The sequence below is a fragment of the Dreissena polymorpha genome, unplaced genomic scaffold (genome assembly GCF_020536995.1).
Source record: "Dreissena polymorpha isolate Duluth1 unplaced genomic scaffold, UMN_Dpol_1.0 chrUn002, whole genome shotgun sequence".
Lineage (NCBI taxonomy): Eukaryota > Metazoa > Mollusca > Bivalvia > Myida > Dreissenidae > Dreissena > Dreissena polymorpha.
In genome coordinates this window covers 420,214-492,302 of record NW_026273316.1, presented here as the reverse complement: position 1 = coordinate 492,302, position 72,089 = coordinate 420,214, and the positions used below count along the sequence as shown (strand labels likewise).

At 35.7% G+C, this 72,089-nt stretch overlaps 1 protein-coding gene across 4 annotated transcripts; it reads left to right on the top strand.

The window, feature by feature from the left end:
- Positions 1–22,275: 22,275 nt before the first annotated feature.
- Positions 22,276–66,532, top strand: LOC127863179 (uncharacterized). Of its 4 annotated transcripts, none has more exons than XM_052402578.1 (8): positions 22,276–22,894; positions 46,456–47,429; positions 49,682–50,043; positions 57,368–57,504; positions 59,877–60,036; positions 61,385–62,254; positions 64,485–65,002; positions 66,322–66,532. In XM_052402578.1, exons 1-3 carry the CDS (start codon positions 22,551–22,553, stop codon positions 50,032–50,034), a joined length of 1,671 nt encoding a protein of 556 aa, XP_052258538.1. In that variant the 5' UTR covers positions 22,276–22,550; the 3' UTR covers positions 50,035–50,043; positions 57,368–57,504; positions 59,877–60,036; positions 61,385–62,254; positions 64,485–65,002; positions 66,322–66,532. The 4 variants fall into 4 exon arrangements, with proteins under 4 accessions (XP_052258538.1, XP_052258537.1, XP_052258536.1 ...); XM_052402577.1 differs by having other exon boundaries at positions 64,485–65,030; XM_052402576.1 differs by adding an exon at positions 60,829–60,963 and having other exon boundaries at positions 64,485–66,532.
- The last annotated feature ends 5,557 nt before the right edge of the window (positions 66,533–72,089 follow it).

Below are 72,089 nucleotides of genomic sequence, written 5' to 3'. Positions count from 1 at the left end.
CAGCGCAATCGGTCCCCTAGTAGTAATAATTGAGTAATAAGGTCCCCAAAATACATGTGTGAAATACGTTAAGTCTCTTTTAACTTAAATTGGCACTAATTGACATATGTGAGAAATCTGCAAACTGTTAACGATTATGAATATAAAAGAAAAACTCATAGATATAGTGTAATATGACCTACTGAAGTGAAGTAAATATTACAAAAACAAATATCTCGGATGACCGACAACAAAAGAAAATGTCGGAAATGGCATTAGGAATGTATAAATAATCGTTGGTACTTGAATTCGTGGTTCAGCAGACCAACGAAATCCACGAAAATTCGTACCACACGAAATTTAATGGTTTTACAGTCAAGCGCGCTGTCATCTGACAGGTCTTGTTTATAATTCTGATATGTATAATTTTTACATAATGTTTTCTTAAAAAAAAGTTATACTCTACACAAATATCGCAGAAACTTGATCATGATCCCTATATGGTGAAACTGATCACAGTGTCCTGTTAGGGTGGACTTGTGCATATTGTCAGGTTTTTCCTTTACAATTTTTCTCAATGCAGATATCACTAATTGTTCTGGCTCATGGATTTGCACATATATTGCCTTTTTCTGGAACTCATTCTTAAAATAAACATATATATTAACTTATAAAGCGCATTATTGAGGAGCATTGGTAAGTTTTACTTATATTCTTGTTTTTCTTATATGATAAGGACTGTGAGAACACTTAATTAAGAGTATTGTAGAATCAATTTAATGAATCTATTTTGTTAAATATTATCACTGTTGTGCTTTTACTTTCACTTTCCACATTTGCATTAATATAAATACAGTGACCCCGCGTTTATCCGGATCTTGGTAGTCCGGAAATCTCGCGATGCGGACGAAAGTCAAGGGGAAGGATTTATTATGCAGTATTTTGCCCCGTTAAGTCCAAGATCTTGCGTTCCGGATCCGGACGTAGATTTCGCGACACCGATCTGTGTATTTAGCTGTAATTATGTCTCGTTAATCCGGATGCTTCCCAACATGGGGGCTTAATCGCCCACCCGCCGTATAAACAAAAGTGCAATCACTGAGGCGTGAAGTATTGTTGTTTTAGGCTTAATCGCCATCCCGTTGTTTAAACAAAAGCGCTGAAATATTGTGTTTAGGCGTAATAGCTAATATGCATGACTAAACATGGTTCGACTCCAACTTAAAACTTAAACTGATGTCGGCATTACACAATGCATATTAAATGACACAATGTCTTTAATGAGCTGAACACGCGACTAATTCAGACACTGATTACAATCGGACCGTCATCATGTGTGAAAAGTTGTGCTAGGATTATTTAAGCAGTCCATTTAAAATGCATCGAACGTTACGTGTCGCTATTTTAATTATTTCAATATTCTGTTGTATGAGACGGGTTATAAATGAGGATATTAAAACAGTATAGCAGTTTTATATTGTATTGTCATTTGCCTTCAACACCCTTGATTTGTGTCTCTGTGACACCACCAGCTTACAGCTCGCATTTCACCCATGGCAACGTTTTTTCACTGCGGCAGTATCAACGAGATACACGCAGTCCTCATGGAAAATGTATACAGCAACAAAATATTGATTCAATACTACGCTATCAATGCTTAACAGTGTGATTGTAACATTCACAAAGCTTTACATCATGTGTGCACATGTACATGATTGTTCGAAAATTCAGTTACACGTTTTTGTATTTACATTGTTTAACAAACATTTTATTTTTTAACCAAAATAAATGTTTCAGTAACAAGAAAATATCATTCTTGATGCAAAATAAGTATGTAAATGTACATACACATAAGGTTTATGTCATAAGGTAAATATTTAACTCTTAAAATGGCACTGGTTTGATAATCCGGAAGATTTGTTAATTCCGAAATTTTGTACCGGAACGGACGTGTATGGATAAACGCGTGGTCACTGTACTACATTATAAAGTGTGTGATTTTTTCTCAGACTTAGTAAAGCCATTTCGAAGATTAAAGCACATACGATGTAAATGATATTAAAAGTTTTAATTGAACAATTTGTATGGTCACATTAAATTCTTGTAATTTAATATTCGCCCTCTAAATACTGGTTTTTAATACCAAGTCATAACTGCACACTTCAACCACTGCTTGAGAAGATAGCAACTTGATATTTGGCATGCATGTGTATCTCATGGAGCTGCACATTTTGAGAGGTGAAAGGTCAAGGTTAAGATCAAAGGTCAAATATATGGGGACATAGTGTTTCACAAACACATTGCTTGTTGTCCCCTGACGATTTCACCGGAGGGGACTTATGGTTTGCGCTCTGTGAGTCTGTCAGTCCGTCAGTCAGTCACACTTTTCTGGATCCTGCGATAACTTTGAAAGTTCTTAATATTTTTTCATGAAACTTGAAACATTGATAGATTGCAATAAGGGCATTATGCACGTCATTTCATTTTGTTCCTACGTCAAAAATTATGGTTGCTATGGCAACAAATAAAAAACAAATATTTCTGACAATGGTGGAGCCGGTAGGGGACATGTATTGCTTGGCAATAGTCTTGTTATAAATATTTTCAAATTAAATTGCGATAGCTTTATTTAATAATTCACTTTTAATTTTACTCAGAATAAAACTATTCACATTTACTTAAATGAACCTTTGTGAAAAGGGGTTTGATTGCATGTGCATAAAGTGTAACCCAGATAAGCCTGTGCAGTCCGCACAGGCTAATCGAGAGATGAAACTTTTCCCTTATGGTATGTGTCGTTTACAGAGAGTATCTTACAGCAAAAATCTGCACAGGCATATATGGAACAACACTTAACGCACATGCATTCAACCCGCTTTTCACAGAGCACGGCTCATTTAAATTAATTAACAACAATCTGAGTTTAATATATCAAGCGGTTAATCATTGACTATTAAGAGCAATACTTGTTTCTGCAAATGCATACCTGTCTCACAGAATTGTCCCTGGAAACGGGCTATGCTTGTTTTAATGGATTATAATTATTCCCTGCCAAAGGCGGAGAGATATACGTTCGTATCAGTCCGCCTTTATAATCAGTCCATCCCTCCAGCTGTTTGTCACAAACTTTTTAGGGCTTTATCTCAGCCTGAAATTTCATGCACGTAGGTGTATAGATATAAATCATGAGAAGGCGGGGGATATCAGTTATATGATTTTGCTTGTTGTTACGAAATTAAAAGTATGAAACTGGTGAAAACAGTTTTGTAAAGTAACCTGAACTAATAAACCACACCATTGCATTATAAAATAAGTAAAATGTATAGTAAACCTTGAGATCCGTTGTTAAAAAAAGTCAAAATTATAAGGGCGCAGATGCAGATTCGTTCACGTCTATAGTCACTTTAATGAAATCACAGTAAGATTTAAGCAGTCACTTTTACAACGGAAATGGTTGAATGAGAAAGATCATGGGACAAAAGTCAAAACCCATGAGTAATTAAGTGATGGCTAATTGCGAGACAAGTGCAGCAATCTGGAGTTGATTATTGTATTTGTATCCATGTATATGCGTTAACATTAATTAAAGTTCGATTCATTTCTATTCAAATTATTTTTTATGAAATACATTACACTTTCAAACAGTGTAAATATTTGTTATGTGTAGGGGGGAATCCTATGTGGCATGGCACAATTGTTATTGACAAAGGTTTTAAACTTGGTAAATAATATGACATACAAAGGAACACAAATTCAATGTATGACTTATGTGTCCAGCCAAACAACAGACAACACAATCATACAATCATATACATACATTCTAATATTTGTCAAATTTATTTACTATTGAATTTGATATGATTGACAATAGTTAACATGTCTGAATTTTTTAAATTTTAGAAGATGTTTGATGTTATTTGTTGAAAGCAAAAGTGTCCAGCAAATGAAAATATTATAATATTTTACTATGTTCGTGCATACAAAAGCATACTTTCATAATTTCTACAAGTTTGTGACTAGTTTTAAAAAAGAAAACAATTTTGAGGAGTTTAAAATGTTTGTGACTTTTTCATTAATTGATCAGTTTACTTCTGCTATACAAAAGTAAGAAAGAAAGCCCTGTGTTGCGATGGTAGTTCCACAAATCCCAAAAAGTTCAGTTCAGCAAACATTTAAAAAACATATTGTTTCTGCTTTCAGGACAGTAAAACTTTCCAAGTAGTAGTCACTTGTTGATATCTTCAGAGATATCTTTTCTGATACCTTCAACTTTATTTATGAAAAAAATATTGAAATCTTGTGCTAACTCATCGGATGTTTTGCCAGACGGGAGAGCTATTTCAGAGGGGCCATCTAGTAAGTGTTTTGTGATTTTGTGCATGCTCTTTGTATCACGGCCACAGGATGTTACTTTATCTGAATAAAAATCTACGCATGCTTTTTCAACATTTTTTTCATTTTGGGGAAGTGGTTTCTATAAATTTCATGATCAATAGTGAGTCTCGATTTTAGCCATTTTCTTTCCAAATTTCGTTTTATATGTTAAGCGTCATGAAGCTCATCTGTGTACCACGGGCAAGTCGGCCGCAGGGTTATAGATTTTGTTCTGAGTGGAGCATGTTTGTCTACCAAAGATGAAAGTTTAGTATCATAAGTTTGGACAAGGGTTTCAGGGTCATGTTTATTTTAAAATTGTATTTCTGACTCTGTGATCTCCTGTTTAAATGTTTCAATATTGATCTCTCGTAGTTTCCCAAAGGTTACAGTTTTTCTTACCGGAGCTGGTTTTGATGCTCTTGCATTAAAGATGACGGCATAATGGTCTTTAGAAATGTTTCTTGAGCCGACTGAAAGTCCAGGATCGGTAACAACTACATTGGATACCGTATCCACAGTGTCCCTGGTGATCACAACGTCCAGAGTGTGTCCTCGTACGTGTGTTGGCTCTTTTACATGCTGCATCATACCAAAAGAATGGAGTATGTTATTGAATTTTAGAGTATCTTTATCAGACGGATCGTCAAGGTGGAAATTCAGATCGCCGGTCAAAATGATGTTTTTATCTGTTGTTGCATATTTTGATAAAAACTGGGACCATTCTTCCTCTAAGAAAGTACTTGATTTCAAGCCATTGTCGTTTGATGGAGGTGGTCTGTAGATTACAGCCAATCGTAGAGAGTAGTCTTTAATCTGTTCACTACAGTCCATGTGTTCAAAGGTAGTGTATTGTTTGTCTTTAGTTGCAGTCAAGACTTTTATTTCAATGCTAGTCTTGTGTATTAGAGCAACTCCGCCCCCACTGCGACCACTGGGACGTGGTACATGTTTTATTTGGTAGCCTTCAGATAAGAGCTCGGTAAAGCAGGTTTTATCTGTCGATGTGCCAAGCCAGGTTTCTGTTATAGCTACAAGATCAAACTCATTAGTTGATATAAAATCATTGAGAGACAGGGTCTTGTTTTTTTACAGATCTAGAATTTATGTTGCATATCAGGGTTTTTTTTTACTAAGAAAGGGACGCCGATATTCGGCGTCTTCCCCTACCAGAATTTTTCCCCTAAAAATACCATTTCCCCTCCAAAAATATAATTTTTCACCAAAATATAATATTTTACCCTCAAAGAAATGTTTTTTTTCTTTTGGGAAGTCGACACTTATCCAATTTGTACCATGTAAAACGATCTCGCTCTCTCTCTCTCTCCCGACGAACACTCAAATATGGGAATCCCAGTGATTCTATATATAGCTCTTAAATTACGTCATTGAAACCGGGCAACTAATCGTATTAATCATATGACTATTTTACTGGATTCCGGTCTTGCACGAGAAGGGTGTTTCGTCAATTTATTACCGGAAACCAGTCAAATTTTCATCCGGGTTATGTGCAAGCCAAGGTAGATACGTTAAAACAGAATAAAGTCTCACAATTGGCGTTCATACACGAACAAAATAAAACGTTCGGACTCGGAAAATATTAATTGCGTTGATGCATTTTTTAAGAATGAATCATCAAAAACCGTTGAAACCCAGCAGGATTCGGAGGTACATATAATCATCATCGATTAATACTGTCGGATTATTGTGAAAGTGAAAGTAGACAATCGGCAGCTGCTGCACCTTTCCCTTCCAATACTGTAACAGATCTAGATCGTCAACCCATTCATCATGAAATTGACATCGTTCCCCGGCCCCAGTTGAAAACATTTCCCTTTATTAGATCTACACCTGCAACTTTATTTAGAACTTTGACTTTAATATCATACTTGTTCATGTGTTTAAGAACAAAAAGGTCAGAGACATGCCTCTTTTTCTAAAAAAAAACCTGAAGTCTGTAGGTGAGTTATAGACATTGAAATGAACAGTTTTTATTTTTTCCCCAAATATGTCTCTTTCGCGCTCCATTTTCCCCTTTTACCCAGCGTCCAGCGTCTTCCCCTTTTTCTAAAAAAAACCCCTGCATATTTTGATGTTTTTCTGCCCGCTAACGGTGATTTTAGCTTCAATGGTCGTCTTTGGGGCGGTTTGCAGAGGTTTTGCTGTATTTGACAAGTTACTGGTTATTGTAAGAATTTCTCTTGGTAGAAATTTAATATTCTCCAAGTGAACACCCTGGTTTATGTCATGATTTCGTTTCAGCTTATGTTTATCGCCCCGGTCGCCTCTGTATTTCAAGATACTGTATGATTTCAATAGTGAAAGAGTTTCATTGTCCGGTTTTATCAATTTTCTATCCACACCTGCACAATGCAGTAATTGATCTCTATTGTACTGAATGAACGACATAATCCCTTGATTTTTCGCTCACTAAAAGGTAACAATTAATGTACAACTTATAAAGCTATATACACAATATTTATAAGACTATTTGTATCTAATTATTTTACTAATTAAAATGAAAAACTAACTACAATTAAGCAAAAAGTACTTAGCTATGTGTTCATGTAACAATGTGACGAAAATCCAGATTCTACAAGTCAAAATAATCACTTAAATCCAACGTTTTATCAGAGCTAAATTTTTGCAGCCGACACTTGGCGCACTCGCCCATTGTTATATAGATATCAATGCGGAGACATGTCATGCACAAGAACCATAATCCTACACTTTATTTAATAAGAGCTATTGCCCTTTTTTTGTATTATGCAACTTTTCAGGGCTAATTTTATCTCAGATACGATACAAAAGTTCAACATGTAACTTATTGGGTGTGTAGAAATAAATGGGAAGAATTGCCATGCACAAGATCCATAACCCTCCACTTTTTAAATTAAAAGTTATTGCCCTTTGTTTTTATGTCCCCCACTATAGTAGTGGGGGACATATTGTTTTTGCCCTGTCTGTTGGTCTGTTGGTCTGTCTGTTGGTCTGTTTGCGCCAACTTTAACATTTTGCAATAACTTTTGCTATATTGAAGATAGCAACTTCATATTTGGCATGCATGTGTATCTTATGAAGCTGCACATTTTGAGTGGTGAAAGGTCAAGGTCAAGGTCATCCTTCAAGGTCAGAGGTCAAATATATGTGGCCAAAATCGCTCATTTTATGAATACTTTTGCAATATTGAAGGTAGCAACTTGATATTTGGCATGCATGTGTATCTTATGGAGCTGCACATTTTGAGTGTTGAAAGGTCAAGGTCAAGGTCATCCTTCAAGGTCAGAGGTCAAATATATGTGGCCCAAATCGCTTATTTTATGAATACTTTTGCAATATTGAAGATAGCAACTTGATATTTGGCATGCATGTGTATCTTATGGAGCTGCACATTTTGAGTGTTGAAAGGTCAAGGTCATCCTTCAAGGTCAGAGGTCAAATATATGTGGCCCAAATCGCTTATTTTATGAATACTTTTGCAATATTGAAGATAGCAACTTGATATTTGGCATGCATGTGTATCTCATGGAGCTGCACATTTTGAGTGGTGAAAGGTCAAGGTCATCCTTCACAAGGTCAAGGTCATCCTTCACAAGGTCAAGGTCATATATAGGGGGACATTGTGTTTCACAAACACATCTTGTTGTTGTATGATGTGACTTTTCAAGGCTGTATCTCAGATACGCTACAAGATTTCAGCATGAAACTTCTTGGGTGTGTAGATATCAATGAGGAGAATTGCAATTGATAACTAGAAATGGCAAGCAGAAGCCGACCCGTATACCCACGCAGCATGTTTGACCCAGTGGCACCCCAGGGTTGGTAATGGGGCCATGCATAGTTGAGATTGACCGTATTATCATAAGATATGTTCAGTATCAATTTGAAGTAAATCGGTGCAGAAATGAAGAATTTAATGTAAAATTACCTAAAAAAATGAGTGAAAATATCTGACCCGGCCCCACCCTAACCCCCATAACTTTTGACCCAGGGGTCAGATCAAATTCCAAATAGTGGACTGTCGCACATATGCTCATAGCTGCCATGTGTGTAAGTTTCAAGGTTCTAGTGCTAATAGTGTATTAGGCGATAGTGGCCAGGAGGGACGGACAGACCGCGGAGATAACCACATAGAAGATTTCAAAATTTTAAAATGCGAACCCTAAGTTCAAGGTGAAGGTTACAGGGGTCAACACTTTTTATGCGCATGAAAAGGTCTTGTCTAGATACACATGCGTATCACATATGAAAGCAATATCTGAAGGGACACTGGAGTTAGTTGCTTTTTTGAATCGCCATCGCAGATTTTGAAACAAACCTGAACGCAAACCCTAAAATCATGCGCATGGAAAGGTGTTGTCCAGATGCACATGCGTACCAAATATGAAAGTAATATTTGAAGGGACACAGTAGGTATGAGCCTTTTCGAATCGCGGTCGCATATTTTGAAACCTGAAAGCTGACCTCATGTTCAAGGTCAAGGTCACAGGGGTCAACAATTGTATGCGCATGGAAAGGTGTTGTTCAGATAAGCAGGCATATCAAATATGAAAGCAGTATCTGAAGGGGCACAGTAGTTATGGGCCTTTTTTCGAATTGCGGTCGCAGATTTTGAAACCTGAACGCTGACTTCAAGTTCAAGGTCAAGGTCACAGCGGTACAAATTTGTATGCGCATGGAAAGGTTTTGTCTACATACACATGCATACCAAATATGAAAGCAATATCTGAAGGGACACAGTAGTTATGAGCCTTTTTTGAATCACAATCGCATGAAAAACTCTGACCCAGTCCAACCCCAACCCTTATAACTTTTGACCCAGTGGTCAGATCAAAGTTCAGTTGCTGTCGCACTTATGCTCATATATACCATGAGTGTAAGTTTCCAGGTTCTAGTGCTAAAAGTGAAGGAGGAGATAGTGACCAGGACGGACAGACGGCGGAGATAACCACATAATCGTTATTGGATCTTTCTATCTTTCAATATCAGTTAAAATGTCACTGCTGAAAATCAGCAGACATTTTCTAGCAATTTTCAGTATTTTTGGACAATTAATCCAGCAATAAGATAAGAATAAAAACCTTATTTTACTCCAATATGAATTTTTCTTGAGGCCTGTTGGTTAATGTTGAAAACTTTCTATGTTCCTTATGGCATGAACAAGACTGCTGTATTTTTTATGTTGCTAATAATATGCTGTATTTTTTGGTCATTTTAACTATTGTATGCATTTAACATTAATGTTTGTTTTTGGTGAATACAGAAATGTTTCCTGCAATAAACAATTAGAAACTGAAATCAGTAGTATGTTTCTTAAATTATACAAGTCCCATTTTGAAATTTTGTATCAGATTTTTTTCTAAGTCCAACATTCTGCCTAATTTTTCTACCAAGAACAAAAATTCTTGCTTAAATGCAAAGTGATAAGAATCTGTCTTGTAAAAAATTATAAGTGTTCAAATTGTGTCTGGTGTAAGAATCTGTACAGTTACAATTCTGCTTCATTATAATTCTGATTAGAAAATCTGTACAGATTTCAAGGTTACTGGGTATGTGTCCTCTCTGCACAGAAAAAATAAATTATGTCTTGATTCTGGGCAGATTTTGTACAGACTCTGTACAGAATTTGCATAGAATTTTCGTACGAGCCTACAACGATTGTTAGCTCATGTGGTCATTGGTCAGTCTTTATGTGTCTTCTACGACGATTGTTAGCTAATATGGTCATTGGTCAGTCAGTGTGTGTCTTCTACAATGATTGTTAGCTAATGTGGTTATTGGTCAGTCTTTGAGTGTCTTCTACAATCTGCTTCAAATCTCCACCTCAACCACTAAGCAGATTCTAATGAACCTTCCAATAAATGATCATTGGGTGATCTTCTATCAACCACTAAGCAGATTCTAATGAACCTTCCAATAAATGATCATTGGGTAATCCTCTATCAACCACTAAGCAGATTCTAATGAACCTTCCAATAAATGATCATTGGGTAATCCTCTATCAACCACTAAGCAGATTCTAATGAACCTTTGTCTAAAAAAAACCTGATTGTTACTAATTTTGGTGTAAAATGTATGCTTGTTTCATTAAAACAGCAAAACAAGGCATATAAGATTTGGTTTTCAATTCTATATACTATTGTGGCCAAACTGATGACAATTTAACCTTTATTGACGCCCATTAGAGAAGATGCAAACATTTTTGGTTATAATTAGTGTTAGCAAACTACTGTCTTTGGTCACTTTTCAATAAAGTTTCAAGAGTTTTGCATCGTAAGTATTTGATCATTTTAAGAACAGCAATTTGTTTGAAATGCCACTTTTAATAATGTCAAGGAATTTAGCAAATTAAATATTAATACACTGTAACTCCAATATAATATAACTTATAAATTTGTTGAAAGTGCAACCCGTTTCACATATTTATTATAGTTAAACACAAACAACCAAGCACATATCAATACATTCTTTATTAATTTGTAATCAATGCGCAGAATATTTATCAGTAAGGACTGGTGTTGATAAAAAATCGTCATCTTTAAATTTCGTTTATTGTTTTTGATCCGGGTCCGCTGCGTGTTGGCTGTTACTTATTAATCTACAACAACACTGAAAAACACAAAACACACAATGGGTAAGTTGTTAACAATTAGCGCTAATCATTACTTTTTACCTAATTGAAGTTGACACATTCGATACAGCTTTACTGCATTGGCATTTTACAATGTACAGCAATGTCAGACATATGTATGCATGGATTACGTTGGATTTTAATGTATCATGCCTACGGTAATTCAGTGTTAATTTTGTTTAAACATTGGACATAATTATTCATTAGGATCTCAAATTATCCAATTGGTCAACTGACTTAATAGACAAAACTTAATACCTGACGAAGAATAATGGTTTCACAGTATTTTGGTTGGGAGATAAAATGTATTTTGTGACACTAACTAATTAAAATGATTTGTTTTGAACGTAAACTTGTGAGAATTGCTCTTAGTGTTGTTTGAAACATTCTGGAGACTCTTGCATGCTATTTGTTTCATGTATAAATAATTTAACCAAAAAATCAAGGACAATAAATATCATTAGCTTAATTCAGTGTGTTAGACCTAGAGCTGCAATGATTTGATCCGATGCATTGAAAATCGGTTCTAAATGCGTCGATTCGATTACGATACCAAACCTACCAAATTCAAATTGATTCTTAAACATATAGACATATATAGACATAGATACGTAAAGCTCGTTGTATTCTGACTATTTGATACGGAAAGGTGTAGGTTTTATCTTAACCTGTAATAACGACGTGCGCGATTGGCTGCTTATTACTTTAGTCATCCAATCAATAAGCGCGTTACGGTCTACTTTCGGAAAAAGCGTCAAAATGGCTGAACAAGTTGTGGCCGACAAATTGAAATTATTAGATGCGCCTAAGAAGCTAAAATCAAAAGTGTGGCAGTATTTTGGGTTTGGGGATGGTAGCCCTCCTGATAAAGCAAAGTGTAAACTGTGCTTCACAGATGCAAACAAAACGTTGATTTAGCAAGACTAAGAGGTAGCACAAGTGCAACTACTCAAGTCGCCAGCCATGAAAGTAGTTATGTTTCTGTTGGGAATTTGTTAAGTTTATTAGAGAATGTGCTTTGTCTTACAGGTAACAGGTGATGCTGTCACGGCACAATGGTAGACATGCTTGTAGCGATTTTGGATATAAGTATAATAGTGATTACATTATTGTGTATTCAACACAATCTTCTAGTCAGAAGTTTTTTATATTAAAATTAAGTCCTAATTTGCTATTCTTTTTATGTGTTTTATTGAAATATTGACATAGTCATAGAAAGACAATTAGCAGTTTCTTGCAAAATATTTATTACAAATGTTAATATAACACACTTTCAACAGTTTTTAAAACACTGTTGAACCAACCAAACTATATATAACAAACACACAATTTGACAAATGCCCAAGATATCTAGGTATGCGACACTTTTGAACAGATATTTTTATTTTGAGGCAGAAGGTTGAATATATGATAAAACTAGGTTTGAAGATGAATCGAATAAAAAAAATCGGTATCCGAGTTTCTGAAATCGAAATCGAATCGAATCAAGCTGTTGGTGAATCTTTGCAGCTCTATTTGTAACACAATTTGAAACACCCCATCCCACAAGATGCTTTCCAACATTATTTAAGTTGATAATAGCCACATGCTTTATTATGGGCTAATTAATCAATTCCTCTTTCCTTATTGAACTAGCTTACATATTTAGTTTGGTCCATATTAAAGCAGCAGTGCAGTTGCTATAACAGATTCATCATTCAGTTGCACATTGCAGTATCATATTAAGATATGCACTTAGCACTTAGCACTTAGTAAATAATTTTTTCAACTCTGGTTTAATCAAATTACAAGAACAAATTATAAATGTGTGATGCTATCAAATGGTGGGCCTTTAAGGGGATCATTACTTCTCATGACACACAGCAAGGACATTAAGAAGATCTCAGTGAGAGTACAGGTCAAGTGAAGAAACTGATTTTGTTGCTGACATATATTTACTCTTTTGACTTTGGAGCTTAACTTTTGAGAACAAAGTCCTATAATGTTGAGTTGTTCTTTAGTTCTATTGTGTATTGTGGTAGTGAAGAGGTTTGTAAAACAAATGTATAATATAGTTTAAGGTTATATATTTAATAGTATTCTAATGAAGCTTAACCCTTTGCATGCTGGGAAATTTGTCGTCTGCTAAAATGTCGTCTGTTGAATTTCTAAAATTAGCATTTTCTTCGAATTTTTTTCAAAGAATACTATCAGAATAGCAAACAGTTTGGATCCAGATGAGACGCCACGTTATGTGGCGTCTCATCTGGATCCAAACTGTTTGCAAAGGCCTTTAAAATTCAGCTCCAGCGCTTTAAGGGTAAAGTCGACTACTACTAACAATGATGTTACTGCAAGAAATATTGACCAGAGACTGAAAATGCAAGCCGTCTTCATTTTTTTTAGTTTAACTGTTTAACCCAGCTTTTTACCTTAGCTGACCTTTGTAAGTGACCAATCAATTTGAACATAAAATTTCCAGCTTGTAGGCCTGAACATTTTCAAAGTACAAACATGCAATCTACAAACAGTTTTCACATTTACATCAATTTGTTATTCAATCTACTTTCTATTAGTGCTGTAACAATATACCGGTATATCGGTATATATCGCAATACGCAATCCGCATATTGTATTGCGATACGATTTTCATCATACCGGTACGAAAATTTTACAAAAATTAATTCACATTTCGTCCAGAAAAGCCATCCGAAATAATGATAACAAGGTAAACAAAACAAAGCAGTGTAATTTTTTTTTTCGTAAAAACAGCATTCTGAAAGTGTATTATACGGAGTAGCGTTGTTACATCGCAGCATTCGTTCGATGCTTTTGAACAGATTATTGTTGAATTAATTGCGCACAGCTGTAAATGTTTTGTTCGATTCTGAATTAAACATTATTAAATTTGTAATCCGAATTTCGGAAATACGCTTCCAAATTTGTATGCTAATGCGACAATAAAAAATTCTAACTTCAAATAAAAAGTGCTTTATCCTTTGTCTCAATAAAAAGCGCGCGAAAATTATACAGACATGTAGAACTTCGCATGGAAAGTATGGGTGTATTATGAGTTGTATAAAAACGGGAACATTACGTCAGGTGAATTACGCGTGTTCAGTGGGAAAAAAAACGCCGCGGTTGGACGTTATTTCATCACATCTTTAAATAGTAACGAACGCCAAAATGTATTTGATACTTAAGAAAATTTGCGAATGTTTGTGTTTTTTGTTATTCTTGAGCACATTTATAGTAAATATATACCAGAATTTGCTTTAAAAGTGGAATATACGGGATTATTGGATAATTGGCAAGTTATAATTTTGGTACAAGTTAGCAATATATTGCGATATATTGCAATACGGGTTTTTGAACTGACAATATATTGCAATACGGTTTTTGGCGTATTGTTGCAGCACTACTTTCTATTTTATGGAAGTGTATGAAAAGGGATACTACGGTGCGTTTAGCAATGATATTGACTGCGTGTTTAGCATGAAACAATTTATCTCTAATAATAAGGCTTGAGAAATAGAGCAGTTTCACACTCAACTCTCAACATTAATACAGTTTGTTTGTGCCCCTTAATGTTTACAAGATTGTCAGCACCAGAGTGTTTGTACTTAAAGGCTGTGTTCTCATATTTAGTAATTACTACGATATTGCATTCTGTGCACTCGTATATTTAAGAGAATATAAGTATTGATGTTCAATAACCTGATATATGCATTGACGAAAATATTGTAAATGGTTTTCTATATTGACAGTTTAAATGTAAATGTATTAAGCTTTAAATTATTATTGACATACCATAACAATATCGCCGAATTTCTTCATTTAATAACTTTCTGATCAAAATAAACTTCAAGTTCACATAGCGTTTATATACTGATTTCTGTTACTGCCCGCAAACTGACCTTGATACCTTGTTGGTTGGAAAGCAATGCATTAAAGTGAGATAACGATTCCACTGCTGAAACAACGGCATGTTTTTATTCTGACAGATAATGGCACACACCAAATGCTAGCGTTACACATGAAATCCAGGACAGAAAATTCACTCTGTTTAAGTCATTGACAAAAAAATAATTTTTCTTACAATAACTTACAAATAAACAATAAAATCATTATAAATAACTATTCAAAATCATTTCTGAAAATAAAATAAAAATAATCAACCTGCTTTCGTCAACAGATATTTTTCTACATCATTGGAAAACTACACATGGGAGTTAATTCCGTCCTTTGAGGGAGCTACATTGCTAAATAAACATTCAAAAAAGTGAAAACAACACAAAGCATTTTATATGAATATTTATTTGCTTGTTGTAAATTTGCACACATTTATGAAATCCATGATTTCATTGAATGTACAAGTTTTTGTTACAAACCTAAATCATTATAATATATTCTGTTCAAGTAACATTAGCACTCGTGAAATCTGCCTAATGCGTGAATAATCTCTTGTCACTATCTATCAAACATATGTTAGTGGTTTTGTGGCAGTTTGTTGGCTTTGTTATACTTTGTATGCTTATCAGGCCCTTAAATGTACTCCTCCACGATAATAATGTGGCAAGTTACTTATAGTCTGTTTTTAGCAACCGTGTGTACTCCTCGTGGAAATTGAGCATAAACATGTCAGAATGCAACTGAATGCTGATGTGGTTCAAAATTACCTGGTTTTGTTTAGATCAATAAGTTCTTATACATATAAGAGTTTTTTGATAATGTAATGGCGGAAATATGTAAAGCAAAATCAAATAAAGGGCTTCTACACCCATATCAAGTATTTCATTAACTACGAAACTAATAAAACAATGCTCTGGCAAGGGTTTTTTACTGAAGTGCCGAGATTTAACAATCCAGCATTTACATAAATGTATACTAGACAATAATTTCTCTTTTTTGTCCCCTACCGGTTTTACTGGAGGGGACTTATGGTTTGCGCTCTGTCTGTCAGTCTGTCAGTCAGTCACACTTTTCTGGATCCTGCGATAACTTTAAAAGTTCTTAATATTCATTCATGAAACTTAAAACATGGATAGATGGCAATATGGACATTATGCACGTCATTTCATTTTGTTCCTACATCAAAAATTCTGGTTGCTATGGCAACAAATATACACGAAAATACTGCTGAAAATGGTGGTTTTCTGGATCCTGTGATAACTTTGAAAGTTCTTCATATTTTTTCATGAAACTTGAAACATGGATAGATGGCAATATTGATATTATGCACGTCATTTCATTTTGTTCCTATGTCAAAAATTCTGGTTGCTACGGCAACAAATATTTTTAAAAATAAAAAAATCTGACAATGGTGGAATTTCTGACAATGGTGGAGCCGGTAGGGGACATATATTGCTTGGCAATAGTCTTGTTTCACCTGACAATGATATTCCAGGAATGGGACAAATTATGTTCAATTATTAGATGACAAATGTCAACAAATACTGAAGAGCCATCAATGATCATTTAGAAGAGACATCTTTGATTTGAAATCAAACTTAAGAGAGCTTGCAAAAAGTTAACCCACTTTCATACCAAAACACACTTAAACCAACATAAAACTGTGTTTTTTCTAAGTTTTTCAGAAAGAAGTTGGTTTTTGCTAATAAAAGCGAGTTTTATGTGAGCTAAACTGTGCTTAACTGAGTTTAAAGTTGTTTTTTTTTAAAGTAGATGTGTGTTAAAGCGAGTTTTTTTGCTGTAAGAAGTTGGTTTTGTGTGTGTCAAAAGTGAGTCTTTTTATTTATGAGTTGGTTTATGTGTGTTTAAGTGTGTCTTTTTGTTTCATAAGCGAGTCTTTTACAAAAGAAGTTGGTCTTTTTATAAACAGAAGTGGGTTTAAGCGAGTTTAAGTTGGTCTTTTTATAAATAATTTGAGAGCCGCAACAAGGCTAAAAGACTCACTTTAACACACTTTTCAATAAGTTGTCTTTTGTTTATTAAAGGGATCTTTTCACGCTTTGGTAAATTGACAAAATTGAAAAAAGTTGTTTCAGATTCGCAAATTTTCGTTTTGGTTATGATATTTGTGAGGAAACAGTAATACTGAACATTTACCATGCTCTAATATAGCCATTATATGCATCTTTTGACGATTTTAAAACCTAAAAATTATAAAGCGTTGCAACGCGAAACGATTGAATAATTTGGAGAGTTCTGTTTTTGTCGTTAAATTTTGTGAAACTACGAAGATTGCTTATATAAGGTATAAAATACATTTAGTATGTGTTCTCAGCGGAATAGCTCAGTAGGTTAAAGCGTTTTTACTTCAAGACTCTGGCAGGACTCCAGGGGTCACTGGTTCGAAACCTGCTCCGGGCAATGTTCTTTTCCTTTTTTAAATTTTATTCTTGATTTTTTACTGGAGCTTTTACGATCAAATGTTTACATTTATCAATATAAAGCATTTAATGAATAAGTTAAAAAATGCCAAAATCTGTGAAAAGGCCCCTTTAATATAACTCCACAATGAATCAATTATTCTTCAACTAGGTCTTTGTTTCATGTTTATAGCCATATATTATCAAGGTGAATTGTAAAGGGGCTTTTTTACAGCATGTTTGCCATTGCACCTTTTGTACATTTGTGGGCTCCCCATAATTTTAAGGAAATATTGGATGAAAATTGCTCTTTCAGAACATCACAGGTTCACAGATGGACAACAAGTATCACTGCCAAAGACTATAAAAATGTTAAAATGTTCAAACTTAGTTTTATACCTCAATATGAAATTGTTTGTCTTTCACTTCCAATCAATTAATAAATATTAAATATATTATAAGAACAATCACACATCTATAAAAATGTGAATACTTCCATTTAATTCATGTTCTTTGGAGAATTCAATAGACTTACAGTGTGTTTTTTTATTCATTTTTTTTTGGAGGGGGAGGGTTGACACTGTTTCTATAATAAATAAAACTAGTTTCAGTGTGAAAGTGTTGATTAATATATGGAAACTTATGCGGGCTTGCCTGAGCATCAATTATATCTCCTCAACATAAAAACAATAACTATTTTAACTTTCTTATACTGATATTTAACCCCAATACAATTAATGTCTACCACATTGACTTTAACATACAATTTAAAAGGCAATAAAAATAATAGGTATAATATTATTATTTGCTAACACCATTCAGCAAGTTATATTGAAATATTCACAATTAAATATAATATGCTAACTTAAAGGGTGCTGTGTATTATTCAATAAATATGTTGCTGTTGAAATCAGTGGATATTTCTCAGATTTAGTAATTGGCTGACACACATAAGAGATTAGCCCCCCCCCCCCAATTAAATCATAAACATTAATCCCTATCAGTGCTCCATCTATAGACCTAACAAAGGGGTGTTGATAGACTTTTGATTGGTTCAGCCACCATCTATTTGAAAACAAGCAACTTTGATTGGCTGGGGACAGAAAGTTATTTCTTGAAAACAAAGGGGGTTTTCAGCAACTGACTTTGAGCTACCTTTTTTAAGGTATAATTGAGTAACATTAAGACTTATAATTCTAGTGTTAAATGTCTTGAAATACTTTCAGCATGATGTTTTGTGTGATGAAAACAATGTGTATTTACTACAATGTGTAAATCAACAAAAAGTTTGTTGCAAAGGAGATTCAAAGTGGGTGGTTAAAGTGATATGGTCTCATAATTCATCAACTGTCTGTTTTCTTGGAATACTGAAGAACAGTTGTTTTAGGTTTGTATTTTCATTTTTGCATCCCTTTTTTATTTAGTTTTATATTGAATTAATTATGATCATTATCATATTTATGTATTGTCACTGGGAAATGTAAATGGATAAGTATAAATGTAATGCAATTATAAGGAAAAACAACACCATTTGAATTATTATGGCTGTATTTTATGGTTATTGTGATCTTAAATGTTTTTTATACCTATTTCTGGTCATTAATGAATAGGTTTCTTTCCTTCATATTCAATGAGAACTTTTATATTTTAAATTTGAATGTTAAACTCTCATTGATTGGAAGATTCTTTGCATCATCGCCTGCCAAAAATGAGACAAAAGGGGGACTAACTGATGTATGGACTTTGATACCAGGTTTTACCCTGCACAAGCAGGCCAACTTGAGGAGATCAGGAAAACCAAGCCCTGTCCTTGACCAAGAAAAGTTGGATTTGTTAAGAGGTAAAACTATACAGGTTATTGCATTTTAAAGGCGTCACACTTCCACCAGTCCACACAGCCAAATGAGACCACATATCTTGGTACATTTTTAAACAGTATTTTCTACCACATGTAATTTGTTTTAATTATTTATGAAAAGCGTTAAGTCACATGTGATCACAGGATTTAAATTGCAAAAATAAACAAACAAAAACAACAAGTAAACAAACTTGTTTTGATTTGAATTAATAATTTTTATAGAAACAAGATTACCACAACAGCAATATTAAACACTTACATTATAAAATATCTTTCAGGACCTGATCTCAAATGAGATCATGCACGAGACGCACCTCGCAAAGGCCATGACAGTATAGTTTTCAGACCTGATCAGCTGGTGACTGCTGTATGAAGTGTCGTTCAACCTCCCCTAAGGTGGGAATTTGAGAGGGTCTCCTGATTGCCGAACACTGTGCCATAGTTGGTATGATTCTTTTTTTAGGGAAAAGGGGGATTTAAAGGGATCTTTTCACGCTTTGGTAAATTGACAAAATTGAAAAAAGTTGTTTCAGATTCGCAAATTTTCGTTTTAGTTATGATATTTGTGAGGAAACAGTAATACTGAACATTTACCATGGTCTAATATAGCCATTATATGCATCTTTTGAAGATTTTAAAACGTAAAAATTATAAAGCGTTGCAACGCGAAACTATTGAATAATTTGGAGAGTTCTGTTTTTGTCGTTAAATTTTGTGAAACTACGAAGATTGCTTATATAAGGTATAAAATACGTCCAGTATGTGTACACGGCGGAATAGCTCAGTAGGCTAAAGCGTTTTTACTTCAGTACTCTGGCAGGACTCCAGGGGTCACTGGTTCGAAACCTGCTCCGGGCAATGTTCTTTTCCTTTTTAAAATTTTATTCTTGATTTTTTACTGGAGCTTTTACGATCCAATGTTTACATTTATCAATAAAAAGCATTTAATGAATAAGTTAAAAAATGCCAAAATCTGTGAAAAGGCCCCTTTAAATATATAAGTGTCCTACTGCCTCCATATCCATTTTGAAGCAAACATAATGCATAATGCAATTAATTCAAATTTGGCTCCAGCACATAATCTGTCTTGCGTTAATTTAATACTACTGCTAAAATTTATGAGTTACAGAAAATTGTGTTTGTGTATAAGAAAGTTTTGGAGAATTTAACACATAGGCAGACAAAAGTAACCTCAGTATGAAGTTGAAGATCAAGCTTTCATTTTGAACGATAAAAAATATTCAAGCAACAGTAATTTGCCTCCTTGTTTCAAAAACCTCTTTTGAAATCCTTCTAATGTAGATGATGTTAAAATGGGATATCTGAACTGATGATATTGATTATTATAAAAGTTTATTCCACCAAAATCAAGTCATTCAGATCAGACTTGATTTAGGTGGAATAAACTTTTACATGTTTTTTGAATACCGTAATGTACAGTAAAATCCTGCATTGATTGTTCATATACATTGCAGATGTCATCTCCAAAAAGTTTGCCCTGACCATTTCAACAGTGTGGCAGAAAAAATGAGATGGGCCTTGAGGAGGCTTCGTGTGATGTACTGCGCGGAGAATATATGAACTGTGTAGTGCTGAGCAATTTGTTGCGTTTGTATATAGGTGTAAATATGTGTAAAGGGCTATTCCAGGAAAAATTAGGATGAAGGATTCCTTAATGGCGTCATTTTATAAATCCGGTACCACCAACACTGTTAATTATTATTAATTTTATCCTTTTTATCACTCCTCATTAACTGAAACTGTATATATAATGGTTCCTGTTTTTACCTGTGGTAGCCCTAAGATGAAAATGTTATTTATTTTAATTTATTATGTTAAATGTGCTGGCATATTGTGATAATGTATCTTGGGTAGATGTTTTCCTGGTTTTGTTAACAAAAATTATTGTAAAAATGTTCACATTATAATTTTTTTTATATAAACATAGTTTTTTGGCAAATTGTGTGTGTCTTTTTTTTATAATCACATGGGGCTTGTAATGATCTGTTGTGATTTTATCCCTACCTTTTTTACCAGAAAGGTGTAAATATTTTTTTTACAAAGGTTACAGGTCAGACAAGCAAAATTTTATGATGCCTTAAGCGAACAAAAGACTCACAAAAACCAACTTAAACACACTTTTGTAGACAGAAGTTTGTTTAAGTTGGTTTTTGTGGGTTCGGCAAGTTGGTTTTTTGTGAGTTTTGGTATGTTGGTTTTTTGTGAGTTTTGGTATGTTGGTTTTTTGTGGGTTTTGTTATGTTGGTTTTTTGTGAGTTTTGGATGTTGATTTTTGTGAGTCTTTGTATCACACAAAAAACCAACTTACCAAAACCCACATATGTGTACCAAGTGAGTTTTTTCTGTGTTTTACTCAGTTTTAACCAAACCAACTTACCAAAACTCACAAAAACCAATATACCAAAACCCACTTAAAACCAACTTACCAAAACCAACAAAAAAACAACTTACCAAAAACACGTGTTTTACACACTTGTTTGGGAAGGGTGAATTAAACAATTCATGGATTGACATGTGTGAATGCATGCTTTAAAGTAATTCATGATAAATGTTTTGTCGGTCTTTAAATCCATTGCGTCTTATATATGGACTAATTCGCCAAATGTTAGAAATCAAGGAATGTGTCTTATTCTCAGGTGGGACTTATACCCCGAAAATATGGTTAATACTAGGAAATTTACTGCAACAGCTTTTGTCTACACCACATGGATCGTTGTTGTGTTGGGGTGAAATGTTTTATATTGAATTATATTACATAATAAACCACACAGCTTTGATATTTTGTATTTGACATCAGATAAGGGTCTTTTACAAAGATTGTTGAAATTATCCCCATGTTTTCAAAACTAGCCTCGCTCCATGACTCAAGTGAGCAATCTAGGGCCATCTTGGCCCTCTTGTGAAACAGGTTTGGTCTCAAAAAGGCTTTTGTTATTTAAGATTCCATTGTATAACTGGAGTAAAAACGGGCCTTTGTGTTGAAATAACTTAATTGATACATTGAAACAATATAAAGAAGGATCTAAGGTGGGAATGGAATACAAAATATGCCTGTTGTGGGTCTGTGTAACTGTTGAACCAGGTTAAAAATAATCTAATGTTCAGTTACAAATCTTTTGCACTGCATACCACTGTTTAAAGCAATCTGAATGTCACATGAGCTAATAGTCACTTGACAGTTTGCATCTTTTAACTGTTCACTTGTATCAGACCAATGAATGTCATAGGAAGATCAGCTTGGTTTGTGTTCGGATCTAATTCTTTGTTGCTTGACTTTTACCTCAAAATTTTAAGAGTTTTTCTTTAAAATAAATTTTGTTTAACAGCTGTATTGTGACGTTACATTTCAATTGAATTTAACTTTTAATTATTAAACATGGCAGCCTTTCCTGTGTCTTCTTTTGCTGAAGGTCAGGTTGTGGATAAAGAATATTGTTGTTCAATCTGCGAAAAGCATAATACCGAGACAAATGCAGCTTTTTACTGTAAAAAATGCAATACATTTTTCTGTGGACAATGTATTCACTCTCATAGTAAGCATGGTCTGTGGTTTAATAAACAATCTCCTTATGGAAAGGATAAAATAATGAAATGGCCAATTTCTAAGAAAATGGAGAATTATCTTTTAGCATGTGACATTCACAAAAATGAAAAATTAACAAAGTTTTGCCAGAACCACAGTCGGCTGTGCTGCTCTAAATGTGTTGATCTTGATCACAGGTATTTCATTATTATATATCACCTTCTTTAATTATTGTGTATTTTTATTTATGAAATATTAATTTATTAATTATTGTGTATGTTAATTTATTGTGTAATTGTACCCCATTAAGCAATAGTGACTAGCAATATCCAGTCATATTGATTATATTTATAATAATCATCATGCTGTGGTAAATGACTGTGGTAGCTAATTGCTGCCTAGAGACATTATTTTCATTAGCCTACGGCCTTCCATATACTAGCATGATTCGCTTCAGCGACTATCATAAACACGCTTCTTTAAAGGTCAAAAACTGACCTGTCACCTGACCAACAGACTATATAAATCGCTGTAACACGTGCATTCTCATAGATTTCTTTAGCGACTACGTCGGTGAAGACTGGTACAGTCTTCGTAGGTGAGTAACCACGCGGTTTTGAGGTGTGTTGAATTTTTGCATTTATTTGTGCTACTTGAATGCTTTGCATTCTTTTAGTGTTTGTTTTAACAGCTATTTTTTTACCTGAGCCATAAACTAGCCTACGCACACCTATTGCTTTTTGGACTTGCTTTCGACGATGTCAAGGAGTAATAAGGATAGAAGGGATGAGACGATGTCTCGTCCAGTAGTGTTGATGAGTTGTCCGACCATAATAATGATAAAGGTTGCGAAGATTCCTCCGATTTTTCGGGGTTTTCAACCGTTTCAGATTCACACGGTAAAAAGGCCATGTCCTGCAGGGATAGTAATACTTCTCAAAAGGTCGGTTGTACACGTTGTAAACGAAACCAATCGAAACGATCCGCATAGACCACGTGACAATAATGCAAATGGCTGCGCCCATGAAATTTCAGGAAACAATTCCGGTTTGATGGATTTGAAAAATGTAGCAGGTATTTCACAAGAGAATTTGAATAAATTGAGATCTATTTTAGGCATAGGTAAGTCTCGTTCTTCTCAGACGGTCACAGAGTCTGTTGAATTGTTTCAAGAAGGTCATGACTGGGAGTCGGATAGTTCTGTTTTGGTCGATCGTGATAGGGCCAGTAATAATTCTAAGAGCCTGAATAAAGGTCACAGTCACAATGCAAGGCAGGGTCCTCGCTTGGATGATATAGACCAGTTCACGCGTGACATCACGCGCACCAGCGTGTTTACATCCGGGCTATATTGGTAGTCAAAAGAAAGATTCAATCAATGGGGACAAATAGAGCGTGATCGGTTATATTTAAACGATTATATTAAGATTTTATTTTTCAACATGCCAACAAGTTGTTCTACGTTACTGAAACAAATAAGATTGAACACAATGAATAAATAGATCAATTCCAAATAAAAAACATTTACAAATTAAACATAATGATATTTGTCTGGGCAGGGACCTATACCCTGGTCCGGGAAAACTAACATTTTGACACATTAAATAAACATTTAATTAAATTAAATGCAATAGTTTTCATTTGATTGTTTGCATCAATCTTAAAATCGTTTAAGCCTTTGTATTCCGGTGTTTAATTGCCCCTTTGTTCTGCCTAATCCGATTATCTCGTTTTGATCAGATATTGTCCAGACCTAATTAACAACATGGTGTCATAAACCACACTAGGTGGCAGATGACAGTCTGGTCATTAAATTGATGATGCCACCATGTCTTCATTCTGGTAGTATTAAGTAACTAGGCATTTGGTTGAATAAATTTACCGCCGACATACTTAACAGTTGCTTAAATTAGATATGTTACATATTGTACAAATTTGAAGTCTATAGATTATCAGAAATGGAACACGGTAAAGGTACAAGCCCATTTTATTAAAAAAAAAAAAAAGTATTTATGAATTATAAAATGTAAATTAAAAATATTTAACGTATTAAGCGGGCATCGGTTAATTGTAAATACGTCATTCCGTATGAAGATGTAATGTTACGGCAATGCACGAAATACATCATAGAAACACTAAATTACGTTTGACATCAATGGGGGTAAATAATAAAGAAACAATATGTATATATTATATTATATGTGTATATATTTTATGTTGTGTGTGTGTGTTTGTGTGTTAAATGTTAGATAGTTGTCACTCATACTCGATCACTAGTAACGAGTTTACAATATACATGAATACACAGTTCAATTTGCATCATGTGAGGTTGTGTTTTTCAGTTGTATGTTAATATTCCTCAAGGCATTCTCTGAACAACACCCATCCAAATTAAAATTACATGTAAATACCGTCATGAACTTCGTTTTTAATAGGGCTTTGCAGTACGTTTATTTTCAATGAAACACTGACACATTCTATCACTAATTTTGCATTACTCTAGTTTACGCATGCAATTGATAATTATAATTTTATAATAAGACGTATCATTATTTTTATTGAAGCTTTTCTGCAAATAATTATACGGCTAATGCATAGAGCTCTTTGTTGTGTCGAATTGTCTGTCGTTCAGTCTTCAGACAATCTTAATTAATTTGATGCTAATGACGCGTTCTTTTAAAATTTAAATAAATGTGTTAATGCATTCTTTTGTCACTAAATATTATATTTTTTAAATATTATTTAGGTGTTGTTTTTTTAGTTTCTTTTTGATTTATTGACTAAACAAGTCTCGTTATCCATATGCTTTGCGTTAGCTGTAAGCAATGCTTTTGACTACCAGTGCATTGCGCATGCGCAAAAATCAGGAATCAAAACAATAACAATGAACTGGTCTATTGAGAAAAGACTTTATGATGATGATGATACCTCATCTGAAGATGATGATAATTGGCCTCAGCCTTTGTTGAAGGCTTCTGAGAAGGGGGATCCCATATCGAAGTCTCTGTCCAAGTTGATTAATGATTCATGCACACAACAGTGTGAGGTTAAACAGACAATAGAGAAAAAGTTCCCTCGAACTGTGAGTTCATGTCGGGCCCCTAGAGTGAATGATGAGATTTGGGGTGATTTAGTCAGGAATAGGAAAGTTAAAATAACTGACAAAATTATTCGGGATTCTCAAAATCTTCTTACTTCTGGGATGCTTCCTCTGTTAGAGTTAGCACAGGTCTTGAAGCCATACACTTCACAAGTACCAAAAATCAAAACTTTGATTCCTGATTCTTTGACAATGTTATGTCAAGTACAATTTAATTTAAGTTTAAGGCGTAGATACCTTATGAGGCCTTTTCTCAAACAGAAGTATTCAGGGGTTTGTAATATAAATGTTCCGATAACTTCCTATCTCTTTGGAGATGATGTTAGCAGAGAACTTAAGAAATGTGAAACGAGTGTTAAGGTTGGAAAATACTCATCCATTACAAAATCTTCTTCCTTTGGTCCTATAAGGGGAAGAAGGACTGCTGGTAACCAGAGATGGAGGCAAATTCCGTATACAAGGGGCCCTGGTTCAGGTTGGACTTTTGGTCAAAAGAAGGACAGTTATGGTCAGTTTGGACACTGTCAGATGTCCAACACAGTGAAGAAGGTCGTACCTTCGGCTTCTTATAACCCAAATTAGAGCAGCCATCGGTGTCTGAGCTCTAGGTGAGTGATTCAGACAGGTTACATTCCTGTTTTCCTGAGTGGAAGAATTTAACTTTTGATAAATGGGTTTTAGAAACGGTACAAGGCTTTACATTTACACATGATGATCTTCCTTGTCAAAGGAAAATTCCAAACCAAATAAATTTTTCGGACTCAGAAAAAATAATAGTAGATATAGAAGTTGAAAAATTGCTTCATGAAGGGGCAATAATACATTCTCATCATGAAGATGGTGAATTTTTGTCAAATATATTTTTAGAGTTGAAACACAATGGAGAATATCGCCCTATTCTCAATTTGAAGAAATTAAACGAATTCATTCATTATGATAAGTTTAAACAAGATACTTTTCCTTTTGTTTTAGAGCTAGTTCAGCAGAATGATTTTTTCACTAGTCTCGACCTAAGGAAAGCTTATTGTTCTATTCCTATTCATAAATCTTTCCATAAGTACCTTAAGTTCGAATGTAGGGGTCAGTTATATAGTTTTGTTTGCCTTGTTTTTGGTTTGAGCTCAGCGCCATATTGTTTCACAAAAGAGTTAAAGCCAGTATATGCTTTTTTCAGAAAAATGGATATAAGATGCTCATATTACATTGATGATAGCATAAATATGCATAATGATCAAGCAGTTTGTGCAAGTAATATGGTTCTGATGAATAACAAGTTGGAATCTCTGGGATTTGTTATCAATGAAGAAAAGTCAGTGAAAATTCCCACTCAACGTATAGTTTATTTTTTATGGTGTTTTTACCTGAAGCCTTTTGCAAGGCAGATTTTATCTAAAGATAAAATCAAAGTACGAGATTTGGCATCTTTTATTGGTTTGGTAATCAGTACTTTCTTTGCAGTCTTGGAGGGACATATGCATTATAGAGTTTTAGAGCATTGTAAAGTTGATGCTTTGAGATCCTTAGATGATTATGAAGCATTTATAGAGCTGAACAATTTAGCTAAAGAACAAATTCAATGGTGGTATAGTAACATAAAAATAAAAAATGGAAGGAAAATAAGGCCAGATTGTGTTTCCTTATCAATTCAATCTGATGCATCCAAGTCAGGTTATGGATCTTTCCTAGTTGAGGAAAAGAAATCCTCAGGGGGACGTTAGTCTTTTCATGAGTCTGTTTTCCATATAAATTATTTTGAGCTGCTGGCAATTTTCCTAGCACTGAAAACGTGGCTAAATAATAGTAGAAATATCCATATGGCCATTCAGTGTGACAAAACCACGGCTATTTCTTATATTAACAATATGGGTGGTATACAGTCAAGTAGTATGGATCGTCTAGCAAAAGAGATCTTGGAATGGTGTATCAAAAGAAACATTTTTATCACTGCTTTTTATTTGAGAGGTGTTGATAATAGTTTTGCAGATTTTGAGTCAAGAAAGTTCTCAGACTCTTTAGAATGGAGGTTGAAACCATCTATTGCGAATAGAGTTTTTTCACAATTGATGGTGCCTAATATTGATCTTTTTGCTTCCAGACTCAATAGACGGTTGGATACTTTTGCTTCATGGACACCTGATCCAGAGGCTTTTTGCACAAATGCTTTTTTGTTAAACTGGTTTTCTTGGAAACCTTACATTTTCCCACCATTTCGTCTCTTAGGTGCATTTTTTAATAAGCTAATGGAAGATGAGGTAGATGAAGCACTTGTTATATGCCCTTTATGGGTGACTCAAACATGGTATCCACTATTCTTAGAATCTCTTATTTCTATTCCGGTTAGATTGCCGAGACACAAAGATTTGCTGAGGCTTGTTCACAACCAGGAAAAACATCCGATGAGGAAAAAGATGCAACTGGTTGGAGCAATTGTATCAGGCACCGTCTCCAAAAGAATGGAATTCCGGAAGTGGCTATTGACACGGTCTTACAGAGCTGGAAACCAGGACTTCGTAAACAATATTCAAGTGCATGGACAAAATGGGTTTTGTGGTGTAGTTTGCGGGATTGCGATCCCCTTAGACCGCTTGAAATAGATATCATTTGTTTTCTAGTGTATTTGAAGAACATTGGTAGATCTTACAGTGTAATGAGCTTACATAAAAGTGTTATTATGGAGACTTTAAAGATTTTGAGTTCTGCTCAATATAACAATATTTCATTCAATTGCTTTAATAGATTCATGAAAGGTATTTTTGTTGTAAAAGCTCCAAAACCTAGATATTTTTTTACATGGAATGTTAAGTATGTTCTTGACTTAATTGCTGAGTGGATGCCTCTTGATTCCTTATCTTTAAAACTGTTAACTTATAAGCTGGTATCTTTAATAGTGTTGTGTACAGCAGCTCGAGCTCAGACACTGAAGGCTTTAGATATTTCAAAGTTATGTTTCAGAGATAATACTGTTATCTTTAATTGTGGTGATTGTTTAAATAATTGTAAACCAGGACAGAATTTTGTTGTTGAATTGGATGTTTTTGAAAGATCAAGTTTATGTCCTGTTAGGACATGAAACAGAAGAGTTACAAAGTCTTTAAGAAAAGACTCACAATTGTTTGTATCTTATGTTACATATAAAGGTGTTAGTACAAGTACATTAGCTAGGTGGTTAAAGAATGTTCTGTCTATGGCCAGTATAAACATTGGCCAGTTTAAAGCTCATTCTTTTCGTGGTGCTGCGTCTTCTGCAGCTGCAAGTAAGGGTTGTAAAATTGCAGATATTTAAAAAACGGCAAACTGGAAATCAGTGAAGAATTTCAGAAAGTTTTACTTAAGAAGTGTAGAAGGTTCATCTAGAAATAGAGATCATACTTTTCAACAATATGTTTTGAGACATTAAGTTTTATTTTGTCATACATAGTAAAACTTTTGTGGCATATTGACAGTTTACAGACACTTATGTATGTTATATTCACATTGATTTTACTAGGATCTTATGTGTCTAGTGTTATACATGAAGTAGTATTAGGTGTTCATGGTGTATATACAGTGTAGATATATTCAGAAGTATTGACTTTGTCAGACACATGATAGTAATGAATATATTTTGAGATTTTAATCTATACTGATGGGCTTGTGCCTTCCCTTCTCAAAATAAAATGCACTTTTAAACAAAATACGCTTTAAAAAGTGTATTTTTTCTGCATTTTTACCAAAAAGTGTATTTTTTCTGCACTTTTTTCATAATTAAGTGAACTAAAGTGCATTTTTTCTGTATTTTCATTATCTTTAAGTGTATTTTACTGTACTTTTAGTGTATCTTCTGTAGACAAAGTGCATCTTTTTATGCAATAATTGCATTTTTTTAATGAAGTGCATTTTTTGTGCATATTAGTGTATCTTCTGATTTGCAAAAAAAAAATTCTTTCTGTACAAGTGTAGTTTTAGTGTATCTTCATAAAAAAGAGCAACACTATAGCAACTAACTGAAGTTAAAGGACAGAGATATAGTGTTTAATAAGAGGATTGTACTGAATTCTTTTTTATCTTCACATTATGTTTATGGTCTTATTGTTGCAATTTGTCTGCTCATAAAATATGTGAATCAGTAGAGCAGCTTTTAAAGGGAAAAGTACAACTAAATCAGGTTGTGGGTAACTAATTAAAAATAATGAAAGTGTCAAAAATATTATGTGGGCATGCCAGAATCAATTCTCCACAATCTCCACAACATAAAAAATAAGTATTTGAACTTTCTTACACTGATATTTAACCCCAATTCAATTTATGTCTTCCACATTGACTATTAACATACATTTTAAAAGACAATTTCAATAATTTTTATAATATTATTATTATTTGCTTACACCATTCAGTATGTTATATTGAAATATTAACAATTAAATATAATGTGCTAAGTGTGCTGTGTATTATTCAATATTATTATTATTCAAATAATATCAGATAAGACCAGGATCAGATAAGAGATCCATTAGCATCATAAACACTCATCCCTATCAGTGCTCCATCTAGCCCAAACAAAGGGGTGTTTATAGACTTTTGATTGGTTCTAAAACCATCTATTTTAAAACAAACTACTTTTGATTGGTTGGAGCTCAGCAAGTTATTTGGAGCACAGAAAGTTATTTTTTGTAAACAATGTGTATATCAACAATAAGTTTGTTGCAAAGAAAATTCAAAGTGGGTGGTTAAAGTGATATGGTCTCATAGTTCAACAACTGCCGTTTTTTTGGAATACTGAAGAACAGCTGTAACAGGTTTGTATTTTCATTTCTGCATCTCTTTTTAATTTAATCAATTATGATTATTATCATATTTATGTATTGTCACTGGGAAATGTAAATGGATAAGTAAATGTAATGCAATTTTAAGGAAAAAAACACCATTTGAATAATTATGGCTGTATTTTATGGTTATTGTCATCTTAAAATTTATTTATACCTATTTCTTGTCATTAATTCTTTCCCCCATATTTAATAAGAACTTTTATATTTTATATTTGAAGGTTAAACCCCAAGGTGAAATTTACATTCATCGGAAGATCTATTGGACAGAATGTGCATCATCGCCTGCCAAAAAAGGGAGCAAAAGGGGGACTACCTGATGTATGGACATTTATACCAGGTTTTACCCTGCACAAGCAGGCCAACTTGAGGGGAACAGGAGTGGGAAACCGTGCCCTGTAGCTTGTCCTTGACCAAGAAAAGATGGATTTGTTGAGAGGTAAAACTATATAATAAAGGTTATTGCATTTTAAAGACGTCACACTTCTGACCAGTTCACACAGCCAAAGGAGACCACATATATAAGTACATTTATAAACAGTATTTTCTACCAAACGTTATTTCTTTAAATTATTTATGAAAAGCGTTAAGTCACACATGATCACGAGATTAAAATTGCAAAAATAAACAAACAAAAACAACAAGCCAACAAACTTGTTTTTATTTAAATTTATGATATTTATAGCAACTGTTGAACAAGATTACCATCACAGCAATATTTAACACTTACATTATAAAATATCTTTCAGGACCTTATCTCAAATGAGATCATGCACGAGATGCGCCTCACAGACCACGACAGTAGTATGCAGACCTGATCAGCTGGTGAACTGCTCTATAAAGGGTGGTTTATGAATGCATTCTTTGTAAGGAACAGTGTATAACAACAAATATAGTGACAGGGGCTAAGCTGCTAAATATTGTCAGCATGTATGCAGTGATTTTCCTTGGAAATTCAAAACAACCTGTATATACTGGCTCTCAGAAGGGCATATTTTAGCGCAATAATGAACAAAAAAGGAAGATCTTAAAAATAAGGTATAGATTTATATAAATTTCATGAATACGGTTCATTTATCATATATTAGGATCCAGAATATGATTGAATTGAATGTGCTGCTTTTGTCCATATTAAAAAGGGATTTGGAATTAATGTAATATATAAAAATCTAGTAAATGATAAGGAAAACATTTCAGCTTAAGGAGGGGAAAACTTTAATATTTTTGAAGCGGAAACCATCTGTATTTGGCTGTTAATCAGTAACCGGTAATCAGAGGGGAGAAAAATCACTGGTATGAGCTTGATATTTAAAGTTGTTAATTCCAGATAGGCAATAGCCCGTTTGAATCCTCTCTTTTATGTAGATATGTAACCTTTGTTTTTGTTTTTTAAGGTTTAACATTCTAATAAAGTGTGTACTTATCTATTGAATTGTACTTTTTGTTTTTTATGTATGTGTTTACACAAACCTTTCATTTAAAGAATGAATGCTGGCTTTAAAATGCTGGGATTTTTTAAAAATTTGGTAAATTTTTAAGCATACTAATTTGAAGTGATGAAAAGTACACTTGAGAGAATAATGCGCTAAAAAAATATACTTCCAACACTTCATAAAGTGTATCATTTGTATGACTGAAAATGCACTCAAGTGTATTAATGCGCTTAAAAATTCACTTTTAATACTGTAAGGTGTATTATTTGTATGACTGGGAATGCGCTCAAGTGTATTAATGCGCTTAAAAAAATTCACTTTCAATTTTGTAAGGTGTATTATTTGTATCAGTGGAAATGCACTCAAGTGTATTAATGCTCACTTTGAATACTCCATGAAGTGTATTATTTGTATGAGTGTATTAATGCGCATTAAAAAATTTACTTTGACCATGAAGTGTATTTTATTTGTATGTCTTAAAATACACTCAAGTGTATAAATGCGCTTAAAAATAAACTTAAGCGCACTTATTATCATAATAAACGCACTTTAGTGTATTATTTCGTGGAAAAAATACACTTATATGTATAAACACACTAGTAAAAAGTGTTTTTTTTTAACAGAATAAAATGCACTTGTTAAGCAAAAAATACGGTGCCAATAACATGCGCATTTAATGCGCATTAAATGTGCATTAAATGCGCATTTAGTGCACTTTTTCGAGAAGGGTTGTTTCTTGTATAAAATGTTTTGTGGGGCTATTTTTGGGGTTATCTTGTCTTTTCTTTAAAGATGCTAGTATATGGAAGGCCGTAGGCTAATGAAAATAATGGACCCCCCCATCCAAGCATTTTGTGATGGATGGGGGGGGGGGGCATTATTGGAATTGGTCGGAGTCCGGAAATATCATAGCACCCTCCCTATGTTGGAACCCTCCCTGATTAACTTGTGTGATGACATACAGTTAGAAACTTTTAGTTTCTGAAGTCTGATGTAGTTTCCACATATTTAATTTTTAGGTTTTTTCACAAGCCTTGCATATCTTTGATTATGTCTTGTAAAAAACGATGCGTTTTTTGGTGAGCTGGAATTCGCTTGCGGTTTGGTTAAACAAGACAACATAAACACCTTTAAAAGACGAGAATGCACGTGTTACAGCGATTTATATAGTCTGTTTGTCAGGTGACAGGTCAGTTTTTGACCTTTAAAGAAGCATTTTTATGATAGGCGCAGAAGCGAATCATGCTAGTATATTTCTGGCCTCCGGCCAATTCCAATAATGCCCCCCATTCATCACAAAATGCTTTGATGTGGGGGGCCATTTTCATTTTTTAGCTCGAGTATTATATATGAAATATATAGTGGAGCTATCCTACTCACCCCGGCGTCGGCGTTCCGTTCCGTGCAGTGCCGTTCCGTGCCGTGCCGTGCCGTTAGCGTGCAAATGTTAAAGTTTTCGTACTACCCCAATTATTTTCATTGTCCCTTGACATATTGCTTTCATATTTTGCATACTTGTTTACCAACATGACCCCAACCTATAAACAAGAGCAGACAACTCTATCAAGCATTTTGTCATAATTATGGCCCCTTTTCCACGTAGAATATGCAGCAAATGTTAAAGTTTTCGTACTACCCCATTTATTTTCATTGTCCCTTGACATATTGCTTTCATATTTTGCATACTTGTTTACCCACATGACCCCAACCTATAAACAAGAGCAGACAACTCTATCAAGCATTTTGTCATAATTATTGCCCCTTTTATACTTAGAATATGCACATTATTGATAAATCTATGTTAAAGTTTGCTTACTACCCCAAATATTTCCTATATCCTTTGACATATATGCTTTTATATGTTGCATACTTGTTTACCAACATGACCCCAACCTATAAACAAGAGCAGCCCACTGTATGCAGCATTTTGACATAATTTTGGCCCCTTTTACACTTAGATAATTGAACATTTTGCTTAAATTGCCATAACTTCTTTATTTATGATCACATTTTATTATTACGTTGACAAAACATTACTTACCTGAATACAACAATGGATTCCACCCAAACAATACCCCACACCCCTACCCAGAATCCCTACCTCCCCCCCAAAAAAACATTTTTTTTAAACATCTTATAAATTACCCCACCCCACATTATACGCCCTCTCACCCCCACCCCCTACCCCCCTGACCCCCCCCCCCCCCCATTTTTTTTTCTTTTTTAAACATCATCTTATAAATTACCACACCCCACATTATACCCCCCTCTCACCCCCCCCTGCTCCCCCCTACCCCCCCCCCCCCCCCAATTTTTTTTTTCCTTTTTTATTTTTGAAAGATCGTCTAATAAATTATTGAATATGAACAATTTCGCCATGATGGCTTACGTTATACTGTCAAGCACTCGAATAGTCGAGCACGCTGTCCTCTGACAGCACTTGTTTATTTTACAGTGGCTTCTGCAAAATGCTGTCTTCTGTTGTGTTTTATGTCCCATGTAGCATACAAATAAGTTATTTCATTGAATACAATTAAATTATGTTAAAGTTTGCGTACTACCCCCAAATATTTCCTGTGTCCCTTGACATATTGCTTTCATATTTTGCATACTTGTTAACAATCATGACTCAAAACTTATAAACAAGAGCAGACAACTGTATCAAGCATTTTGACGGAATTATTGCCCCTTGTTTACTTAGAATATGCATATTATTGATAAATCTATGTTAAAGTTTGCGTAGTACCCCAAATATTTCCTGTGTCCCTTGACACATATTGCTTTCATATTTTGCATACTTGTTTACCAACATGACCCCAACCTATAAACAAGAGCATACAACTGTATCAAGCATTTTGACAGAATTATGGCACCTTTTATACTAAGAATATGCATATTATTGATAAATCTATGTTAAAGTTTGACAAAACAACACTTACCTTACATACCACAATGCACTCCACCCAAACCATCACCCACGCCCCCCCCCCCCCCCCACCCCCCTTCCCAAGCACCCTTCCCCCAACCCACCCTCCCAATTTGTTTTTCTTTCTTATTTTTGAAAGATCATCAATTAAATGATCACACACCCACATTATACCCCCCTCTCCCCCACCCCCCAAACCCCCAACCCCCAAAAATAAAATAAATTATTTTTCTTATTTTTGAAAGATCAAATGATCACACACCCACATTATACCCCCCCTCTCCATGATGGCTTACGTTATACTGTCAAGCACTCGAATATTCGAGCGTGCTGTCCTCTGACAGCTCTTGTTATGTTTAAGTAAGAACATTGTCCAGTGCGTGCATATCAGGTTACATGTATTAGTGTGTGACAGACGTTTGGATTGGACGTCAATTACATAAATGCTGAGATAAGAAAATAGAAACATATCCCACAATTAACTTAACTTCCAGAAAATAATATATATTTGTGTTTATGACACTCTTTTATGTTCAATATTGGGTAGAATTTGATGTTAAAGTAAGTTGTTTGTGGTTGGAATGCATTATGGATAGAAATGAAATATTGATTTTAGGTGTCGCAACACCAGGAAAAGTGTCCCGACAATTTTAACCAAATGCCCCAATTTTGGCCTGGAATATTATGGCATGCATGTAAAATTGATATTTAGATAACCTGACTAAACAGACCTGATAACTCAGTTGGTCACTTAAGTAGCAATAGACATTTTAAGTTACTTTTTTAAACCCTTTAACAAACAATAATGCATGATGCAAGATTTTTTTTTGATGCAATATATTGTTATAATATACAGGGTGGTCAATATGATTTCAAACAAGGGATTATTTTGGAATATTATACCTCACATAAATTTGTTTCTTCTTTGCGTATATAAACTACACAGGTCCGTTATTTTTGATAGTACCCGGTTATATAAAGATGCGCACGCATCTAGTCAGCGGGCGCTATTCAGAATAGCGCCCGCTGGCTAGATGCGGGCGCATCTAATTGTGCTCGCTAGAATGTTAGTTATTTTGTAACATTAAAGCAAATATTACAATGCAAAGATTATTCTTTATATACTTAGGGTAAACGCACGATTCGTTTAGCAGGTCACGAGTGTGTGTTTTTTATTATTAATCACATCTTAAAAAATACAAAAATTAAATGCTATATTTGGGATCAATGTTGTGCAACATGTTGTCTGTGATATAAGCAGTTATCTTTATATAAAATGTATCTCAATATGTGAAATGCTTTACAATAAAAATGAATTTTGTATAAAGAAGCAAATTTTTCCGTGTCCAACTTTCGCAGGGAGACAACTTGCGCACAACAATAATACCGTAAATATTAACTGATAAATATTGATGGAATTTATATTATGTGTTATTTATTTTTATTTCTATTCACATTTATCTGCACAAAAATGTTCGGTATAATATAAGAAATAGAAAACCTCACTCCAGGCCCAATGGCAGAATAGTGACCAGCCAGGCAGCCCCAAATAGTATAGTATATACTATTTGGGGCTGCCTGGCTGTTGACTATTCTGCCATAGGGCCCTCAGTGAGATTTTCTATTTCTTAAATAGTAACCGATTAGGCCGAGGCTCAAGGGGGCTGAAAACGAATTCTAGACATTTTGAGGGACAAAATTCTGCTATTCTCAGAGCATAAAAAGTTAAAATGAGGTCTAAAAAGAAGAGAAAATGTTAAGATGTTCACATTTTAAGTATACTGTACATGTTAGTAAAAGCTGTCATCTTCTTGGTCAGACTCCCTGCAGCTTCTTCCTCTAAAAGAAGTGTTTTCATTGCAGCTTCAATATCAATTAATAAAACCAAATCTCAAAATAATTATTGTGTAAACAAAGTTTAACTTGAATATAAAGAAGTGAAACTCCAGCTGCTGCAGCAGAATTGAATTCTTATTATAAACAATTAGTTGGTCCTTTATTTAAGGAGTGACGTATTGCCCAAACAGTACAAAACAGCACAAAACAGCACAATACAAAACAACATAAACACATATAAGAATAAAGCTGGGGAACGGTCAATGCAAAGCATTGGGGGTTTAAACCGGTTATAGAGCGCTCAACCTCACACTTGGCCCAGCAATATTCATGATACATTTACTGGTAAATAAAATTTAACCTCATTGAATTGTAACTCAAATTAAACAATTATAAAAGGGAATGAAAACGCATTCAATTTAATTATGCCCCCCTTCGAAGAAGAGGGGGTATATTGCTTTGCTCATGTCGGTCTGTCGGTCGGTCTGTCGGTCTGTGGGTCGGTCTGTCGGTCGGTCCGTCCACCAGGTGGTTGTCAGACGATAACTCAAGAACGCTTGGGCCTAGGATCATGAAACTTCATAGGTACATTTATCATGACTTGCAGATGACCCCTATTGATTTTGAGGTCACTAGGTCAAAGGTCAAGGTCACGGTGACCTGAAATAGTAAAATGGTTTTTGAATGATAACTCAAGAACGCATACGCCTAGGATCATGAAACTTCATGGTTAGATTGATCATGACTTGCAGATGACCCCTATTGATTTTGAGGTCACTAGGTCAAAGGTCAAGGTCACGGTGACCCGAAATAGTAAAATGGTTTCCGGATGATAACTCAAGAACGCATACGCCTAGGAGCATAAAACTTCATGGGTAGATTGATCATGACTCGCAGATGACCCCTATTGATTTTGAGGTCACTAGGTCAAAGGTCAAGGTCACAGTGACCCGAAATAGTAAAATGGTTTTCGAATGATAACTCAAGAACGCATACGCCTAGGATCATGAAACTTCATAGGTAGATTGATCATGACTTGCAGATGACCCCTATTGATTTTGAGGTCACAAGGTCAAAGGTCAAGGTCACGGTGACTCGAAATAGTAAAATGATTTTCGGATGATAACTCAAGAACGCTTTTGCCTAGGATCCTGACACTGATTGTGACCCTCAGATGACCCCTATTGATTTTCAGGTCACTAGGTCAAAGGTCAAGGTCACAGTGACAAAAATCGTATTCACACAATGGCTGCCACTACAACGGACAGCCCATATGGGGGGCATGCATGTTTTACAAACAGCCCTTGTTACCAGCCATAAGCGGTAAATATGTGCATTTGAAAGCTCTTATCTCTTTTGTCTCCATTTCAGGGTTTTCCCTTGGACGAGAAAATTAGGGAGTCAAAATGTCCCCTACAAATTTTCATTAGGGGGTCAACTGTAACTCATTATTGGGTCAACTGTAACAATAAGGAGTCAAAATTTGTTGGTTTTCCATCAAAATAATGGAAACAAAATGCATCTAGCTTAGAACAAAACAATTTACTGAATTTGCGCGCAAGGAAAAATAGAACGAAGCAATGAAAAACGCCTCCCAGGAGTGCCTTGCAAAAATCAATGCAAAAACACAACTTGAAACAAACACTTTGTTCAACAAAACAAACTCTTGAAACAAGTATAAACACTGCATGATATTTTTTCATGTTTTATTTCGTTTATCACTCAAACATCCTATATCAGTTGAGAATGCACAATTATTTATCTCACGAGGGGTGACGCTTTTGCAGTTTTGGGTCTGCAGCTGATTTATTGTGAGTTTTTTTAACACATGCATCTGAACAAAAGGGGACCAATAAATAAACTGTTGTGCAAATCCAAATTGATCTTCCCAGGTTTCGGTTTATGCATTAAACCGAAGTCTTCAAGACTTATAATTTTCTTCTTTGGTTCAGCCATAATAAATAATGTTGACTAATTTCTACGGCGCCACATGATTGGCCATATGCCAACGCGATAAACCAATCAAAAACCGTTTTACAAAACGCGGCAAGCTATTGTCGATGACGCTCTTCGGTTATTCCTCTTCTATTATTGTCGGTTTGCAAGATCAAAACTTCTGATTGCAATTTAAAGATTCTAAAAAAACAACCGATTTTCTGAAGATTTCAACCAATGAATTTGATCGGCAATCAGTTAATAATGACAACCCTGAATATATAATTATATATATTTTTAGCTCCCCTGATTGCTCAGGTGAGCTTTTGTGACCGGTTTTTGTCCGTCGTCTGTCTGCCCGTCCACATTTGTTCGTAAACACTTTAGAGTCCACATTTATTGTCGATCTTCATGAGTCTTGGTCAGAAGATTTGTTCCAATGATATCTCGATCAAGGTTGAAACTGGGTCATGCTGGGTCAAAAACTAGGTCACTAGGTCAAGAAAAGAAAAACCTTGTAAACACTGTAGTCACATTTCATTCCCAATATTCATGTAACTTTGTCAAAATGTTTGCTATAATGATATGTTGGTTGAGTTCATAAGTGGTTCTGGTCCGTTGAAAAACATGGCCGCCAGTGGGCGGGGCAGTTTTCCTTATTTGGCTATAGAGAAACTTTGTAAACACTCTAGATAATTAGTCACAATTTTTGCCCAATCATCATGAAAGTTAGTAAAAACATTGGTTTTATTGATATCTCGGACAAGTTCGAAAATGGTCCAGATCATTGAAAAAACATGGCCACCAGTGGGCGGGGCATTTTTCTCTCTCTATATATAGTGAAAACATGTGAACACTCTAGAAGTCACATTTTTGGCCCAATTTTCATGAAATTTGGTCAAAATGTTCGCCTTAATGATATGTTGGTTGAGTTCAAAAGTGGTTCTGGTCCTTTGAAAAACATGGCCGCCAGTGGGCGAGGCAGTTTTTCTTATTTGGCTATAGAGAAACCTTGTAAACACTCTAGAAGTCACAATTTTTGCCCAATCATCATGAAAGTTGGTCAAAACATTGATTATATTGATATCTCGGAAGAGTTTGAAAATGGTCCTGATCAGTGAAAAAACATGGCTGCCATGTGCGGGGAATTTTTCTTTATATGTTACATGTAGTGAAAACATGCGAACACTCTAGAAGTCACATTTTCGGCCCAATTTTCATGAAATTTGGTCATTACATTTGTTTCCTTGATACGAGAGTTGAGTTGGAAATGGTTCTGGTCAGTTGAATAACATGGCTGCCGGGGGGAAAGGGGCTGTTTTCTTATATTTATATAGTAAAAAAAGCTTGTAAACACTCTAGAAGTCACATTATTTCCCCAATCATCATGAAAAACTTGGTGAAAATATTAGTTTTATATATATCTCATGTAATGTAACAGCATATAATGTAAATACAATATTAAGGGTTCTATAAAGAAATATTTGAATGTTAGAAACAATAATAACATAAATGAAGTTTGGAAATTTAATAATAAATCTTTGTGATATAGTGACCATGATTATAGGATTTGAAGATTACTATTTCTCGCAAGTAAAAACATGACATTTTTTAGTATTCATTGTAGAGAAGACTAAATCAACAATTTAAAAGGTCAAAGATAGTATATTTAGATAGATAGGAGAATCTGCTACTTAGAGACTGTATATTTAACAAGGCATTCAATTGATAAAATGGTCAACAGTATTGATACAGGAATTCTAATCTTATTAGATTATTTCATATATCCATTGAAATATGTCAGATGAAAAGGATTACAGTGATACCTTATTTGCATCAGTCATACAAAGTATTGCGCCGGGAAACTTAATCTTATTCAACTATAAGATAACATTAAAACTTTCTATCACTACAAATAATCAAATCAGATGTCTAGAGGGATTATTCGATAAATGGGTACACACACAAATAAGTTGGTTACCATAATCATGGGGGAGTGTCCTGTAGAACGGTAATTTAGCGATCAACCAATCGGCAATTAACAAATAGCAAGAGAATTCTATGACCAAACCAATTAGAAGTCAACAAGTAGTCAGTGAAACACTTTGACCAATCAAATATGTTATAATGAATAGTATTATTTTATGTTTATATGTATTTCAGTATAAAACAAGATGTTTTATGTAGAAAAAACTCTGCGGTTAGATCTGATAGAAGGGCATTGCATGTTGCTTGCTTTCGCGGGCTGGGCCCGTTGCGGGCTTCACATGTATCTTGTATTTGACAAACATTATGAAAACGTTGTGATGTGTTTATAAGCAGAAATAAAACGTAAAGAAATCAGTATTGGACTCTGTTTACGTTTATTGTGTTACGACGAACTATGCGACACTGATCAGATGAGTTCGCAAATGGTCCCGATCGGTCAAAAAACATGGCAGCAAGGGGGGGGGGGTGGGGCAGTTTTTCTAATGTGACTAGAGAGAAACCTTGTGATCAAACACTATAGAAGTCACATTTTTTGCCTAATCATCGTGAAACTTAGTCAATACATTGGCTTTATTGATTTCTCTGACAAGTTGGAAACTTGCTCAGATCGGTGAAACACACTTTTTAGCTCACCTGATTGCTCAGGTGAGGTTTTAGGATTGGTCTTTGTCTGCCGTCCGTCCATCCACATTTGGTTTGTAAACACTCTAGCATTCACATTTCTCAAGCATTCTTTATCAAAGTTGCTCAAGGATCTCAGTCAAGTTTGATAATGAGCAAAATCACATAATTAATGCCATAAATATTGCCCTTAGGTTGTCCAAATTTTCATTATATAATACAAAACATTGTCAACACTCTAGAGGTCACAATTTTGTTTCAGATTTTATGAATTTTGGTCATTATATTTATTTTTGTAAGCAAAGTTTGATGTTTGGTATGGGCGGTCAACTCAAATTATATAGGTAACCAGGTCAAATCTTTCAAAAACAAAAACACTCCATACGCCAGAGTTTTGGTTTAATAATGATGAAACTTGACCAGGATGTTTGTCTGGACAATATCTAGGTAAATTTTGACATTTGGTAAAGATTGAACGAACCGACTCCTCTCAGGTGAGCGAACTAGGGCCATCTTGGCCCGCTTGTTTTAATTCATACCAATCTAAAAATACTTGGACCTGACTAGATAATTTAAAGACACAGAACGAATTTTGACATCATACATGTACATAGATAGTCTGAAATGTAAAAATGTAACTTCATCAACTATCAAGCAATTATAGGATCTCATCCACGAGTGTTTGCCATTAAAGTTTGAATGCCTTGTTGTGCTCCCCATATATATATATATATATATGGGGAGCATATAGTTGCCAGTTTGTAGTTCCTTCCTTCCTTCTGTCACACTTTTGTTACAGTTTCTCATAGTGTATTTTACTGATCTCTTACATATTTGGCATGTAGGTACCTTCCATAGACCTCTACCTTTTGACGAGGTTTGAGGTCACTGGGGTCAAGGTCAAGGTCACCGAGGCTAATAATAGTTTTTCCGTCACACTTTTGTTACAGTTTCTCATAGTGCCTTCATTATTTTACCGATCTCTTACATATATGGCATGTAGGTAACTTGCATGGAACTTTACCTTTTGATGAGGTTTGACGTCACTGGGGTCAAGGTCAAGGTCACCAAGGCTAATGATAGATTTTCCGTCACACTTTTGTTACAGTTTCTCATATTGCCTTCAATATTTTAACGATCTCTTACATATTTGGCATGTATGCACCTTGCATGAACCTCTACCTTTTGATGAGGTTTAAGGTCACTGGAGTCAAGGTCAAGGTCACCGAGACTAATAATAGATTTTCTGTCACACTTTTGTTACAGTTTCTCATAGCGCCTTCAATATTTTACCGATCTCTTACATATTTGGCATGTATTTGCCTTGCATGGACCTCTACCTTTTGATGAGGTTTGATGTCACTGGGGTCATGGTCAAGGTCATCGAAGCTTATAATAGATTTTCTCTAGGTCACAATTTTGTTACAGTTTCTCATAGCGCCTTCAATATTTGATCGATCTGTAATATATTTGGGATGTGGGTACCTTGCATGGACCTCTACCTTTTTGATGGAAGCACTTGGGTCAAGGGCAAGGTCACTGACGCTAATAATAGATTTTCTCAAGGTGACACTTTTTGTCCACACAATTAAACCATATATCACCAAAGCATCATTGGGGAACATCCATAAGTTTTACTGATATCCTTGTATTATATCTGTCTTCTTAGCTCAATGGTCAAGGTCAAATTTTGGGGTAATACATACTGAAATTTAATCATTCATCATGCAATTTGAAAATCACATGTCGCAGAAATTCACCGGAATGATCATTGGGTGACCCTCTTTCAAAGTTGTTAAAATCATTCCGGTCCACGCCATATGTAGGTCATCACAGCTAAAAATAGTTAAAAAAATGAAAACTTCAAAACTCGTCTAAAACAACAAGGGTCAGGGCTTAAGCATTTGGTTCGTAACATAGTCTAGTGTTCCTCTACTAAATTGGTTCAAATCATTCCATTGGGGTCAAACTGGCCACGCCTCAGGAGTCACATGATTTATATAGACTTATATAGTACATACCGGTAACTTAAAATTTCTTCTTTTATAGAACAGCAAAGGTCATGGGTTTGATATTTGGTGGGCAAAATTGTGTGCTGGTCCTTTTCTAAGTTTATTCAAATAATGCACGTTAGGTGAACATTTCCACTGCCTCTAAGGTTTACTTTTTTTATATGTTAGTAACAAACTTATATCGTTCTAATGCTGTCTCAGACCACATTTTGTCTGTGTCATACCGAGTAAAAATCAAGGTTGTTACACAAATATAACACATTCTACGCATAACATGTTAGTTGTACATGTCTCTGTTAAGCAATCGAGGTCCGCTAGGCCCTCTGGTTTATGTTAATAGTTTATTTTATTCTTGTCTTTTACTGTCTCAGATCATATCAAACCTGTGTCACACAAAGTAATAAAACTACATAAAAACCACAGGTATTACAAACACATCACAAAGTCTGCACATATTAGTTTTTTATCTGCATGTCCCAGATGAGTTACCATGGGTATGTATGCCCCTTTTTTTAAATCATTATCCTGGGTGTCAAAACTGGCCCAGTAACATTGGAAACCTGATTTATAATATAGAATTGTATAGTAATTAAGTTAACAAATTTCCTCTCTGAAACCATAAGTCTCAGAGATTTTATATTTGGTGTGTAACATTATCTAGCGGTCCTCTACAGAGTTTGTTCAAATCAAGCCCCCTGTGGCCAAAACTGTCCATGTCCCAGTTGTTATATGATTTATACAGACATATATATCGTAATACCTCTTCATTTGTGGACACTTGATTTTTTTTCATGTCTAAAAATAGATAAAAATATTCAAAAAATACTGATGTCCGAAAATTTAGAGACACTTAAAATATTGCATGGAATATTGCATTGATCGGATACAGGTATGCAATATGTAAAGTGTCAATTGTAATAATGACTTACACTAAGTCCTTGTTAAATACAACGCGGTATAGTAGATATTTATGCCCCCCTTCCAAGAAGAGGGAGTATATTGCTTTGCACATGTCGGTCTGTCGGTCGGTCGGTCTGTGGGGCGGTCCGTCCACCAGGTGGTTTCCAGATGATAACTCAAGAACTTTTGGGCCCAGGATCATGAAACTTCATAGGTACATTGATCATGACTCGCAGATGACCCCTATTGATTTTGAGGTCACTATGTCAAAGGTCAAGGTCATGGTGACCCGAAATAGTAAAATGGTTTCCAGATGATAACTCAAGAACGCTTAGGCCTAGGATCATGAAACTTGATAGGAAGATTTATCATGACTAACAGATTACCCCTATTGATTTTCGGGTCACTAGGTCAAAGGTCAAGGTCACAGTGACCCAAAATAGTATAATGGTTTCCGGATGATAACTCAAGAACGCTTAGGCCTAGGATCATGAAACTTGATAGGTAGATTGATCATGACTCGCAGATGACCCCTATTGATTTTCAGGTCACTAGGTCAAAGGTCAAGGTCACAGTGACCCGAAATAGTAAAATGGTTTCCAGATGATAACTCAAGAACGCTTATGCCTAGGATCATGAAACTTCGTAGGTAGATTGAAAATGGCTGGCAGATGACCCCTATTGATTTTCAGGTCACTAGGTCAAGGTCACAGTGACCCGAAATAGTAAAATGGTTTCCGGATGATAACTCAAGAACGCTTATGCCTAGGATCATGAAACTTCATAGGTACATTGATCATGACTCGCAGATGACCTCTATCGATTTTCAGGTCACTAGGTCAAAGGTCAAGGTCACGGTGACCCGAAATAGTAAAATGGTTTCCGGATGATAACTCAAGAACGCTTATCCCTAGGATCATGAAACTTGATAGGTAGATTGATCATGACTCGCAGTTGACACCTTTTGATTTTCAGGTCACTATATCAAAGGTCAAGGTCACGGTGACCTCAAATAGTAAAATGGTTTCCAGATGATAACTCAAGAACGCTTATGCCTAGGATCATGAAACTTCATAGGTACATTGATCATGACTCGCAGATGACCCCTATCGATTTTCAGATCACTAGGTCAAAGGTCATGGTGAACCGAAATAGAAAAATGGTTTCCCGATGATAACTCAAGAACGCTTATGCCTAGGATCATGAAACTTCATAGGTACATTGATCATGACTCGCAGATGACCCCTATCGATTTTGAGGTCATTTTTTCCGAAAATTTTGAGTCATGAAAAACTAAATATTTTTGCCAAAAAAGGGGGTGTCCGAAAATAAGGATGTAAAAAACTTACAGTAATTACGGTAGTTAATGAAGTTTAACATCTCATAAATTGCAAGGGTAAGGGGTTTAATATTTGGTGTGAAACATCATTTTGTGGTCATTTACAAAGATTGTTGAAATCATACCCTTATGGTCAAAATTGGTCACACCCCAGGGTAACATAATTTATATGCACTTATATATGTAAATTAAAAAAATATATGGAACAAAAAACAAACAGACAAGAAGGTGTTATGTTTCGCATGTAACATCATACAGTGGTTCTCAAGTGTTTTTAAGATCATGCCCCTGGGGTAAAAAAAGGCCTTGCCTGGGGTATAGGTCGTGGACTTTTTAAAATTAAATTGATATTTGGTGTGTGAAATTATATTGTCGTCCTTTACACAGATTGTTTAAATTATACCTATGGGTTCAGCGATATTTTTGCTGAATTGGGAAAAGTTCCAGTACCGGGCCACTTGGGAGAATAAGCAAGAAAAACCATGAAATTAGGAAAATTTACGTTACGAAATCTTCAAATTGGGACTTATTGGCTTTTTAAATGTTTGTTACTTAATTGCACAAACCTATCAAAATATTCTTTACATGCCTTTTTGTTCTAATGTTCAGTTTCAATGCTCAATTTATTTGTTCACTTTCAGATTATGCGCTTTCGGAAAGAAATTAATGCAACTTTCCTTCCTTTTTGAAATCTGTTAGACACCAATTGGGAAATTTTGTATTTTTTCCTAATTTGGGAAAGCGGCTTTTACGGGTACTTTATAAAGAAGGAAAAAATCGCTGGGGTCAGAAACTGGCAATGGCCCATACAGGTTAGCCATACAGGGCCATGTTGTTATTTATAAAATCATGTTTATCCTTTCAGTCGGTGCACTCCAGTGAAAGTTATTTCTAAGGTCAAAAGGCAGTCATCAGATGTAAAGAAATTGTCAGTCAAAGTTCTGAAAACTCTTTCAAGATTAAAAAAGCTCCAGGGGTATAGGGAGGACAGCAGGAGGTCCATGCAGGTCTGCTATGCTGAACTTGAGCAGAACATGGTGGAGACAATGCAGCTGAATATACAATCTTTCTTAGTCCAATGTGAGGACAACTCCGTGAATGAAACACATGCACATGTGGAATATTCAGTAGATGAAATGCGTCAGAAAATATATTCATTATTAGCAGAATTTGAAAACAGCGCTATTAAGGAAAATAAAGAAGAGCTGACACTGAAACAAGCTCCTCTCCTTAGTGTGATCAACACCTGCATCAGACATCACATTGAATTGTTACGAGTCTATGAAGCTTTGCGGAAAGTGAAGGATCGAACAGAACTCTCGTTAATAACCCGTTACAAATGTCAGGACAAAATACAACAGTCTGAGATATATATGAATGAGAACTTTTCAGACGAGGTATTTACTATTCAGGGAAAGTCCACCCACAATGTGAGAATGTCAAGTGATTCAAAGACATGCTGGATCACAGCTATGCTTGTTCTTCCAGATGGACAGTTCTTGGTTGCAGACTGGGGTAATCATAAAGTCAAGCTGCTGAACCAGCAGTACCAGGTGGTGAGTCACTGTGGTGTGAGCGCACAGAGTATTTGCCAGATCACACCCAGTGAGGTTGCAGTGACTGTGGATGACTGGATTAACACACATGAGGTCCAGTTTATCACATTCAACCAGAGCCAGCTTGTGACAGGAAGACACTTTCAGTTACAACATGACTGTTATGGTATTGCCCATCACCAGGGTGACCTGTTCATCTGTTCTGGTAATGCTATGTTCAAGTACTCACTAAGTGGGGAACTGATCTGCAAACTATATGAGGATGCATCAGGTTTTGTTACAGGTAATACTCATGGTGGATTCATCCTGATATCATAAGAAATATGTATTACAAAGTTGTTGTTCTATAATTTATATGTGCCCTTTGATTGCTACAGTAGCCAGAAAGATTTTCACTATTGTTTATTTATAAACATGAGTAATGAAGTATTTTGACTGTCACTGCACGACATGTCTATATATAGAAACAGAGTTCCAAGGAGAGACACTTTCTTACCTACAGCCAATTGTATAAATATGGATAACTCTTATCCAGCGGATAACTTTTGGTTATCTTCAATTTTAGGATATCTTTTTTTGTTAGCAATTGTATTAAAAAAAAATCCGAACAGGCGCGCGTTTTGGCTAAGTTTTGGATAAGATTTAGCCAAGGTATTTGACTTTGGTTATCTTTATGCGAATAAAAAACTCACTGACAAAATGACTGACATTGAAATACCAAACGCTAGACGACCAAGACAATTTCGACGAATTGACTTATTTACGGATACTGACGACCCTGAAGAAATACGTAGACAATTAAGATTTACACCTTACAACATCGGCCGCATAGAAATACTGATCAGACATAGACTTCAGAGACCAAATGGACGGAATCAACCCTTGACACCGAGGCAGCAAATATTGATAACACTGAGATTTTGTGCTTCCAGAATTTGGCAACGGGTTTTAAGGGTCGTAACCAGAGTAACTGACGAACTGTGTGCCCTGAAAGACAGATTTATTAAATTTCCGACGACGGACAGACAGAAATCAATTATTAAGCAGACTTTTTTCAAAATCACTGGGTTTCCATCCGTAATTGCGGCGTTAGACGGGCCCCATGTTCAAATCATTGCTCCCCATCAGAACACGAGGAGCAATATGTCAACAGAAAACACTACCACAGTGTTAATGTACAGGCAACATGTGATCATAGAGGTATTTATCAATTTGTACACAAAGCATAATCTTACCTTTAAGTTTGAGTATTCCGTCATTACATAAATCCATGTATTTTATATCTATAAATCCTGTTGTTTTACACACCAGATTCTGTAACACTTACTTATGACCTGATACGATTAATTTATTCTGTTTCTCGTTTAACACCACACGTCCTTTTAGTTCTTACTGCCATTGTGTTATGCATATTTTGCGCCCAAAAACTCGCATTGCGTAACGATTTCAAAGAAATATAAATATAGTCTGTTCCATGGTTTAAATATAGTCTGATCCGCTGTGTTAAAGGGGCATTGTGGGTTATTTTCGTTTGGCTAACTTTAACCAATTCAGATAAAGATATCCAATGCGACTTGAAATTTTATACAATAGGATTACCACATTGGATAACATATCCAAAAAACGGATAAATTCAACCAAAGGTTATCTTTTGGATTTGCTAAAGTTATCCGTATTTATACAATTGGCTGCTAGTGTTCATTTTTGTGGTTTTTAAATAACTGTTCATGTATGATATTTTTTATAAATCAAAAAAATATCATCTTATAAAATTGATACTTTGAAAATTATTGTAGTTGGATTTTAAGAAATTTCAAAAGTATGTATGTAAATACAATTAGTTTTTTTTAACAGCTTGCTATTGTAAGTGGTTAAGGGAAAAAAGAATCTGAAAAAGATTTAAAATTGGTTGTTTGAAACATTATTTTTCTTGTTATATACAATTTACCAACACAACTACAGTTGTAACACTGCACATGTATGGCGCATGTCTGCTTAGGTCAATTTTACATCTATGTTAGTACTTTGTTATCTTATTTGTACATGTGTAGGAAATCTATTATTGCTGCATATAGTTACATTCACATGCAAATGCTGATTGAACTGTGTACCTATTTTCATCTGTGTAAATGTTTCCATCTTTGTAAATGTACATAGCACTTCATTTCTAACTTAGCAGTCAAATTTCAACCTGTCAAACTTTTACACACAAAACTGATAAAGAACCTTCATATCACACTCAGGCATTTATTATTATTAGGCTTGATGCATATATTGAAGATGTGTAAATTCCCATTTATAACAGCGCTCTGAGATAAGGGGGTTTAATACATGTGCGTAAAGACACTTTCCACCTAAACTGGAGTTTCGTCAAGATGAGTTTACTATTAAATAAAAAATACATTAAACGTGGAAAGTGTCATCGCTGATTAGCCTGTGAGAGGCTCATATGTAATACAATATTACTGCAGTCTGTTTATCAAGATTATTAACATTTACAGTATTCCAAGATCTTGTTGTTACTCTGTTTTGCAGTGTGGGGGTTTGCCATGAGTCACACAGGAGACAAGCTGTACATAACCAGCCCATCTCATCACAAGCTCTACACCGTGGCCAGGGATGGAACACTCCTGGCTGTCTTCACAGACCCAGAACTACAATACCCACAGAATGTATATGTGACCCCTGCAGGCCAGGTGCTGGTCTGTGGAATGCTGTCCCACACTATAGTACAGATGGACAGTGAGGGAAAGAGGAAGCTAGCAACTCTGGTTTCAGTGAGGGATGGAGTGGGGAGACCATGCTCAGTATGCTACAGCAGCACCACATCATCCATCATTGTGGGACTGTTGGGGGACGACAACATCATGGTGTTCAGAGTGGAATAGAGTGTTCATGTATGTATTAGATGTTGTAAGGCCAAAGAAAATAATATGTCTTGTTCCGGTGACCCGACCGATCCTAATTTTTACCGCCGAGCCTAAACTTTTTTTTTGCTCCGTGTACGAAACAATTTAGAACGAAAATTATGTTAAGGTGCAAAACTCATCAAGTTTGAAATTAACTGAGTGCGAATTACGTCGATACAGTTATACTCGTTTTTTATCGCATATTTAAACTTAATCCAATACGGCGGTGTCCACATGCTTGTTAGCCATGACAATTGAAAGCTGCCACACCTTCAGAATGCTATAAAGAAAAAAGTTTGGGGCATATAGTTACAGTAACAATGAGTTGGACATATGAGGAACTGTTTGCCTCGTATCACCCACAACCAGATTACAGGCTTCAAACTCTTGTTTCACCAAACATGAACAGAGATAATTGTTACGAGGGTTTTGTTATAATGTTTCTTTGTTGAAATGATACATTTATTTTTTACATTAAAGTGTACATAAAGACAGAATTATTTTATTTCCATTAATCAAGCTACAATGTCTTGACGTTCAGATAAAACAATTTACAATATTGTCATCTGTTCAAGATTCATAATAACCCTTCAGGCCAAAGAAAATAATATGCCTGGTTCCTGTGTCATTCTAAAAAAATAGGTAGGGAAGGGAACGTTGTTTTTATGCCCCTCTTCAAAGAAGAGGGGATACATTGCTTTGCACATGTCGGTCGGTCTGTCGGTCCGTCCACCAGGTGGTTTCCAGATGATAACTCAATAACGCTTGGGCCTAGGATCATGAAACTTCATAGGTACATTGATCATGACTTGCAGATGACCCCTATTGATTTTGAGGTCACTAGGTCAAAGGTCAATGTCACGGTGACCCGAAATAGTAAAATGGTTGTCGGATGATAACCCAAGAACGCATACGCCTAGGATCATGAAACTTCATCATTAGATAGATCATGACTCGCAGATGACCCCTATTGATTTTGAGGTCACTAGGTCAAAGGTCTAGGTCACGGTGACCCGAAATAGTAAAATGGTTTCTGGATGATAACTCAAGAACACTTACGCCTAAGATCATGAAACTTCATAGGTACATTGATCATGACTCGCAGATGACCCATATTGATTTTCAGGTCACTAGGTCAAAGGTCAAGGTCACGGTGACCCGAAACAGTAAAGCTGTTTCCGGATGATAACTCAAGAACGCTTTTGCCTAGGATCATGAAACTTCATAGGTACATTGATCATGACTCGTAGATGACCCCTATTTATTTTCAGGTCACTAGGTCAAAGGTCAAGTTCACAGTGACAAAAAACGTATTCACACAATGGCTGCCACTACAACGGACAGCCCATATGGGGGGCATGCATGTTTTACAAACAGCCCTTGTTTGGTGTTTTTTTTCTCCGAGTGGTGAGAGGCCAGTTTTTTTAATATATTGTTCAATGTGGTATGTATCATAGCTTTATGTAACCATGCATATATATAATCTCATGTGTAATTTTTATGTACAATTTGGCTTTTTAGTCACCCTCTGCAGCATGCTAACCTGCCATGTAACATAGTAAAGTTCTTATGAATCTTGAACAGATGACGTTCCTACCCTACCTATTTTTGTTTTAGCATGTCACAGGAGCCAGACATATTATTTTCTTTGGCCTAATTAGTGATTCATATTTCAATGACATTTTGTTGTTGAGCACAGGAAAATTGTAGTGTGTTGTGTTACAAAACAAAATTGTGTGTGCAGATGCAAATAATATATGTACACATTTTAATTTGCTTGTACAATATAAAGTTTTTTCATGGAACATTAGATCTAATATATATTATGTTATTTTGTCATAACATTTGTGCCATTATTATGCCCCTCTTAAAAGAAGAAGGGGTATATTGTTTTGCTGGATGTCTGTCGGTAGACCTGTCGGTAGACAAGTTTGTTTCCGATCTATAACTCATAAACGAAATGACGGATTGGCATGATACCTCACATGTGCATTGGCTTGGGACAGTAGAAGACCCCTATTCAAATTGGAGTCACTAGGTCGAAGGTCAAGGTCACTATCACACTAAGTGTGAAAATGAACTGTTGGTAGACCAGTCTGAATGTCGGTAGAACAGTTCGTTTCCGATTCATAACCCGTCACAAATTGACTGATTGGCTTGATACTTCACATGTGCATTGGCCTTAGACAGTAAATGACCCTTATTTAATTTGGGTCACTAGGTCAAAGGTAGAGGATTACTATCACACTTAGTGTGAAAATCGTTTCCGATCAATAACTCGTCAACGAATGGACCGATTGGCTTGACACTTCACATGTGCATTGGCCTTGGACAGTAGATGACCTTACGTGAAATTTGGGTCACTAGCGCAAAGGTCAAAGTCACCATAACACTAAGTGTGAAAATCGTTTCAGATCAGTAACTCGTCAACGAATTGGCAGATTGGCTTGATACTTTACATGTGCATTTGCCGTGGAAAGTACATGACCCCTATTGAAATTGGGGTCACTATGTCAAAGGTCAAGGACACTATCACACTTTTTGTGAAAATTGCTTCCGACCAATAACTCGTCAACAAATTGACCAATTGGCTTGATATTTAACATGTGCACTGGCCTTGGACAGTAAATGACCTATTTTGAAATTGAGGTCACTAGGTAAAAAGTCAAGGTCACTATCCCACTAAGTGGTTTCCGATCAATAACTGGTCAACGAATTGACCGATTGGCTTGATAATTCACATGTGCATTGGCATTGGACAGTAGATATACCCTATTGAAATTGGGGTCACTAGGTCAAAGGTCAAGGTTACTATCACACTAAGTGTGAAAATCGTTTCAGATCAATAACTCGTCAACAAATTTACCAATTGGTCTGATACTTCACATGTGCATTGGCCTCGGACAGTAGATGATCCCTATTGAAATTTTGGTCATTAGGTCAAAAATCAAGGTTACTATCACACTAAGTGTGAACATCGTTTCCGATCAATAACTCTTCAACGAATTGACTTATTGACTTGATACTTCACATGTGCATTGGCCTTGGACAGTACACGACCCCTATTGAAATTGGGGTTACTAGATCAAAGGTCAAGGTCACTATCACACTAAGTGTGAAAATCGTTTCCGATCAATAACTCGTCAACGATTTGACCCATTAGCTTGATACTTCAAATGTGCATTGGCCTTAGACAGTAAATGACCTCTATTAAATTGAGGTCACTAGGTCAAAGGTCAAAGATCCCTATCACACTAACTGGTTTCCGATTAATCATTGGTCAAAGAATTGACTGATTGGCTTGATACTATACATGTGCATTGGCCTTGGAAAGTAGATGACTCCTATTGAAATTGAGGTCACTGGGTCAAAGGTCAAGGTCACTATCACACGAAGTGGGAAAATCGTTTCCGATCAATCACTCGTCAACGAGTTGACAGATTGGCTTGATACTTTACATGTGGATTTGCCGTGGAAAGTACATGACCACTATTGAAATTTGGGTTCACTATGTCAAAGGTCAAGGACACTATCACACTTTTTGTGAAAATTGCTTCCGACCAATAACTCGTCAACAAATTGACCAATTGGCTTGATATTTCACATGTGCACTGGCCTTGGACAGTAAATGACCTATTTTGAAATTGAGGTCACTAGGTAAAAAGTCAAGGTCACTATCCTACTAAGTGGTTTCCGATCAATAACTGGTCAACGAATTGACCGATTGGCTTGATACTTCACATATGCATTGACCTTGGACAGTAGATTACCCTACTGAAATTGAGGTCACTAGGTCAAAGGTCAAGGTCACTATCACACTAAGTGTGAAAATTGTTTCTGATCAATAACTCGTCAACTACTTGACCGATTGGCTTGATACTTCACATGTGCATTGGCATTGGACAGTAGGTATACCCTATTGAAATTAGGGTCACTAGGTCAAAGGTCAAGGTAACTATCACACTAAGTGTGAAAATCGTTTCATATCAATAACTTGTCAACAAATTTACCAATTGGTCTGATACTTCACATGTGCATTGGCCTCGGACAGTAGATGATCCCTATTGAAATTTTGGTCACTAGGTCAAAAATCAAGGTTACTATCACACTAAGTGTGAAAATCGTTTCCGATCAATAACTCTTCAACGAATTGACCAATTGATTTGATACTTCACATGTGCATTGGCCTTGGACAGTACACGACCCCTATTGAAATTGGGGTTACTAGATCAAAGGTCACTATCACACTAAGTGTGAAAATTGTTTCCGATCAATAACTCGTCAACGATTTGACCCATTAGCTTAATACTTCAAATGTTCATTGGCCTTAGACAGTAAATGACCTCTATTAAATTGCGGTCACTAGGTAAAAGGTAAATATAACTATCACACTAAGTGGTTTCCGATTAATCATTCGTCAAAGAATTGACTGAATGGCTTGATACTATACATGTGCATTGGCCTTGGAAAGTAGATGACTCCTATTGAAATTGAGGTCACTGGGTCAAAGGTCAAGGTCACTATCACACTAAGTGTGAAAATCGTTTCTGATCAATAACTCGTCAATGAGTTGACCGATTGGCTTGATACTTCACTTTTGCATTGGCCGTGGACAGTTGATAACCCCTATTGAAATTGGGCTCTATAGGTCAAAGGTCAAGGTCACTATCACACTAAGTGTGAAAATTGTTTCTGATCAATAACTTGTCATTTAATTGACCGATTGGCCTGATACTTCACATGTGCATTGGCCTTGGGCAGTAGATGATCTCTATTGAAATTGCGGTCACTAGGTCAAAAATCATGGTCACTATCACACTAAGTAAGAAAATTGTTTCCTATCAATAACTCGTCAATGAATTGACAGATTGGCTTGATACTTCACATTTGCATTAGCCTTTGACAGTAGATGACTCCTATTGAAATTGAGGTCACTTGGTCAAAGGTCAAGGTCACTATCACACTTAGTGTGAAAATCGTTTCTGATCAATAACTCGTCATCAAGTTGACCGATTGGCCTTATACTTCACTTGTGCATTGGCCTTGCACAGTTGATAACCCCTATTGAAATTGGGGTCACTAGGTCAAAGCCCTGTTTTGGGGGCATATGTCTCCGACCGCGGAACACTTGGTGCCTTTTAATTCACAAGTTGTTTTTGACTTTGCATACAAAAACAAAGCATTTCAAATGCATATTTAATGTTTGTAAATAGATGCACATATACATAGCACCTAATGCTTTTTTATGCCCCCAGTAGGGTGGCATATAGCAGTTGAACTGTCCGTCAGTCAGGACGTCCGTCTGTCCGAAAACTTTAACATTGCCCATAACTTTCTTACTAGTAAACCGATTCACTTCATACTTGGACACAACATCCCTTTGTACAAGACCTTCCTTCTGACATACGTGTTTTTGACCTTGACCCCTCATGCCGTCCGTCTGTCTGTCCGCCAGTCAGTCTGTCCGTCTGTCTGAAAACTTTAACATTGCCCATAACATTCTTACTAGTAAACCGATTCACTTCATACTTGGACACAACATGCCTTTGGACAATACCTTTCTTCCTACATATGTGTTTTCGACCTTGACCTCTCAATGACCTTCATCTTATAGTCCAATTTTTTTGAAAACTTTAACTTTCCCAAAACATTCTTGTTAGTAAACCGATTCACTTCATAATTATCACAAACCCCCAATGAACAAGACCTTTCTACTGACGTATATATTTTGACCTTGACCCCTGAATGACCTTGACCGTATGGTCCAAATTTCGAAAAACATTAAATTTCCCTTAACTTCCTCATTACTTAATATATTAACTTCATACTCAACACCACTTTCCATGTGTTTGACCTTGACCTCTGAATGACCTTGACCTTATGGATCCAATGTTAAATAAATTAACATTCCTTCTAAATACCTCATTAGTAAACAGATCTATTTCATACTTGGACACAACATCCCATTGGACAATACCTTTCTACTGACCTATATGTTTTTTACCTAGATATGTTTTTGACCGTTTTTGACCTACATATGTTTTTGACATCCAAAGTTATATAAAGTAACATTCCCTCTAACTTCCTCATTAGTAAACATATTTACTTCATACTTTGACACAACATCCTATTGTACAATACCTTTCTACTGACCTACATATTTTTGACCTACATATGTTTTTGACCTTGACCCCTGAATGACCTTTACCTTAATGGTCCAATTTGAAAAAAATATTGATATTGCCCTCACTTCTTCATACTTTGACACATCTTTCTGCTGACATGTGTTTTTTACCTTGACCCCCTGAATGACCTTTACCTTATTGGTTCAAATTTAAAAAAAAAATGTATGCCTTCCTCCTTACTTCCTCATTAGTGAATGACTTAACTTCATACTTGAACACAAAACGCCTTTGACAACACACTTCCACTAACATGCTTAAACCCTGTATGACATTGACCTTACCCTAATTCCCTTCTGATACCTTGAAGCTCCTTTTAAAATGTTTCACCTTCTTGGCATTATTACTCATTATTATAAGCTTTATAATCACTATTTATGCACCCATATCAATTACGTTTTAGATCAAACAATTTCCTTTAGTGAGTATGTATACATTTACTGTTTTCAGGCATGCATGTTAATACTAACCTGTTTTTATGCCCCCAAAGAGCGGCAAATAGTTTTTGAACTGTCCTTCTGTCTGTCCGTCAGTTAGTCTGTCTGTCCATCCAAAAACTTGAACATTGGTCATAACTTTTGAAATATTGAACATAGCAACTTGATATTTGGAATGAATGTGTATCTCACGGAGCTGCACATTTTGAGTGGTGAAAGGTCAAGGTCATCCTTCAAGGTCAAAAGTCAAATATATGGCTTCAAAGCCGCTCAGAAGGGAGGATTTGTGTTTCTGACAAACACATCTCTTGTTAAGACTTTCATTTCTATATACAACATGGCATGTACGAAATGTAAATTGATGAATCCTTTTTATAAAATATGAAATAGTTTTAGTAATCTTTTAGTAATCTTTGGAGGAATATATTTTGATGTTTTGAGTAATGTTTACAGAAAGTTAACACATGATGGGATACATATTATTTTACGTTGTTTACCTTGAACATTAAGGCCATATATGTTATCATTTACCTATGTCACTAATTGCTACCAGTTTTTACAACAATTTAAAATCCAATCATTACCAAAATTGGCTTTTGATCTAGAGGGAAAAATCACTGTTTTACCACAGCTCAAATTTGACTCATAATTCGCAAGCCTGAAAGCCCCATTTCTCTCCCTGGTTCTCGTCAGGATCTCGACCAACCCCAGGAGGCTGCCCTGTGAACTCAGTCGTCAAAGTCAGTAGAGATAGACAAGAACGAGGCAAAGGCTATGAAACCCAGCAACATTGTACTCACAGTAAGAAACCCAGCAACATTGAACTCACGGTAAGAAACCCAGCAACATTGAACTCACCTTTAGTCTGCTTCCAGTCTGTTATTGAGTGTTTTTCAAAATACATATGTGTCTCGCTTTGGACAATGGGATGAAATGTATTTGTGTAAAGTGTTTTCCCAGATAATCATGTGCAAAGGAAGTCTCTAAAGAAAATTCCGGCTTTGTGGCTGTACATGCTAATCTGTGACAACACTAGAGCAACATTTTTAAAGTCCTGTTTCTCAGAATGAGGTTGAAAGTAATTCTGCCTGCAGTCAGAGACATAGTTTTGCAAGGTGATACAAGGTGAGCGTCAATCTTGGAAAAAAGGGGGTTATGCATTTATAGTGTCATCCACAAATTAGCCTGTGTGGAGTGCACACAGACTCATCAGGGATGATACTTTCTGCTTTTAAGGAATGTTTTGTGTGAAGGAAATTTCTTTTTTACAAAAATCAAATCTAGGCAGAAAGTGTCGTCTCATATTAGCCTGTAAGCACTGCACAGGCTAATGTGGGACAACACTTTATACTCAATCATGTATTAAGCCCAGTTTTCTCATAACAGTGCTCAAGAAAAGTCCGCCTCCAGTCTATTGTAGAGTGGTATTAACAATTCTGATGAGAACAAATATGGTATAACAAACAATATGATTTAAAAGTGTCTAATGGGACAATGACGCTCTTAGACATTCAAATTAAAAATAATTGTTAAGCGATACTAATGTAAGCAATGTATGATATAATTTACAGAGCTAAAATTTTATGTGAAATCTCAATATATCTGTAAATTGCCCTAAATGAGTATTCAAGCTAGTAAACATATTCTTATTTGATTGAAAGAAACCAATACAATAAACAAGAAACTGTCGGAGAAGGTTTTTTTTGTCACAATTTTGCACTATATATTCAGATAAAAGGAAACGTCTTGAGGGGCATAACTTTGGACAAAATAGTACGATGGATGGTTTAGCAACTTAAACATTTCAAAGGGCCATAACTCTCTAAATAAATCATCTAACCAGAACCCACAAATAACATGCGCATCTCCTCAAGGTAGTTAAGCTTCCCATAAAGCTTCATTGAATTCCAGTCAGTAGTTGGAGAGAAATAGCCCAGACAAGAATTGCACTATATGTACAATGGAAAATTTCAAAGGGCCATAACTCTGTGAAAAATCATCCGACGAGAACCGGCTGATAATATGCACATCTCCTCTTGGTAGTGAAGCTACCCATAAAGTTTCATTGAATTCCAGTCATTAGTTGCTGAGAAATAGCCCGGACAAGAATTGCACTATATATACAGTTTATGGACAATTTCAAAGGGACATAAGTCTGTGAAAAATCATCCGACCAGAACTGGCTGATAATATGCACATCTCCTTTTGGTAGTGAAGCTTCCCATAAAGTTTCATTGAATTCCCGTCATTAGTTGCTGAGAAATAGCCCGGACAAGAATTGCACTATATGTACAGTTAATGGAAAATTTCAAAGGGTCATTACTCTATGAACAATCTTCTGACTAGAACCCCCTGATTATATGCAACCTTGTTAACACTCTAGAGGCCACATTTATTTTTCGATCTTCATGAAACTTGGTCAGAAGATTTGTCCCAATAATATTGTGTTATCTCAGGTGAGCGACTTTGGGCCTTTCAGGCCCTCTTGTTTTCACAATTTCGAACAGTTTGTGTTTCATTTCTTTACAATTTTGAAAAGCTTGAGCTTCAGTTTTTCACAAAATTAGGGGGCCAAGGCTGCACCACAAGGATGAAACAAAACAAGCCCTGTGATTTGATTAGTGTTTTTGTGCGTTTGGGTAATATGTTTACTGAAACTTTTATTTCCCTCAACATATCAAACAAGATAAATGTTTGCAATTTACTTGGGAAAAATAGTGTCTTTGTATTGGTAACTGTGAAATGTGGAACTTTGGGCATCTTCAAACTAGTTTTGTCAGCTGGTAGTCACTCAGGCAAGTGGTCTGTAACAGAATTTTACTCCCAGGTGTATGTGAACAGCGATTTGTTTCTTTCTTTTCAAAGTACATGTAAAATGCACTTTCCTTATATGCAAGTTTACTTATAAAACGAGCACCAAAACGTTTCATCAAAAACGCATGTAAAATAATATATTGGTGGGTTTGTGTAATTAAGTTCCGTGCAATTAAAACGATCCATTATAATTTCCAATTGAAAGATTTCACACTGCAAATTTGTCTAATGTCAGGTATTAATCACGCTAATTATTCCTAATTGAATGGATGTGGTACGTACAGGTGCTTTCCCTAATTGGGAAAAAATCGATGGTGTATTTTGTACGTACTAGTTAAAAAAACTGACTGGGCCAAAATGTTTCATATTGGTTAGCTCAACTTTACAGCAACTGCTCAGCACAGAAGACTACTGTCTGGTGAAAGGCTCGACTGTATCAAAGTCAAGTGATGTGGGGGGGACTTGGTCGTTCCATGTCTGGGGATCGCATCATGAAGGACTTTTTAGCTGACACTCACAAGGGAGAGAACTCTGGATCTGCACCAGCAGTGAGTTGTTGCCCTTTAGTTGTTTTTTTAATTAATTTAGCTGACCCTTACAAAGTAGAGAATTTAAAATCTGCACCTGTATTGAGTTGTTGCCATTAAGTTGCTGTTAAATTTATTGCGCCTACAATAACAAGGGAGAGAACTGAAGATCTTCACTAGCAGTGAGTTGTTGCCTTGTATTTGCTGTCTAATTATGTCTACACCTTTGGTTTTATGTGCAATTACTTTTGATTTTTTTGTCTATTGAAAATATAAACAGATTTTAACAGTCAAAGATCTGAAAAGGTATGGTAAAAAAGTTGTGTGTGTTGTTGAAACTTCGGGAAGACATTAATGTTAAATTGTTGGCTCCCATTTATTGAACCATATGTTGACAGTAAAACATCTGTTAAGGCATTGTAAACGTTTGATATAATGAGTCCTATTAATAAAAAATAATTTTTTTTTAACATATTGATTTTTATTAACTGGTTATTAGATTGGCGAATGTCGGCGGGCGGGCGGGCGGAACAAGCTTGTCCGGGCCATAACTTTGTCGTTCATTGTGAGATTTTAAAATCATTTTGCACATTTGTTCACCATCAAGTGACGGTGTGTTGCACAAAAGAATTACGTCAATATCTCCAAGGTCAAGGTCGCCATGACTAAAAATAGATTTATTTTGAAACAAATGGGGGTTAATTATAAACAATCACTTCAGTTTGAGTTGTCTCCCCTTATCAGACTTTTTTTCACATTGAAAACCTGGTTTTGTGACAATTTTGTCCCTTGTTTTTATTTATTTTTATGCAGGAAAGAGCTGGCTAAAAAGATAAATGAGCTGCACTGTTGGAAAATGGGGCTTAATGCACGTGCTTAAATTGTTATCCCAGATTAGCATGTGCAGTCCACACAGACTAATCAGGGACAACACTTTCCTCTTTAAAGGTATTTTTTTGTTGAAAGGAAGTCTCCTTTTTATAAAAATTTAGTCTAGTCATTATCCTACCTGATTAGCTTATGTGGAATAGACATGCTTATATGAGATGACACTTTTGAATTTTAATGAGATGCATATTGGTTTATGAAATTACATCTCTGCAAGTTAAGTAAAAAATCGTTATTATGAATTGACAGGTTAATATAACATTGACCAACACTTTCAATGATTTACTACGAAATGGTTTGATTGAATTAATTTTCATGCTTTTTGGACAAGGAACTAATGAAATGCCTGATAAAAAAATTATGAGAATAAAATGTATCTTTTGAAAATCTTCACATCAAATCAAGAGGCATAGTTTGTTATAGATTGTTATATAAACCTTGTGTTACTGTTTCATATCACCCATGGTGCTGTTGTTTTCAGATGAGCACGAGCATTGTATCGAGTTGACGTGGCAACGGCACCAGTCGGACCCCCAGGAGCCTCAGTCCAGGACAACCTTTCCCCTCCCCTGACCTCCTGCCTCAAAGCTTGTTGAACAATACCGATCTGCAGGAATGCCTGAGCGTGTTGAGTTTTCACAAGCTGTTCTCAACAACTGCAATGTCCGTTTTGATTGATCCACACTCGAGCCTGAGTAGTTTGTTTAGCTCCAATGCCAGAGGTGGGTCACGTATTGCAGACACAAGGAAATATAGCAGCAGATATGGTAATACTTACAGTCACAGATTGTGGACGTCACAACAAATATTACGAAGAATAAAAAGTTTGATAACTTGTTCCATGCCGTATGGGACTAACAGAGCGACAGCGAATAATGGGAGAACATCTAGAAACAGTTGAAGAGCTAAAGTTCGAAGCCTAAGCTATCCACTGGGGCTACTTCTGATTTCGATAGTAGTAGCATTATGGACCATCCCAGTTTGTCCTCTTAGGCGTCCAAAATGTCCAAAGTGAAGTTGCTTTTTACGCAGTTGCTGACAAATAAACTTTGTAATGAACACTCATAGCACGATGAATAAATCTGGCATGGTTCAGGCGCAAATTCTGCCCAACATCGTTAACAAGGTGCTCAAGGTGTACCTATGGGGGTTTGTTTCGAGCACTTCACACTTCAAGCCAAAATGGCCTCGCATTGAGTTGATGCTTGAGAAGGCGTTGAAAAATGACAGCAGTTGTGTTGTGTGGTACAGTATGCCCTTTGATTCTCACCCCGATGTTAGGTAGAACTCAAACTCGGCCCTTAGCAATATCAGCGAGGCTAGAATGTCATCTCTGCATCTTGAGCTTCAGGTGAGATCTTAAAGTGTTATTTATTTGGTAAATTTGGGCTGATCATTCAGTTCCATTTCTAATCTTAAAACGTCTATATTTTACCATAATTGTCCCCCACCATAGGCCGAGGGATATTGTTTTGGCGTTGTCCGTCCGTCCTTCTTTCCGTCCTTCCGTCCGTCCGGCACTTTTCTGTCCGAAGCCATATCTTGGAAGTGCTTTGACGGATTTCATTTAAACTTCAGGTTTGAGTATATATATATGGATAAGAGGATGATGCACGCCAAATGGCATTGTACACCATCTGTTAATAACAGAGTTATGGCCCTTTGTATCTTGGAAAAATGCTTTTTTGAGTGTCAAATATAACACTTTTGTGTCCAGAAGCATATTGGCGGGGATATCAATTCAACGAATTTGCTTGTTACTGGCTAAAATTCCGAATTGACGGTTTGCCACAAAAAACGACTATTTGCACAGAGCTAGCCCCTAGGTCTAGCACATGTCTAAGTCTTTTAGAAGAATAACTGGCTTAATTTGCTTATTTCGCTAGGTTTTATTACTATTTTGAAGTTATGGGTGTTATAAAAAAAATTATATGTTGTTTATTTCACATATACTGTGAACCCATTTATTTTTGTCAGCATAAATTGTGTCATTTAAAAAAAAAGACTATTTCATCAGCACTTAAATTCATTAATTTCTGATTTAAAAAAATAAATAAACAAAATTGTGTCAGTCAATACCAGATTTGTTTGTAGTACATGTCCGCGATAAATTGCGGTGGGAAAAAGGGGAAAACCCTTGACAGTAACTTGCAGGAGGTAGACCATGTTAAGCATATGTAAATGAACTAGTCTTTCGTTATCAGGTGAATGAGGTGATAGTTAACTTTGTTTGTATAGGACCCTGTAGTAACCGGCCCTTATTACTGTATGCCATTAACAAGTTCAGTATTATGAATTAAGCTGATTAGTGGGACTGAATAACTGTTTGCATACCATTTTTCTAATATGCATATATATCCAATTATCAAATATAATTGCATAATTTTTTTTTTATTTTTACCATTTATGACAGAAAGTTTAACTATATCAGCCAATACTGTCAATGAATAAAACAAATTTAAATTGATACATAAAAATTAGATAATAGTAAATGTAGGTAAACGCAAACAATCAAACACAAATTAATATGTTTTTTTTATTTCTTTGTAATAAAAGTGCAGAATCTATATCAGTCAGTTGTTGATCACAAAGTGTTTATTGTCTTTGATCCGGATCCGCTGTTTGCCTGCAACACCCCTGAGAAACACACAATGGATAATACAGTTGTTAACAATTAGCGCTAATTATTACTATTCTACCTGAGTGAAGTCATCGCATTCGATACAGCTTATTATTTTGATCAGAGCCCAGATGTTTGCGAAAAACAATGGTGCTATATTGCTTTTATATCCTAATGCACCCAATTTCAACACGAATGACTAGATGTGAAACTTTAAATATAAGGTTTGTCCTACAAAAAGATGCCATATAATGTAGATATAACTAGTATCGATTCAATATCACTTACATTTGTTTTAACCAGAATAGGCAATAATAAGTATTAAAATTATAAAAGCCCCCTGTACCAAGATAGAATGTCGTAGGCTGAATTCACCATAGATGTCAATCTGTTTTTCTGCATTTGTGTCTTATCCATAGACAAAACGTGTGTGATCAAACACTCATACACTTACAGTATTAAACTCACATCTATTGTTTCTTAAGATATGCTATACAGTTGTATAGTCTCACATTAAAAGTTGAAAAAAGTCTCACATTTAACGTTGTATAGTCTCACATTTTAAGTTGTATAGTTTCACCTTTAAAGTAGGACAGTCTCACATTTAAAGTTGTATAGTGTCACCTTTAAAGGTGTACAGTTTCACATTTTAAGTTGTATGGTCTCATATTTAAAGTTGTATAGTCTCAATTGTAAAGTTGTATATTGTTCACTTTTAAATGTGTACAGTCTCACATTTTAAGTTGTATGATGTCACAATGAAAGTTGTATTGTCTCATATTTAAAATTGTATATGTTCACTTTTAAAGGTGTACATATAGCGCAGTCTCATATTTTAAGTTGTATAGTGTCATTTAAAGTTGTATTGTCTCATATTTAAAATTGCTCAGTCTCATATTAAAAGTCATGTAGTCTCACATTTAAAGTTGTTAAGTCTCACATGTTAAGTTTTCCTTTTCAGCAAACATTATAAGCCAACAAGACAAACACCTTTGAAGTCAATGTCGATGGCAATCCCCACCCCTTCTTTCACAAATACTACAACTCGCTCAAGAAATTCAGCACGAAGACATCTTGCATCAGCCTAGCACGCCACCTATGAACATCTTCTTCCAGGTTGGCTACATCAACACTTCGAACAGCGGAGCCTTGGTGAGTCCGACTTCCGTCACAGATTTGATGTCGCTTAGCAACATTTCAATGATGGGCTTGAAAAACTTGTTCCAGACGAGTTGCTCAATTGGAAAAGATTTGATGCAGCAGATAGAGGAGGCGTTGAGTGACTTTCTGTAAATGTGACTGACCTCGGTATGTTGCTCTCGAATAATGTGAAACTGACGCCTTAGGAGCAGTCTGCGATTGACGCCATTTAGCAGCAGCTGTTTTCTGACATGCCCGGATTTTACTTTGGCATCTGGAGTTGCACCATCTCTGTCTGTATCCCTTTAACAGCAGCAGCAACATTAACAACAACAGGAAGTATTCCAGCCTCATTCTGGGAAATTGGGTATTAATGCATGTGGATAGTGTTGTCCGGGAAAAGCATATAAAGTTTGCTCAGGCAAATCAGAGGCAACACTTTCGGAATAAATCTCTTAACTAAAAATTCCATAAAAGCAGAAAATGTCATCGCTGATTAGGTTGTGCAGACTGCACAGGCTAATCTGGGACAACACTATCCACATGCATTAAACTCCGTTTTAAAATTTTGTGTGAATTGGTAAATAACTGTGCATAGTGGTAATAAAAAATCGGTTCACCCAACAGCATTTGAACTGATATCGTATGAAGTAAGCAGTATGTTTAATGTTTTTACTTTTTTATGCCCCCCAGGATCGAATGATCGGGAGCATATTGTTTTTGGCCTGTCTGTCTGTCATTCTTCATTCTGTACCAAATCTTTAACCTTGGTTAAAGTTTTGCGATAACTTTTGAAATATTGAACATAGCAACTTGATATTTGGCATGCATGTGTATCTCATGGAGCTGCACATTTTGAGTGGTGAAAGGTCAAGGTCATCCTTCAAGGTCAAAGGTCAAAATTTTTTAATTAAAGCGCCGCATTAGGGGGCATTGTGTTTCTGACAAACACATCTCTTGTTGCAATTCTATATCATTCTAAGTTAAGGGTTAAGGTAGCATAGCTTTGGCGTGATACTTTACAAGCATTTTGTATTAGTCGTTGATACATTGGTAGCTTTACATTTTGCATTGTATTATCTGATCGTCCATGCAATATTTTAAGTTTCTCTAAATTTTCGGACACATTATTTTTTCTTTCTACATTTTCTGACACCTGTAGTTTTGGAATATGTTTGGTATCTAAATTTTTGGACACAAATTTCTTTTTATTATTTTAACTGTCTGAAAACTTAGATTAATTAAGGTAGTATAGATTCAATATCACTTACAGCAAATAGTTTAAACCAGAATAGGCAGTAATAACAAGTAAAAATATAAAGGCCCTGGTAGCAAGATAGCGTGTTGAAGATAGACATCCATCTGTATTTCTGCATTTCTGTCTAATCCATAGACAAAACGTGTGTGATCAAGTACTCATACACTGACAGTATTAAACTCATATCTATTGATTCTTATGATATGCCATACAGTTGTATAGTCTTACATTTAAACTTTAAAGTTAGAAAATGTTTTACATTTAAAGTTGTTTTGACTCATGTTTAACATGGTATAGTCTAACATAGTGTCACATTAAAAATCGTATTGTCTAAAATTTAAAATTTTACAGTCTCACATTAAAAATTGTATAGTCTCACATGTTAACTTTTCCTTTTTAGCAAACATTATTAGCCAACAAGACGAACATCATTGAAGTCAATGTTGATGACAATCCCTACCCCCTTCTTGCACAAATACAACAACTCGCTCAAGAAATTCAGCACGGAGACGTTTTGAGTCAGTCTAGTACGCCATCCTCTCGCAAGGCGGCTACATTAACACTTCAAACCACAGAGCCTTGGTGATTTTGACTTCTGTCCCAGCTTTGATGTCGCTTAGCAAAAATTCGATGTTGGGATTGGAAAACTAGTTCCAGACGAGTTGCTAGAGCGGAAACGATCTGAAACAGCAGATACAGCAGGCGTTGAGTGACTTTCTGCAACTGTGACTGACCTTGAAATGTTTCTCTCGAATAATGTGAAACTGACACCTGAGGAGCGGTCTGTGATTGACGCCATTTAGCAGCAGCTGTTTTCTGACATGCCGGGGTTTGGGGTGGTGACTTTGGCATCTGGACTTGCACCATCTCTATCTGTATCCCATTACCGGCAGCCGCAGCATTAACAACAACAGGTAGTATTTCAGCCTCGCTCTGGGAAAACATGGCTTAATGCATGTGCATAGTGTTGTCCCAGAAAAGCATGTGAAGTTTGCTCAGGCAAATCAGAGGCAACACTTTGTGAATAAACCTTTAAACTAAAAATTCCATAAAAGCAGAAAATGTCATAACTGATTAGTTGTGCAGACTGCACAGGCTAATATGGGACGACACTTAAGGCTTATGCATTAAGCCCAGTATTTAAAGAGTTTAGAGTTTCACATTTATTTCATGTAACATCAGTTCTTTTTCTGACCTTTTTAGAGAAAAGTACCTGTCACTAATCAGGAATTTTGTGTTTTTAAATTGGTCAAACTGAGTGAATAAATACATATAACAGTTGATTTAATATTAGTTTAAATTATAAAGGGTCAAGACATATTCCATACATTTTTGGGCTGAAATTCAGCCGTAAAGTTTTAGTATTTTTCATTAACTTGTAACAAAAAAAATCCCCTTGCATAACTACAAAAAAATAATTTTGTAATGCTGTCACTTTAGTGGAAATGATCTGATCCAACAGATAGAGCAGGTGCTGAGTGACTTGTCTGTTAACGTCAGTTACCTTAATGCTCTTGAATAATTTGAACCTGACGCCAAGAGCAGTTGTTAAAAGCCAATAGACACTCAAAATCATCGAATATTTCATACAATATTTTGAAACGTAAAGTAAGCACATAAAAAATCAGTGTTCCTTGAAGCAATAGCCGAAATTTCAACTCTAGACGTGGTCTGGTAACATAGATTTGATAAGATACAAAATGCTCTTTGTGGGACAATATGTTCAACACAGGTTCATGTAACATGTTAGTTTTCGTTTGTCGCATGAATAGATATCGTTGTGGGAAATAAAAATGGAATATATTGTGCCACAAAAAATAAAAATGAGCATTTTATATCTTGTGTATTTTATGTAACTTACATTAACACCATTCAGCAGCAGATGTTGTTGGACATTGCCGGGTTTGGGGTGGCGACGTCAGTGTCGGGACTCGCTTCATCTCTGTGTATGGCTTGGTTGCAGCAGCACCAGCAGCTGCAACAACAATAATAATGCAAGTATTAATTGAGTCAGAGTCTTGGAAAATAGTGCTTAATGAATGTGAGTAAAGTGTCTTCCCAGATAAGCTTTAATTTGTTTTTTGTGAAGAAGACACTTCATTTAAACAAAAAATCCATAAATGCGGAAAGTGTTGTCCTTGTTAATCCTCTGCGGACTGAACAGGCTCATCTGGGATGACACTTCATGCACATGTTTGTGTTTATCCTCTGTGGACTCATCTGGGATGACACTTCATGCACATGTTGTCCTTGTTTATCCTCTGTGGACTCATCTGGGATGACACTTCATGCACATGTTTGTGTTTATCCTCTGTGGACTCATCTGGGATGACACTTTATGCACATGTTGTCCTTGTTTATCCTCTGTGGACTCATCTGAGATGACACTTCATGCACATGTTGTCCTTGTTTATCCTCTGTGGACTCATCTGGGATGACACTTCATGCACATGTTGTCCTTGTTTATCCTCTGCAGACTCATCTGAGATGACACTTCATGCACATGTTGTCCTTGTTTATCCTCTGTGGACTCATCTAGGATGACACTTCATGCACATGTTGTCCTTGTTTATCCTCTGTGGACTCATCTGGGATGACACTTCATGCACATGTTGTCCTTGTTTATCCTCTGTGGACTCATCTGAGATGACACTTCATGCACATGTTGTCCTTGTTTATCCTCTGTGGACTCATCTGGGATGACACTTCATGCACATGTTGTCCTTGTTTATCCTCTGTGGACTCATCTGGGATGACACTTCATGCACATGTTGTCCTTGTTTATCCTCTGCATACTCATCTGGGATGACACTTCATGCACATGTTGTCCTTGTTTATCCTCTGTGGACTCATCTAGGATGACACTTCATGCACATGTTGTCCTTGTTTATCCTCTGTGGACTCATCTGGGATGACACTTCATGCACATGTTGTCCTTGTTTATCCTCTGTGGACTCATCTGAGATGACACTTCATGCACATGTTGTCCTTGTTTATCCTCTGTGGACTCATCTGGGATGACACTTCATGCACATGTTGTCCTTGTTTATCCTCTGTGGACTCATCTGGGATGACACTTCATGCACATGTTGTCCTTGTTTATCCTCTGTGGACTCATCTGAGATGACACTTTATGCACATGTTGTCCTTGTTTATCCTCTGTGGACTCATCTGGGATGACACTTCATGCACATGTTGTCCTTGTTTATCCTCTGTGGACTCATCTGGGATGACACTTCATGCACATGTTGTCCTTGTTTATCCTCTGTGGACTCATCTGGGATGACACTTCATGCACATGTTGTCCTTGTTTATCCTCTGTGGACTCATCTGAGATGACACTTCATGCACATGTTGTCCTTGTTTATCCTCTGTGGACTCATCTGGGATGACACTTCATGTACATGTTGTCCTTGTTTATCCTCTGTGGACTCATCTGAGATGACACTTCATGCACATGTTGTCCTTGTTTATCCTCTGTGGACTCATCTAGGATGACACTTAATGCACATGTTGTCCTTGTTTATCCTCTGTGGACTCATCTGGGATGACACTTCATGCACATGTTGGCCTTGTTTATCCTCTGTGGACTCATCTGGGATGACACTTCATGCACATGTTGTCCTTGTTTATCCTCTGCGGACTCATCTGGGATGACACTTCATGCACATGCATAAAGGCATGTTTTCCCAGAACAAGGCTCATATAGTTCTATAAACCTTCTTCTGATCTTTGTGGGGAAAAGCTGTGAAAAGTGAGTTTTTAAATTGGCCAAGTGGGTAAATAAATACCGTATCTAACAGTTTACATCAAACCAGTTTTAATCATACAAGGTAAGGGCATAGTTTTTTTTGTTTTTGGGCGGAAATGCAGCAAATTAAAGGGCGTTATATTGGAATTACCTTGGACATATGTATGTTACTTCCCATATGAATATGTGCCTGTTGGTATGTTCATTATTACCCTGTAACAAATTAAAGAGGGAGTATATTGGAATCACCTTGACCATATGTCTGTCTGTCATTCAGTCTGTCTGTTTGTAAACACAAGTTTATCCGCAGGCATTCTTCTACTAATGATTCCATGTAAATACAGACCAATTAGATTATTTTTAATTAAAAATCATTTAAATTGTTTACAACTAAGGAAAATGCAGATTAATTTCAATTATTGAACATTTAGATACATTTCAAGAAATAATGTTGCACTTAAGGAATATGATTTTTAAGTGTACATTTAACACTTCTGATGTTTAATTTGATGTTCAAAGGTCTGTCAGTCTCTCTTAAAACAACAGAAGCTAAAGTTGAGAGAGAGAAAGAGAGGTTACAACAGCAGGACATGCAAACATTGCTGCTTCCGCTTCAATAGCAACATCAGCAGCAGCAACAACAATGTTCACAATTAAGCAATGAACAGTTTCATGGACAACGGTCTTAAAATGTATGAGACTTAAGAAAACTAATTTTGAGACTCACCTTTTTTGAATATTTTGTTTAATTATTGATTTAATTGTGATAATATAATAGATTGTCATGTACTGTACTTTACAATGTATAAAAAGCAACCATGTATAATGCGCACCCAATTTTTAGCTCATCTATTTTTTGAAAAAAAAATTATGAGCTATTGTCATCACCTTGGCGTCGGCGTCGGCGTCTGCGTCGGCGTCGGCGTTGGCGTCCGGTTAAGTTTTGCGTTTAGGTCCACTTTTCTCAGAAAGTATCAATGCTATTGCATTCAAACTTGGTACACTTACTTACTATCATGAGAGGACTGGGCAGGCAAATTAAGATAACTCTGGCGTGCAATTTGACAGAATAATGTGCCCTTTTTATACTTAGAAAATTGAAAATTTTGGTTAAGTTTTGCGTTTAGGTCCAATTTTCTCAGAAAGTATCAAAGCTATTGCATTCAAACTTGGTACACTTACTTACTATCATGAGGGGACTGGGCAGGCAAAGTTAGATAACTCTGGCGTGCATTTTTACAGAATTATGTGCCCTTTTTATACTTAGAAAATTGAAAATTTTGGTTTAGTTTTGTGTTTAGGTCCATTTTATTCCGTAAGTATCAAAGCTATTGCTTTCATACTTGCAACACTTACTAACTATCATAAGGGGACTGTGCAGGCAAAGTAATGTAACTCTGACTGGCATTTTGACAGAATTATGGGCCCTTTTATACTTAGAAAATTGAAAATTTGGTTAAGTTTAGTGTTTAGGTCCACTTTATTCCTACAGTATCAAAGCTATTGCTTTCATACTTGCAACACTTATTAACTATCATAAGGGGACTGTGCAGGCAAAGTTATGTAACTCTGACTGGCATTTGGACGGAATTATGGGCCCTTTATACTTAGAAAATTGAAAATTTGGTAAAGTTTTGTGTTTTGGTCCACTTTACCCCTAAAGTATCATAGATATTGCTTTCATACTTGGAACACTCGCAAACTATCATAAGGGTACAGTAAAAGGACAAGTTGCATAACTCTGGTTGTCATATTTACGGAATTATGGCCCTTTTTTGACTTAGTAACTTTGAATATATGGTTAAATTTTGTGTTTCTATCCACTTTACTTCTTAACTATCAAGGCTTTTGCTTTCAAACTTCAAATACTTTCATGCTATCATGAGGTTACTGTACCTGGCAAGTTGAATTTTTGACTCTCAAGGTCGAATTATTAATTTTTGCTAAAATTGCCATAACTTCTTTATTTATGATTAGATTTGATTGATACTTTGACAAAACTACTCTTACCTGACATACCACAAAAGACTCCACCCAAACCATCCCCCGTACCCTACCCCCCCACCCCCCCCCGAATCCCCCCCCCTATTTTTTTTTTTTTTAAAGATCATCTCACAAATGACCACCCCACCCTCAAACTTTGAAACTGTTAAATACACAAATATTTATTTTTATTATTTTATGTTTGAAATACCGTCCAACCATCGCACCCAAGAATCCCAACCCACCCCCCTCTCCCCCCACCCAAATTCCCCCCCCCCCCTAATTTTTTTTTTTTTTAAGATCATCTCACAAATGACCACCACACCCTCACACTATACCCCCCCCCCCTCACCCCACCCCCCCTCCCAATTTTTTTTTTTGAAACGGTTAAAAAACACAAATATTTATTTTTATTATTTTATGTTTGAAATACC

Bases quoted from the DNA above. Each gene is read 5' to 3' on its own strand.
- LOC127863179 (XM_052402578.1), top strand. From the start codon at position 22,551: ATGGCAGCCTTTCCTGTGTCTTCTTTTGCTGAAGGTCAGGTTGTGGAT. The intron at 22,895-46,455 runs GTATTTCATTAT...TTATCCTTTCAG, and splicing joins TGTGTTGATCTTGATCACAG to TCGGTGCACTCCAGTGAAAG. The intron at 47,430-49,681 runs GTAATACTCATG...TCTGTTTTGCAG, and splicing joins TGCATCAGGTTTTGTTACAG to TGTGGGGGTTTGCCATGAGT.